Below are 69,714 nucleotides of genomic sequence, written 5' to 3'. Positions count from 1 at the left end.
TTGCCCAAAAAATGTTGCAACTCAGTCTTTCTCTGCCATAGGATTTTGGTGTTGTGCAGGGTGTGCTGTTTCTCTTAGACACGTTGACCCACAGGACTGAACTACCTGTGCGGGGGTTTGACTCTCTAGTACTACCTAGCTTTGCCTGGAGCCATGAAAATGGCAGCTGCCTAGCCCAGCAGCCTTATGCCTTGTCCTGTGGTCCAGTGCAAGATGTCTCTGCTACCTTCTTATGTACTTCTTATGACATTGCAGAAATGCATATGAGAGCAGAGAAATACATGATCCTTGGGATGATGTTTTGCCCGGTACAGTAGATCCAGGGTAAGATACACACAGGCATTGCTCCAGACCCACAGCACAATGCAGTAATTGGGCGAGAGTGTGGTCATGACCAAGGATTTTCAGCCTCTGGTCCATCCCCATGCTGCCCAGCTTTCTGGGCATCCTGCAGACAGTTTCTCTTCTCCTCTCGCTTATCTGATGGGGTCGGTCTGCATCAAAGAACTTACCCTCTTATATTAAGGGCCATCCTGGTGGATAGTACCTCTGTGGCTGAAGAAAAAGCCCACAGCCCACTGGAAGCAGCACAGCTTTGCCGCAGACAAATTTTGGGGCCGCAGCAGCAGTACCTCTAGGCTGTCTGGCATATGTCGATCTGCATGATCTCTGCCAGCAAGAGGTGCACACTCATTGCATGTACATAGTGACAGACTTGGGTGTCCCTCCTGCAGCTTGCCCAGGGGTTTCAGAGGTGGGGGCGTGTTTTGTATACACTGTAGCATGTGCTTGAGCACATTTGAGTGTCTTCTGCTCTTGAGGGGTCCAGGATGCCAAGCACTGTCCAGGGGTGAAAAGTGTACAACCATGCCACAGACCCTTTCCCTCCCTTGATTCTTGACTTCCCCAGATGTGGTTTTGAGGCCAAAGACCAGCGTCCCTCTCAGAGTGCTCAAACACAGATCAGGACCCCATTCATCACCAGCTGTCCTCCGAAACACCCATGCTCACAGACTCATCTGTGATTGCATGGCTTCCCTCAACCAGCACAACTGTGAATGTCTCACTGGGCAATAACATGAAATGGAGTATAGTGGCCACCAGAGAGATCAAAACATGCCAAAGGGCTTGGCAGCGCTGCTGCCAGATCCCTTCTGCTGAGCTGCAGTCCTGCCACAGGAAGCACTTTCTCCCTTGGCTTGTACAGTCCTGAAGTGAGGGCAGGGGCTGGGATTTAGGGGAGCAGGGGTGGAAGGAGTGGGTTGCTCTGCTGTGCCACCACTGCTGTGCAGCAAAGTGCTGAGCCACAGAGGGACCTAAGCGGTGGGACAGCATAAACCACATATTTAGCAGCTGCAGAACAGGGGCATTGCTTCCTCCAGCCACTCCGGTGGGTGTAATGTGAATAAACATGGGCGGCCTGTCACACAGTACCAGGGCAAGTGCAACCTCTCTCTCCATCTCGCTCCCTGCATCCTCCCAAATTTCCAGCCTGAAACTGTTCAGGAGAGGAATTTCCAAAACAAACGTTGCTATTCGAGGAACGCAGCAGTGGGGGAGGAAATAATCACAACAGAGATAAGAAGTCGGGTCGACTTGACAACTGCACCAAGCAAGTTCCTTTGGCTCTGGCTGGTTTAGGATGGGACTTTGCAGCCTGCCTCCCCCTGCCCCGGGCCGCCACTGCTGCATTAGCATCAGTTCTGCTGGTGGGAGCTGGGTAGGCAATGCTGGGCCAGATGCAGGGAAAGACAAAATACAGCAGCGGGGTCAGGGCGGCGGGGCGGTGGGGTGGCATCAATCGCTGCTCCCCTCTGTGTATGAGCTACCCCAGCTGCTCTCCTCGGCAGCCGTCTGCTGGCTTCCCTCTGGCTTTATGGCCACAAGGCTGTTTCACTAAGAGAACACGCGGGTTTCAGGCATCTCCTCAGAGCACTGTGCAGCTGTCCTGCCCCGTCCTCCCAGCAGGATTTTTAGGGGCTTATCTGCTTTCTTCCCTGTCCTGGGCTGTGTTGTGCTTGGCTGCCAAGATTCTCCAGTCCTCACCATCGCTCCCCTCGGGGACCAGGTCTGCTTGACATCTATCTGGCCACGTGGCACTCCTCTGGCAGACTGCTGAAGGCCTTGCATAAATATTCTGCTGGAAAACATTGAGATCTGGGGTCTAGTCCCCTCCTCCCAGGGACAGGGAAAAATCTGCATTGCTCTTGGCTTGAAGTTCAGGAAGAACTGGTTTGCTAAAGCCAGATGTCTGCATCCACTTTTGCTGACCCTACACTGGGGCTTTGGCACCTGACACGGAGAGGCTATTCTCCTGCTGACAGGCGGTAAGGGATTTGGCAGAGCCGAGGTCGCTCTCCCAGAACTGTGCACATCTGTGGCTTGGCAAATAAATGGTAAGAGAAAATAGACCCCCTGGCTGGACAACCTGCAGAAGGAAAGATGGATGGACAGTGCCTGGGTAGGTGGATGCAAGTCTTTCACCTGGCTGTCCCTGGCTCACTCAAGTTGCAGGGCTTATGCTGTGTACCTAGAAACAAAGGCGATGACCTGAGTGTTGAGATCTGGCAAGAACCTGTGCAGACAAGATTAGGAATTAAAAATTTCAGCCCTTCGGTGTGAAATTGTCCACCCAAAGGCACAGCTTCAAATGTGTTGGTCTATCCTGGCTCACAGGAGTGCCCAGCTTTGTTTGTCCACCCTGTGCCATTCGAGCATCCTGCAGGCTGGTCATTTTAACTCACTGCCATACCAAACTTGCTCAGTGATTTCATCTTTGATAAAACAGTTGTAAGGGTTTAAAACAGAAAGTGTAGTTGGCCAGGAAAGGGGATATTCTTCCTGACCCCTGCAGGTAACCAGCTCTGCAGCCTGAGGCCTGTTTTATAGTCTCTGTTGCAATGCAGAGCTGCAGAAGCTACCTGCAGAGCTATTGTTGCCTGTTCCCCAGAGATATACCCAGTGTCAGGGGAAAAAAAAGGAGCAAAGCAGAGAACTTATTGATGGAAAGACTGAAGGCCAGAGAGGACCATCTGAGCCTTCACTTTTGCTGTGCTGTACCTCTGAACAGGGCTCAGAGACGCTCTCGCCCTCTCAGATGTACAGCACAAGGTAATCTTCCTGCTGTAACACTCCTTGCTCATTTCTGCAGCCTCTTTGAATATGCATGCTTCCTTGTTCCTCTGGAAATACAGACAGCAACTGAGTGCTTTTCCTACCAGGGCTGTGCACAGAAGCAGGATCCCTCTGTTTCTAATGCTGTTAACCACTTGCTTACAGCTGGAGGTTGCGTTATCCCTATTAACTGCAGCACAAAGAGCTCACGGTGTTATCCACAGATACACTTCAATCTCTTTGGAACTCTGCTTTCCAAGACAGATCTCACATCTGGCACTACTGGCCTCCAGTTGCGTTTCTGTAATGTATTTATTAATTTCACCAGACTGTAATGATTTCTTTAGATGCAGAGTTTCCTGTAACAGAGAGCCATTATTTGCTATGCCACCGTGTTTCTGCCATCTGCAAACTTCATAAAGGTTTTGTAACAGCTACTTTTTGAAAGGTCACTGAATCACTTTTTAAACTGTTTCTTTTGCATAAGGCATGGGTCTTACCAAAGCATCAGCTTATACTAAGTCAGAAATGCTTTGAGGAAATCTGATTATGTAACAGAAACACCGTTCCCTTTATTGGATTGAAGCAATAATCCCCTGTTGGGGCTTTTTTGTTGTTTTTTGTTTGTTTGTTTGTTTGGTTTGGTTTTGTTTTGTTTTAAGGAAGAAAAACAGAAGAAAACAAGTTTGTTTGACAATGCTGTGCTTCATGGCTGACTTCAATAGCAGTTTTCAGCCTCTCTGTTGATCCTAAGTGCCAAACTGGCCTTTGCATAAGTGGCCAACTGTTCTCTTGCCCTTACTTCTTTTATCTTCATGGAAATACTGTGCTGGTTTTCTGCAAGAGACTGCAATGAAAACATTGACTGGTGTGGATGGAGAGTGCGTGGGTACAGGAGCACCTGCAGGAGCAAGTGGCAGGGGCAGCCACAAGGTGGGAAGCTGTGGACAGCACCTGCATTATCTGATTACAGCGATCCTACTGCTTTCCAGACCACCCCAAAACCAGGGATGGTCTCAAATGTGTGACAGCCTAGAGCAAGCTATACTGAAGCCATTGAAAATAGTGTTTGGAAGAGAGGGAACAGGGTAAGAGACTTGAAGCATCCTGATAAGGAGACCAAGAGCAGTGAGCACATCTTAATGGTTCCCAGAAAAGAAGCAGGATGGAGAGACAGGAGACCGTGATCACCATCAGGTACAAAAAGGCAAGACTCAAAAGCAGCACAGAGTTCCTCAGGTGACAACCCAGGAGCCATGGTAAAATCTCACTAGCGAGTGTCCCTTTTACTCTGCATTACCATTAAGCATCCCTGGACAGACTGCTTACATTTCAGTGCTTGCCTCCTGGACAGACCACTCAGATGCTCCCATCTTAGACAACCTTGTGAGGAAGGGGATGTGGAGAGTGGCAGTGAGGAAACTGGCTTAGAGTCAAAATAGATATTCCCCCTTCCCATAGGGTCCCACAGTGAGTTTTGCTGCATTGTTGCAAGATGAGTTTTTGCCGGCATTTTTGTGGTGCTCTGAGACTTTTCTGATTTGTTTCTCCACCATCTTCTGCTGTTGCTTGGGGCTCAACCAGGAAGGACATTGCTGCAGCTGGTAACAGCCCCAGTCCTTACACTAAAACAGTGGATGCTTGCTGCACCAGCACCCTGTGTCCTGGCCTGTCCTACTTGTTGCTAGTTTGTCATGCGTGCCTGGTGTGTGAACTGGCCCACGGTAGCCGGTGTCTCTTGTTATTAATGTGCCATGTAATTGCAATAGCAGTAGAGGCCTTGAAAGTTTTGGAACAAGTCAAAAGCAGAGGCTCCAGGACTACAAATAACTTGCTGGCGGTCGATTAGGTGTGCAGCCTCAAAAGCTGGGAAAAGTCTGTGTTAAGTGTACCGAAGAAAAGCAGCAGCAGCTGAGCAATGAGAACACATCTGAGCAACAGAGTCAGACACCTGCTGTGGCGTGGGACAGCAGCACCTGCTGGCACTGCACAGGGAAGGGGATGGAGGACAAATTCAAATTCAGAAGCCTTGAAGAAGTGCCAGGATGATGAATGTGGTGTGCTCCTGGGAGTTTCTGTCCCCAGAATCACTGCTGCAAGACAACTGTGGGGCTGTGAGTGCCCCTGCTCTGCTGGGGACCACACACAGCCGCAGAGCATCTGGGGTTGGAAGGGACCTTTGCAGATCATCTGGTTCAACGCCCCTGCTTGAGCAAGGCCACCTAGATCTAGTTGTCCAGGATCACGTCCAGATGGCACTTGACCATCTCCAAGGATGGGAGATTCTCACCATCTACCTGGCTGCAAACTGTGACAAAAGCCTTTTGAGCTGCCAGTGTCACCCAGGCTGGCGTGTGGTGCTATGAGTGTGTCTGAGCATGGGTTTTTGTGCACATTTCTCCTACCTAATGCTCCAGGCCTCAGTGAAGCTTTATTATGTATCAGCTCGATGCATCTAATCACAATTTTGGGCAGCATTATAATCTAGCACCTGTGTGACAGAGCACTCCTTAGCAAAATGCTTCAAAGGTGGGCCAGTGGCAGCTTTAGACACACTGATTTTCAAAGCAGCTGATTTTGCAGAGGGCAAGCCCCCAGGCAGAGTGCTGCATCAGCTGGGTACAGCACTGCAGTTTGCAGTTGTCACCATTGACTCTGATGTTCATCTGCCCTTTACATGTTAGGAGTTTGTACCCTCACTGATTTCACACCGCCTCTGCAATCACCTGGCTTCTTGTTCACCAGAAGTTCTCAGTTCAAAGAGATCACAGCTTCAAGGGCTGCTAGGTGGACCACCTTGTGCAATCCAAATTTTCACTCATGTTCCCCATGTTATTAGGGCAACCCCCGTTACCACTGAGGCATGCTGGGACCTTGTTTCTGTAGGATTCTTGGTGAGAAGTACCACAATGTTCACGCAAGTTAGAGGTAACCAAACCGCAGTCAGTTATGGCCTTAGCCACTGTGTTTTAGAAGGGAATGCTGGTGTTTTGGAATGATTTAGGCAGGGAAGGATCTCTGTAGGGCTCTCGTTCAATCCCTTTTCTCAAAGCTGATGTAAATCTGAATTTACATTAGGTCACTCAGGGGTGTGTCCAGGTGAGGTGGAAGCTGTAGTCTTCCCCTTCCTATTGTTCCAGAGACACCCAACCCCTCCCCTCAGCTTTGTGCTCCGTAGTCAGACTCCTGCTTAGAACAAACTTTGGAAAACCACCCAGACCTGGAAAATACGTGGTGTAAACTTTTAGCAGCTGGGTGAAAAAATGAGCTGTGCAGACACAGGTGGAAAGTTAGTAGTTTCTACCTGAAATGGGCAAAACTCAGACATTCTGAGAGTGCAACTTCATCTGTGGACTTGTTTCATCTCCACACCTCACCTGTGCCATTGATGTCCTCACACAGCCTTCACACTTCCTTGTCTCAAGCATGTCCCCAGGCATTGATGCTGGGTGCATGAACTGCACGCAGACCCCAGTGCCTGGGCTGAGCTTAGCACTGCCTCCTCTGTGAGAATACTTATGCCCTGGTGGTACTGCAGTTGGAAAAGCAAATAAATTGGACCACCAGCAGAAAAATAATCTCTTTTCCCTTCAAAGTTGATTTTCTCCAGTGCCCATCTCTTCTCTGGCACATCACGCTCTTCATTGGACCCATGTAACTCTGAGAGTATTTCTGGAAATGGGTAGGACAATAGTTATGCTGCAAGGATGTCTCCTCCCAGGCTGCCAGAGCACATCCTCCCCCTGGAGTGATGCTGTGATCCCAGATCCCCTTCATCAGCACTGCTCTTCCCTGTGAAGACTTGTCAGTGTGTTTTCCTTAGAGAGGCCACTGAATCCCATGGGAAAGAGATATGGTGATGATGACTTCTTCTTTTTTTTTTTTTAAATTTTGTTTCAAACGAGATTTTTTTTTCTGTTCCAGATCGTGGTTTGGTTAAACAAAACTGGGGCCTTTGGTAGGTGGGATGCTGCTGGAGGGATGGATGACACTTCAGCCTGTCTCTGTTTCACATGGGAGTCAGCCAATGTTTTGGATTTTTTGACCAAGCTGTTTCTCTCCATCTGAAGAGAAAGCTGAACAGTGTAAGAGAAAAAAAAATCAGTGAGGTCTTATTGTAATGTCGTATGTGCCAGCAGCCAGCATCTCCACAGACGCCTGGAAGAAATGCTTGCAGACACAGGCTCAGCATCCCTTTGCCAGCTCTGGATGAGTTGGACCCAAGTGTTGAAAGCCTCACAGCTCCTCCCTTTCTCTCTTGCAGCCCAGCAGACACTCACAGTGGTAAATACCGTGCTGAGTTTTGGCTTTTGAAACACAGTGTAAAGCAGGTTTGGAAAGCACACACAACCATTCGGCTCCGTGCTCTTTCCCTGGCAGTGTCCTGCAGCCTTCTCTAGGCTTGCTGGGATTCTCCATGGCCCTAGTTCCTGGCTAGCAAAGAAGCAGTGTCATTTTGCACAGGGACTGCACTCTCCTGCTGCTCCACTTGGTCCAGCTTGGTGTTCCCAAGAGGCTGATTTGTTGCTGTATCAGTCACACAGCTGACTAACCCTTGAAACCTCCCAAGGGTAGAGGCCCATAGCCACCCTGGTGTGCTATCCCAGGCCTGTACCGCCCTCCTGGGGAAGGGGTTTCTCACAGTGTCCCATCCTGAATCTCCCAAGCCTTCCCTTCTGCAGGAAGACAGAGGATTTCTGAGAAATCCTGCTTGAATAAAAAAGGAGCTTCTTGCACTAAAATGCAAAAAAAAAAGATGCATGTAAGAACAGGAAATATAACAGACAGCAAAAGAATGTAGTAAATGTTGTTTGCTTGGATACTTAGGGGTGGTATCAGACAGGTCCAAGACCACCTACAGCTCAGACTAGTGAGGATCATCAAGGGAAGCACAACTAGACTCTATAGGCATGCTAGAAGTTGGGGAAAATGCATATTCTCTGATAGGTAGGGGAGACAGCATGGTGCTAAACAATACAGAAAAGACTACAGTGATCAATGCATTTTTGTAGCATCTTCACAGGCAAAGCCTGCTCCCAGATCTCTGCATTCACCAGTATGGTTTGGGAAGGAGATGGGAGGGCCAAACGTGGGGTTTAAGGACTGCTTAGAGAAGCTGGACATACTCATATCCACTGGAATGGACAGCACTCACCCACAGGAGCTAACAGTGCTGGTTGATGTGAATGAAGCTGCTGTCAGTCGTGGTGGAATATCACGGCAACTGGGAAAGGGCTGATTGAAAAGGCTAATGTTATGCCCACCTTTAAGAAGGGCAAGAAGAAGGATATGGAAAACAGCTGTCTGTAAGCAATACCTCCATCCTTGGAAAAATCATGGAGCAAGACTTCTTGGAGATAATTTTCAAGCATGTGAAGGGCAGAAAGAGTTCACAGGGTTTGGACTCAACCCCAGCCCCTTGCTTTCCCCACTCAGCTCTTCACTGCAAGATCGAGTGCAGGCTTGAGAAGTCGGTCACCTCTGACTCTGCAGAAATCTTGTCTCGGTGCACTCATCTGCATTGCTGGTAGTAACATTGAGAGCAGTGGATGGAAAACAGGCTCCAGGAGTGGGGGTGCTGCCTTGAGTAGACAGAAAACAGAGATCTCGTACGGCTGCATTGTCCTGGAGTGCATAGACATCCTCCAAGTGGGGTGTAGGCAAATAAAAACGTATCCAGCGTCAGCACCACCGTGCTAAGACACAGAGCAAGAGCAAAGAGTAAGCACACCCACTTGACTCCTTCCAAGGGGGTGAATAGGTTCAACAAACTCCAGCTTAGTCCTTTCCTTCCTTCTAACAACAGCCTCTTTTTTGTTGGCTTTTTTCCCATGGGCTGGAGAACAGGAAGGTGTAGCAGGATAAATAATACATGGGATAAAAGCCAGAGACCTCTGCTCACCCATCCTGGCCATTGGCAGGCAGATGGAGCTGCAGGCAGGAGAGGAAGCTCTACTAGACAAGTATGGTCTCACAGCAAGAGAGTCAAGGGATCCTCTACAAGCCACATGCTGATCTGGTCCAGGGAAGCCTTGGTAACCAGTGGGGAGAAGGGTGAAATCCTACTGACACTTTTCACCTACTGCTTTCAGCAAGGGACAAAATTTCAACATGGGGCTTCTTCCAGCCACTGAGCTGTGTGACTGCTGCCCATTCCTCACCCAAGCAGAAGAGGGGAGAAACAGCTCAATTCTCGGGACAGAAGTAGGAGAAAGTGGAAGGTCCTTCTCAGGCCATTTTTCTGCCCATAGATAGCAAACCCCGAACTATGAGAAGAAAACACTCTCGATTCCTGTGCAATGCCTTTCAGGAGTCAAAAAGTGAACGAAAGATGCCACAGGGATCACCTACCCTCCCCTACCACATTCCTGTCCAAGCCCTCTGCTGCACCCCAGTCTGCTGGCAACTTCCATACGATGATGCTCCTGCACTGTCCCCTGTGCCCTGGTAGCCAGTCCTGGAGAGATGAAACAGGCAGAGGCCAGTGCCCTCTTCCAGACCCCTCTCTAAATATGGTCTTCAGAGCAGGCCTCCAAACAACTGCGGAGGCTTGGGGATGTCTTGCCCACTGTGCCAGCCTGGGCCTCAGAGGCTGGTAGCTGATCCCAGCTGGGAACAAGCCCACTTGTCCTTGGAGAGCACTGGGGACTTCATGCCGGCTGCCTAGCCTTAGCCAGAAAGATCTCTTCCACGGAAACTGTTTTCATGAATAAGTGCCAAGGAACACAGGCAAACATTTGCATTAGTTTCCCAGGAATGAATTCTCCATTTCCACATTCTAGCCAAACTTACAAGCACCCAGAGAGTAAGCAGTGGCCTGTTTCCCCCAAGCAGTTGACAGCTTGCATCCCCCAGCTGGTTTCAGGACGGGTTTGCATGCTGTCCCCCTACCCACAGGTAAACGAACCAGACTACAGTTTTCTGGTGTCATTTGGGGACTCTTGGATCTGTTTCTCTAACACTGGTAAAAATTTTGCAATGCAGAGAGAAATTCTCTCGGGGGGCTGGGAGAGGTGGGGGAGAAGCAGCCAGAGTGGGGAAAAGCTGGAGAAAGTTAATGCAAGGAGGTTAATGGCTCAGTTCACCTCATCAGCCAGAAACCCAGACAGATAGTAATTCAGAGTAATGCCAGACGTCGTAACTGAAAATACTTTATTTGACATCAATAGTAAAGTAGGAACATCGGATTATACATCCCTTGGTATATAAAGGATAAAAATGCAAAAGCAAAACCATCTACAGGAAACCCACAAGCAGTCCAGCACTGAAGTATCATCCCAGGGAAAAGCTGCATATCAGGACCCTCCTTCATCCTAACAAGCAAATGGTAATGCCAAAACGTTTCCTTTGCAGATATTTGTCCTGGGTTTCAACCATTACACACAGTATCACTTTGAGTGTTGCTACCAGTATGGGAGAGGAAAAAAACCCCACTCACCACAGGTCATGGCCAGAATTCACTTCTGCGCAACATGAGCATTTGTAGAAAAGGCCCCTGAAAATTCCAGGGAGAAAAATTTCATGGCCAGGTTGAGTCAAGAGCATTTTGTGAGTTTGACCAATACAGTTTACACAGGGACAATGAGATCTGGAAATCACGGGTCAGCACCAAGGGCGAAACAAGCAATGAAAGGCAGCTTCTGCTTTTACATGGCTTGCGGCTTTAGCAGTAGAAGAGAAACTAAGTGACAGTTTCTTGCACCGCCAGTGTGCCTCTGCTGAGAACATTTTTCAAGTGTCCTGCTTTTCCAGTTTCCATTTCTCCCCTCTTCCAAGGCACACATATAGAAACCTTTGATTGTAACATCCAGAAACAAGTGCTCAGACCACCTCTCATGATATTCAATGATTTAGGCATAGAGTGAAGCAACAAGTTGTTACACTAACTTTTTCCTATTTCCTAATCTTCAGAGAATCCTAAGGCAAGGACCACCCTCCAACCCCAAACCAATCACAGAATCACAGAACGTTAGGAGTTGGAAGGACCTCGAAAGATCATCTAGTCCAACCCCCCTGCCAAAGCAGGACCACCTAGAGTAGATCACACAGGAACGCGTCCAGGCAGGTTTTGCATGTCTCCAGAGAAGGAGACTCCACAACCTCTCTGGGCAGCCCGTTCCAGGGCTCTGTCACCCTCACAGGGAAAAAGTTTTTCCTTATGTTAACGTGGAACCTCCTGTGCTCCAGTTTGCACCCCTTGCCCCTTGTCCTGTCATTGGACATCACTGAGAAGAGCCCAGCTCCATCCTCCTGACACTCGCCCTTTACGTATTTATAAATGTTAATGAGGTCACCCCTCAGTCTCCTCTTCTCCAAGCTAAAGAGACCCAGCTCCCTCAGCCTTTCATCATAAGGGAGATGTTCCACCCCCTTCACCATCTTTGTGGCTCTGTGCTGGACTCTTTCAAGAAGTTCCCTCTCCTTGAACTGAGAGGCCCAGAACTGGACACAACAACAGGTAGCCCCTTTGCATAGCCTGTTAGCAGACAGACACCACTACAGCTGAAGGTCCCAACTCTTCAACTTACAAAAGACTCAGCACAAAATTGAGGTGCTCTTTTCAGAGACCTGGGATTTTCAGTGGAGCCTCAATGAATTTTGGTTCTGATCTGCGACCAATGGGAGCAGGGCCCCGCTTCTAAGGCACCTTTGAAAAAATAAAAAATAATTAAAATAATCCCTGCCTCTGCATCCATTACTGGTGCAGACTACAGCTACACCAGTTTTTTACAGGTATACATTTGACCCGACTTCTGCAACACATCCTCTTCTTGTACACTCTTGTACCTGCAAGAGCTGGAGCCTGACCTGCCAAAAAAGGAGTAATTTTTTAAATGCAATGATAAACACAAGAGAAGGGCTCTTGAACACAAGCTGGCTTCCTTGTGCTTTGCTCCTGCTCCATGCAAACCCTCCTTTGCTCAGCTCCCAGCATGACTGAAGCAGCAAGTCTGGCCAGCAACAGCTTTCAGGCAATGGAGATGAAAATCTTTTCAAAGCAAGACTGAAAAGGCAGATGGGTGTCTCCCTCATAATTAAAGTCTCTGTGCATGTGCTGCTGGCCTAAGAAGAAACGCACTGGCCCCTGGCCCCTGCAGGATCCCACCCCTGCAGTGCAAGGGTTCAGCAAAACCTTCAGGTCTGACCAAAAAAAAACCCAAACCAAACCAAACCTACCAAAAAAAAAAGGGGGGGGGGGGGGGGGGAAGGCAGTGCTGAAGATGATCCCCAATACAACAAGCGTCCCTGATTTTAATAGCCTTCAGCACAGGCCAAGGAAGTGCAAATTGCTATGGTCAGAGCTGGTGTCAAAGTACTCACCAGAAGGAATTCAGTTCTCAGTTCTGGCTGAGAGCTTTAAATCACTTAAACCAGCTCCAAGGGTGTCAGCGCTTGACGATCACGGGAAGGAAAAGCAGGGTGTCTGTACAGGTGGTGCCCTGGTGCACTAACAAAAAGTAGCACATCAAAACGTGTATGTACCTCAAAGCCTGAGAAAATCAGAAGGGAGTTTCCCCACAGAGGACACACATTGTAATAGGGTTTAGGCAAAGAAGAAAAGGATTGATTTGATGTCAGCCCTGCTGTGAATATCTCAGCACTGCAGGGGATTTCATGGACAAATATGCAGAGCAAATATAATACATGGCTTATATATAATGATGCACATAAAAAGCGTACTAGTCTGAAGATAAAGGAGGCCTTGAATCATATCCTATTGTGCTGCACCCTAGTTTAATCCGGTATTAAACATACTGCTTATGATACACAAATTACTTTAAAAAGTTACTAAAATGTTACAACAAAAGTAATAAATGAATTCAAGTTTTACACATGACCTTGCAAGAAAAATTTCGTTTTTAGGAAGCTTCAAACAATGCTTAAATAGTGTGGTAACTTTCTATCACTGTTAACAAATGTCAAAAAATTTTAAGGACATAAATTTCATCACACAATTAACACCCCCCATCCCTCCAAAAAAACCCCAGGTAGTGGTGTGCTGAGGCAGAAAGTCGCTATCACATCCAGAAGTAAGGTAGCAGATTTTGCAGATGCTGTCTGTGTAGCTCCCACCCTATGCAGAGAGCTCACTGGCAAATTCTGGCAAGCTCTGGCTCAACTCACTCAAAGCCTCCTTTGAGGCCAAAAGAAATGACATTAATCAAATCCAGACTTGGTTGTTCAACACTTGCTCTGCACACAGAGAAGATGTTTGTTTTGGTCACTATGAGAAAAAAATATATGATATTGTCTCCATTAAAACCCCCTCATAATGTAAAGCGTAAACTTGTATAATTTTAGCAGCATTTTACAGTCCTTCATAAAATAAAACCAGGAATGAATTAAAAGGAATGTTTTCATCCACCTCATTTAAAATACCAAATATCATGGGCAGTAATTGCTGATGCATCACAGTTGTAATCAGTAAAATCTGGGTCCAGCAATTAATTCAACATGGGCAGAACTGCAGCAAGTAGATCAGATTTAACATTTTCTGGCAAAGTAAATATTTACAACTCTTATATACAGCTTTTGGACTTAAAAACAATGGAGAGCTAGAAAGTTGTGTAAAGTCAAGTTTGGAATTTAAAAAAAAAATAAAAAAGCACTTGTCCAACTAATTTGGAGACACTTTGGCATGCCAAAAGAGGCCTTTTTTTTGTTGTTGTTCATTGCAACTGTTATAAAACCAGCAGATACAAAGCATCAGTGAGGCCAGATGTCCTGGGCAAGATAGGCAAGGTCTCTCTTGTGTCTGTGATGTTAGCTTTTTGGCGAGCCGATATCTACTGTGATCTTTGTATACAGAGGGTACTTGTCTGTTCTTAACACCTTGTAGGACAGTGTATTTAAGCCATCAGAGCTCATTGTCTCCCTTGTGTGAGCAATTCGGTCAAACCTGCAGAAGGGGAAAAAAAATAAAACAAAAAAGGAAGGCGGGGGGGGGGGGGGGGGGGGTGGGAGCGGGGAAACAAGAAGGAAAAGAGAAACGATGTTTAAACAACCCGAACTTCCCATGACATGTTTATAGCCTCTCAGGCGGCACCTCCGGTGTTTTAAGAACAACCTGAGTATCGGTACGTGTCCCACAAACTCCCAGGTTTGGCTAGCCTGAGCAACGGGCAAAAGCATCCCCATGGGGTCAAACTTCAGCCAGGAAAAGGCAGCCAAGCTTTTAAATCACACAGGTCCTTTTCCAGCTCTGCACTAAGAGCACAGGTCTTACTTGCCAAAATTGCCTGAAGCTTAATTTACTGCTTTTAAGGGGGTGGGGGTGTTAAGAAAGGTGAGAGGTGTTTGGCCATTGTGAAATCTTGGGGAAAAGGTCTGTAGTAAGGTAATAAACGGCAGAGGGGAAGGGGGCAGCTTATGGCACAGGGAACAGAGAGGTCAGCAAGGGAGGAGAAGGCCACAGGCTTTCCATGATCGGGCTTTTTGCAGAGCAAAGAGAAAGCCAAGCATCTGGAGCAGCAAGGGCAGGAGGCACCCCTTGAATCTACTGCGGTACGCACCTCTCGGGGTTGGGTTCATTCTTCCGGTCCCGGGAATGCCGAATCATTCTGCACTTCCCAATGATGGCATCCGGACGGGATATCCCCATGCCTTTAAACAGCAGCCTGCAAAAAACAAGTACATTAAACACCCACGACAGGTGACAGATGTGCTATGCTGTGCCATACCTTCCACAAACGACCATTGGTTTTTTGGGGTTTTGCCTTTTTTTTTTTCTTTTTTTTTTCTGTTTGAGGATGTCACCAGTGCAGGCTTGCCAACACTGAAAGAGAGGAAAGCCAATCCCCTTCCACGCAAGTGCATCTGTGTGAGGAAAAGAGACAACCCCCTGCCAACACTAAGGATCTGCTAATTCACTGCACCCTCAGCAGCTCCTCCAACACCCACATTAACTTTGCTCTAGGCTGTAGTCTGGAATTTGAATGGGAGGCACCTAGTTTTTAACCCATCTGGAAAGGAGCCAGAAGAGCATTCATTTTCTGGGATGTAAAAGCTGCAGTGCTGGTAGAAACTGAACTGAATGGTGGTGAAGCAGCACGGGGCAGGGCACACAGTCAGAGGCATAACGATCCCAGCTGGGATCTGCCGGGCAAGGGGCAGCCTCTCTTTGCGTGCTCTCTGCAAGGCACCTACAGTTCATGGACACCAATTCTGGAAAAGTACCTGGTTTCATCCTCTTTGCGGCTCCCTTTTCATTTCTAAATAGCATCTTCTGCTCCTCAAAATCTGAGTGCCCCAAAAAGAGAGGACAACCATTTTGCTCTGAATGCCCTGACCCACTGGAAGGTTGCCTCTCTCTGGGTTTATTAAACAGAAGTGCTGAACCTCAGGAAGGCACGAGCATTTTTAGGAATACCCTTCCTGAAGCCCAGAAGAGCTCAGAAGCCCAGAGAAAAGGCTGTGCAGAGTGGTTTTGCCATCGAGAAACGTGAAGAGGGCTTCCCAAATTTAAGCTCCCCACAACAACTTCTCACAGCAACTGAAGCCCTAGCACAACCCCATGTCCATGCCCTGCTCCGGTCTGGAGGCAGGGGTGGTCCCAGCCTGCCCTGTGCAACACCCTCCTCCTCTCCTGCAGATCAGAGCCTTGCTTGGCTTCCTTCCTGGCAGGAAGCAACGCTCACAGCCTTATTTAGAGCAGCTTACAGCCCTACAAATGGAGCTCTCTCGGGAACAAAGGGATCTGCTACTAGGCTGCAGACCCAGGCAAGCCTCAGGCTGCATTGGGGTAGGTGGGTCAAGGTCTTCTCCACCCTGTCACACACCCCAAATCCCCTTCCTTCAGCCAGTGCTGGGAGACCCAGAAGCTCCAACCTGCCCGCTGGCATGGATGCTTGCAAGGCTGCGTGGCGATTGAGCGATGCACATGTGGAGCAGTGGTGGGATTTTTTCAGCCAGACCCACTCCCCAGCACACCTTGGGAGCCATGAAATGGGGTACCAGCACCCAGCAGGAACATGCTTTTGCTGAGCCAGCAGGTCGCCCATGCACCACCTCCATCACACACCCAGAGGGGAGGCTCCCACAGTCGGCGTGAAAAAGACACCCTGTGCTACCCCGCACCCCCCCTGCCTGGGCGAAAGCAGCAGGTCTGTGCTCATCCCCACCCTGGAGGCACTCTGGGTGCCAAGGAAGGTATTTATTTACCTGTTATAAATGTCGTCATCTTCACCACCCCAGCCCCAGTAATTGTTTGGGAACCCGTTGATCTTTGTGAACTGCTCTTTGCTCAAGGCAGACACACCTCCGAAATACTGATTGTAAGGCAACCTGGAAGCAGGGAAAAAAGGACATTAGAGGAGGAGAGGTGCTAGCTAAGGTTTAGCCTGCCCACCTGAAAAGGGCTTGTGGCTGCCCTTTAAACCAGCCCACAGCAAGCCAGCACCCTGCAGCAAGGAGCAGTATGTGTTTGGGTGCCCTAGACTTGGCCAGGACAGAAGGAGCTGGTGGGCTCAGTTCCAAACACAGCTGGGAACTATTTTGCAACTGGTGACAGCTGCAGCCTTTCAATAAGTACATGGTCCTCAAAGGACAGGTCGGTGAAATGCACACCACCTTGCCAAAGGACAGATGGGTGACATGCATGCCTTGTGAGTGGCAAGAGGTCAGCGAGTCATTGGAGGTGCTGCAGACTCTTCCTGCAGCTCCACTGCTTGCCTCCATGCTCCCTAGTGCCCCAAAGGAAAGCTCACAGCCCAAAACTGAGCTGGCAGTGTGACCTTGCACACACAAAGCCAACCAGCTCCTGCTTGAAACGAGGGACAATTCACTGGGGGATCAGGGGCAGGCAAAATTCAGACCCACAGCACGAGGGCCCATGCAGGGATCACCATGACCTACCGCAGACCTTGCCTCTGCTTTAGCAAGCAGAAGAAAACCCTGGGGCCTGCATTTCTGCTCGAAGCTTCACCTAGCTACAAGAAAAAACTGCAGCTGCTGAGGTGACAGTGACAGTCCTGCCACCAATTCCACTGCTGTATCTTTATTGCTACTGGTCACCATGAGGTCACAACCAGTTTTCACTTTACAGATGAGCTTTTGAACTGCCCCTCTTGGGGATCTGGAGTAGGGGGGTGAAAAAAAAAAAAAAAAGGAAAAGCAAGACACATTTTTATTTGCAAAATTTGGGTTTTGCTGAACCCAAATGTATGCTGAAAGGCATTTTGGTTTATGTTGCTCTCCATCACCAGGGCAGGTCCCTCAGTGGCCTGAAATCAAACAGCCAAAAATATTTCATTTTGCTCTTAAAATAGTGTCTGATGCAGTCTTTTTAAAGCTGCACATAATTTTCACAGTGTGAGAGTGTCTCACTTTTCAGACTGGGTGGAAACATTAGCTGTCTTCCAGCTTCCAGCCTGAAACACAAGAAGGGATACGCAGGCATCTGCAAAGCGACAGGCTCTTAATTTTTCCTCACCCTGTGTTTCACTTTCAAGGAGCTGCGAATTTTAATAAACTGCTCAGCTGTGTTTCTCCCCCTTCTTCCCCTCCAGCTGATCCCACTTGCAGCCACCCGCTCCCTGCAGGGACACACACGCCAAGACAGGCTTTTGCCAGAGACATTTTCCCATGCTTTCAATGATGGGTGGGGATGTGTAACTCTGAGCCTGGCCTGCTAGGCTAATGGCGATATTAGGAACAAAACGCCTCTCCAAAAGCCGTCTCACCGAAATCCAAATTTATCCATGGATACAGAGAGGTGCCGTGGCTGGCTGTAACATTTGTAGGTGTTCCTGTCATCCATTGGGATGAGGTCTACGTCACTAAACACAAAGCAATCATAGTCATACTCTTTCAAGGCCTCTGCGAATCCTACATTCAGCAGTTTAGCACGGTTAAATTCTTCTTCTCCATCCTAGTTTGAAAACAAATTAAAAAAGTTAAGTGACTTAACTGTAACAGTTGACATCAGCAGCTTCTTACCTGTTGCCAGATGCCAGTGTCGCCGCAGTGGGTTGGCGCGCCTGTGATGGACTGAGCTCGAGCCTGAGCACTTCCCCGCAGCACCACCCCCCGCCCCCCAAAGAATGCTGCCCATGGGACGATGGCATCCAAGCCAGCTGCAAACCACGAGGGCAGCCAAAATGGCTGAGGAAAGGTCAGACCCAGCTCAGCTCCCCTCTCTTGGTGGGAGGCTCTAGGAGGACTGAGCCATCCCCCTGTCCCACCCCACGCAGAGACATTTTGGGATTGATTTTTGCGATAAAGTTCACAGACTGCTGGGGCGAGCAGCTGGGCCTTCCCAGAGCAATGGAGAAAGGCAGAGATGAGCTTTTCTGCCAGAAGGGACCCTTGTTACAGAGAGAAGCCTTGGCAGAGCTTCAGCTTACAGCCAGGACAAAGGCCACGGACCAAAACCCTTCTGTGGCCAGGATTTCAGCACCCTCTTCCTAAGCTCTGCCACACCGTGGCTGTGGGACCACGGCACAGCCTCTGCTGCGCAGCATGCAGGAGGACGTGCCAGATTCAATTTGAAAAGCGTGGGGTGCTAAGACCAGAAGCAAAGTTCTGACACTCTGACACTCACTCCTGTGCCCACACTAAAACCTGGGCAGTCACGCACACACAGGAGCAGGATGCTCCCCGGGCCCTGGGAAGGGCGCTGCTGGTTTAGCACATGGCCGTGACACACAGCCTTGTTTAGTGGATGGCGGGCCGAAGCGAGCTGCTTCCTGCAAGGGCTACTGGTCAGGCACGGGATGCCACTGTCTGCTGCGGTGCACAGCCCCTTCCTTGCTGCTCCTCTGCCAGCCGCAGCACGGGCATGACCCATCATCCGCCCCAGGGGCCTCGCCGGGAAAACGAAACCAGGAGGGCTGTTATCATGATGGGAAGGACCAAAGAGCTGACACCACAGCAGAGCATGTTTATCCCAGGGCAGGCACAGTTAACAAGGGGACCTGCAGAGAGCGGGGCAGGAAAATCTCTGCTCTCCTCCCCAAGCGATGAGGCCCCTGAGGAGAATCAGTTTGGCCTTTCTCAGGCAGCAATATTTCAAAAGCACACATGGCTTTGAGCACAAGTATGGGCTTGCAAATTGCTCGAGTACTTTTGAAAAACAGCAAGATCATACCCACAAACCCGAGAATACTGGTGGTTTGAGAGTAAGGATTTCGAATCTAGAACCCAACTTTACAGCAGCAGCTTCAAACCCAAACCCTGTGCAGTGGAACAGAGCAGGCAGAAGCGAACTAACTCATAGGTCATCGTCAAAGGAGGCTGAAGGTTTTTTCCCAGCCTGGAAACCAAGACTGCCAAATCCTTTCTCTTCTATCACATTCTGTCTTTCCCCCTCTACACCCTCTAAGCAGTGTCAAGGACTCCCCCACCATGCAAGCCACCCCCAGCCCCACAGTTCCCGCACCAGGTACGGGACACGAGTCAAGGACGGATAAAATATTGTGCCCAAGCAGCAGCTTAAAACATCACCTCCTCCCAAACTGCTTTCCCTGGTTAATAAACAATCAGTTTGGAAATTGTTTAATCCAGACATGGTTAATGGATCTGCGGCTGGAGAGCCACCACATGCTCTTGAAGCAGCCATAAGTATCTTTCAAATGAAGGTTTTAACATGCAAGTGTCAAACCAAGGTTTTCAAAAGCATTCATCACCTGCCTCGGGCATAAATGACTTCACAGGGAGGAGTGAGCTTTTGTGGGGGAGGATCTGAGCAAATTCTCAGCATCCTCACCCGAAACAAAAGGGCTCGCTCAATAACTAAGGTGATGGGAAGATGATCACCATCATGCATAAGCAAGAGCAGTGAAAACTTGAGTGCAGAAAATGAAGGCAAGTTGAACAAAGAGGCTAGGGAGAGGGAGTAGCAGAGGCTGTGGGATCAGAGGGTTTTCTTCCCCTGGCAAAGGGGTCTGCCCAGCCCCAGCTGCCAAGCGCTCCCGAGGTCCCACAGTACCAAACCCAGGCCTGGCTCCATAGTCTCAAAGGGGACTTTTCCTGGTGCTGGTGCAAAGTGCAATGTGCTCACACCTCAAAGCACCTGCTGAGTCCAGTTTAGGAGCTTATCCTCATTTCACACCCTTTGGCTGCTCTTTTCATAATGAAATTTCAAGGCAAAGGGCACTTCACACCAATTTTACAAGCGGAGGGAGGCTCAGCTGTAATTAACCCATGCCTTCAGGTAGCCTCTAACTGCTCTAGGTGACACGTAGGGATTAACAATGCTATAAAGAGCTGCATTTTTAAACCTCTCCCCGAAAAAACCCAAAGCATCATGCAGCAATCGGACCAAGAGTGTGTGGGACCCCTTGCCACTTCACCCACTGGACACCCCCAGAGCCCATGCCGGGGCCCCACGCATGAAGAGGGACCAGACACACGGCAAACACTTCACATGGGCACTGCTGCTCTCCTCCCAAATGGCCACACAGCTTCACACTGTGGGATCCAAAAGGCTTGGGGAAAAAAAAAAAAACTACAACCAAAAAAGAAAACAAAAAACCCTCTCCAAGCAGTTTTTTAGCACCTTTACATCGAGCAGGTAGCTCATGCAGGAAACCTTGCAATGCTGTTAACAGCTACTCCTTTGAGCACAGGAGGATGGTTTTCCATACCAGGAGGTATGCAGGGCTTTACAGTGTGTATCTGAGCGAAAAAAGACTGACAAGAAGTTTTGCTTTTTGCAGAAAGCTCTGTTTCTTTACCAAAGGCAATGTGGAAGCACTGGCATGCTTCATTATCTGAGATTCAAATCTCTCAAAACTCAGAAATGTGCTGCAGGCTTCCATCTTTGACTGATCCCCAACTTTCTGAAAGGAAAAAACCCAAACAACAAACAACCCAGAGTTGGTAAACCTCCTTTCTGTGCTGCTGTCCCTTGCAGGTCAGCAGAGGGGACAGTACCACAGGCAACCCCTGAGAGCACAGATAAAGCAGAATTGAAGACACCTCCAACCCTCAGCTCTGCAAGGCTCCCTGTTACTTGCTACAAGGAAATGGATCAGTTTGAACTTGCTTGGTCTGAGTCGCATCATCCCGAAGAGCTGGGCAGTGCACAGGGGACTGCTGCTTTGACAATGCAGCCAAGCTCTAGATGCAGCCTCCACACTTATTTCCTAGGCTTTCAACCAGAAAAGGTGTAGTCCGAGCACAGTTTTGCTACTTTTCTTTTCCCCTGACAATTTTTTCCCTATGCTGTCTTGTCCTGAAACTTAACCCATGTCTAAGTTCCGTGCTGGCACCCAGCACCTGTTTCAGGCTCCTGATTTTACTCTCTCTGTCTCTCCCAGCACGTCCAGGTCCATCCCCATTCCCTAGTCCACAAGAGACTTGCTGAAGGGGGACAATGTGCTGCCTGAGATCTGCAGGGTTTGACGCTGACTTCTGACACCTGGAGATGATCAGCCTGAGCAAAAGAACATCCAGGCTTTTTAACTTCCCATCTCTTACCTTTGCTGAATCTGGTTTGCTCAGACAGACCTACCAAAGGATGCTACCTTTTTTAGTGCCAGACAGATAAAATTGAGGTTTTTGAATCTGCCACTCAAGCTAAAGGGCTTGTGAACCCGCAAGAAGCCATCTGTCTCAATTTTGTCCTGCCTTGCACTTCCATGTAGGAGGCAGCTCTGTGATTCCTCCTGCAGACAGCACAGCAGAGGACTCATGGTTGCATCTCTCTCACCTGGATCCTAAACTCACTGTGTCTCAGGGAGGTAACGGTAATGATACGTGCTCCTGGCTGGCTAGGAGAGAGCCATCACCTCCAACAGGAGGTTGCTAGCTCAGTCAGGGACCCACCAAGACAGCCTGAACCACACACACAATGTCCATGTGAAAGTCCATGGTGCAGTGGACTTGAGCGGGTAGAAGCAGATTTCCAGGGCCACACAGAGACACCAGGAGGCACTCTGCTGTTTCCCGGTCACAGGTGTTTTGAGGCATCAGCATCGTTACATTGGGCAGCAAGAGAGAACAACTACAGGGGGAAACTCGCCTCCCCCATCACTGTGAGTCTAAGCAGGAACCAAGTACAATTCCCTCCCTTGCCCACATACCTGGGGGGTGCTAATACCCCCTGCAAAATAGCATGAATAAGTGTGATGCCCCAACCACTCCACACTCACACGCACACACACACACGCTCTGGAAAATTGCTATAGAGGACATTGCAGGCAACACAAGGGGCCAGTGGAAAATGGTTGAACAACTGCATGGTTTTCAGAGAATTTGCCAAGTCTCCCCTTTCCCAAACCTCAGCCTGGCTGCATGGGCATTTGCAGAGGCTGAACTGCAGCGAGAAAACTTATTTCTAGACCTGAGCACCCAGGTGGCAATGGCTGAAGGAGTCAGGACAGGACATGGGTGATGGTGGGAGTGAATGGGACTGAGGGAGACGCCACAAATTTGCCACTGCCTTCCCATTTGCTGAAGTCAAGCTTGCACGGCATCAAATTCGTGCTACAAAAAGCGTGCCCAGCCACGTGTCCTCATCTCGGATTTATCTGGAAGATCCTACAACTGCTACTCCACATGTTGGGCTTAGCTTTTGCTGGGGGTGGAGTGTGGAGGATGAAGCATAATATGTGTTTTCCACTGGCTCCTGTTACACACCGGACATTTTACAAACATCATCCCCCTGACTTCAGCCAAGTCCTACTCTGAGGCATTCAGGCACACAAGAACACCATGGTGGAGGCACAATGGACTCGTGATGGAAACACATTGCGCTGAAAGGAAGAAGTTTGACATTACCAGTGCAGCAGTAGCAGGGCTCAGCGCTCCTCTTTCTTTCTATGAGATGCAGAGCACAGAAGAGCACGTAGGCAGCGTGTAAGAACCAGATCACACAGTAATTCTCCTTGCTTCAGTGATTGCTTTGATATAGACAGGATTAACAAGTAAAGGTAATATTTCCCCACTAGAAGGAAAAATAAAATAAAAAAAAAAGGAGGGCAGATGCAAAGGGAAGGACAGACAAGAAAAAGAGAAAAGCAATTGTCAAGACAGCAGAGAAATAAGACTGTTTTCCTACTGTACTTCTGGCAGAATTAATACATTTTCTGCAGCTCTCTCTATTCAGCGTTCCCACTCACCCTCGAGAGACGCATCCAGTGGGTTTACTACCACTGACCGCTCTGCCTCTTCCTGACACAGCTTGTTAGAGGCATGTTTATTCCACAAGTCAGGTAGTCTTACATGCTAACCTACATCTGACTGCTAGATGTGTCCAGGACATATATACCTTGTATACTGCATGTCACTCCCACTCCAACTTTGCTCAAGAGATGGGTCAGAAAAAAGCCATTTCCTTCAATAATTTTTGTGAGAGTTAATTAACTTCAGAGAACACAGACAGTCCCACAGCCCTAGTGCTGGAGGACAGGACCAGAGAAGAGGAGGAGCCAGCAGCGCAGGACAATGCAAGCCAGCATGCACCCTCACAGCAGCAGCAGCAGCAGGAACTCCAACATGGCTTCGGACACTGCCTGCCTTTATGGGTGTCAGCACAGCTCCGCATGATCGGGCCCCTTGCTTTCCTTACCCTTGAACACCACCGATGGGGAAATACCAACCCTAGCTGCACTGCCGGCTCTTTGCAATGGAGATGGCTGCTTGCCTACCAGCAGTGCCCCTGGACTGTGGGCATGCAGCTCTCCCTGGTCCTCTGCAGAGCTGGCTGATGAGCTATGCCTGGCCAGGAAAGCAGCAGCCCCAGCCGCAGGACCGCTGCTGGAAGCCACATCGCACCCTTGCTTCTGAGCCACGCTCAGAAAAAAGGGAGGCATGCTGCCCTGCCACATTCACCCCACTGACCGGCAGGGACCGTGGCTCAAGCAGCCTTGTGGCACCAGTAGCTTGCACAGGCAAACGCTGCACGTGCAAGGAAATGTGGCCTGAGTGACAAAGGGCTGGGGCTGGCCCCACATTGCTGGACCACAGTGGCACCAGCTGTTCTTTGCATTACATAGGAAGGGTCTCCTTACAGGCCTTAACGTTAGGGCACAGCGTGCCAGTCCGCAGGCTGCAGAAACGCCTTGTCTCCTCAGCAACGCAGCCACCAGGCCACAAGCACAGTTGGCCACAGACACCAGAGCTGCTGTGCTTGGAAGCTACTGCTAATTCCCCACAAATCACTTTTGCCCAGATCTCTGGCACCCTGGAAATGAGCAAAGTAAGAGAAATAGTAGTAGAGGAGTATTTGTTTTCTCTCTAGAAAAGGGTCTTCCCTTACTTTCAATTCTGTGAGGAAATCTATCACTTGGGCAACCATTTTAAATATTCAGGGTGCTTGATATGCCAAATCATATCAGCTGATCTGCAAATTTAAGGAGTTACATTTAAAGAAGTACGTTATTTCATATCAGTTTTTACAGAGCTGAGAAAACAAGATATAAATACATATCCAAGAGAGAAACTGTGCTGTTAGATTGCCCAGCCGGCAGTCTCCACTGGGGCTCTCAGAACTGCATCTGCCCTTTCACACTGCAGCCCATACAAATGCCTACACGTTTTAAGTTTTTACAAGTGTGAACAACACCCACTTAAGACAGCTTGTTTGGAGTGGAAGATGCCTTTTTTTTTTTTTAAATGACAGGTATAAGGACATCAGATATCAAGGAAAAAAACCCAACAAAATACCCCCCTGTCACTACTTGGTTCTTTTCTGTTCTGTTCACCTGAAGATAATCACTCACCCGCTCCACTGCCACAGCTTTGTTTTCTCCATCGTAACATTTCATGCGCTATTACTAATATGAACAGAAATTGCTCAAGGAAGTGAAATCCTATGCTTTATGGCACACCCAGCCAGATTAGGCATTAATGTTACCTTGTCACCTTAAAGATCTTTGTATGCACTTCCTGCAGCAGTTGGGAAAAAGGATTACTTGGAAAGAGATATTAGATTGGGTTGTGCTATTAAGGATCTTTTCCCTCCTCACCAAGTGGTTTCTTTAAGCAGAAGCTCTTTAGAGTGAATCGTGCCTGATGAGAAGAGGGGACCTCAGGTTTTCCATCAAAATCATCAAAGCAAACCTGCTCATGTTCATTTCCAGTTTTTTGTGTGTGTGTGCTACGGTCTTGTTTTGTTTTGTTTTGCTTTTTAAAAGCAAACTTATCCCTGCCTGCTAGCCCACTGCTGTTCAGGATAAAGCAACTGTTTTAGGGAGCATGGGCACTGTTATGAGAGCAGTATAAAGCCCTGTGTCTTTAGCATCTTACCTGGTTGATAACGTACACTCCATAATCTAGCTGCTGCCTTTGGAGAATTGGGTGCAGGTAATACAGCCAGTACTTCAGGTGCTCCTCTCGGTTCCTGAATGGTATGATTATTGCTACTTTCTGAAGTGCTACACAGTCCTTCGGAGCAAAACGACCTCCTGTTTTGACCTCTGGGTTTATTCTCGCCACTTCTTCCAGGTTCACAGGCTGGGAAAACTCCACACGTAGAGCACCAACTGAAAGAGAGGCATAGCACAAAGTGAGTTAGCACACACAATCTATTTCTCTGAGCGCACATCCCTAACACATGCTTGGCTTTTATTTTGTTTTTTAAAAATAGAGGTTTGGGTCCAAACAAAATCCCAGCAGAGCATGGAGGTGTTGAAGCTTGGACCAGCTGCACTCAAAGCAACCGCACAACACCATTCACAGCAAACCTGCAAATGCTGTAGCTTCTTAGTGTCAGGCCTCAACTATGTTGCTGATGCCAACCAAGCCTTGAAAATCCTCCTATCTGCACGTCAAACCAACAGCTGTGCTCCCACTGGCACACGTGCCACGAAACCAGCCTAGAGAAGAGTGTTGCCCTCTGCGCTCTCACCCACCTCACACAGTGTGAGAGTCAAGCCCTTCAAAAACAGTCCAGGTCTCCTACCACCATAATTACTTCTGCCAAGGCTAGCCACATGCAAAGTGAACAAAACCCCCTTTCTTGTTTTTTTCCTTATAGATACTTTCAGTGTTCTGCAGGCATGCCCATTATTTATTAGAACTGCTAAAAAAAAAAAAAAAAAATTCAGATTTGCATGAAGGTTGGCAATTCCTGCACACAGCTTCAACAGCAGCAGGTTTTGAAACTGCCAAAATAACCTGTGCCAAAACTGGTGTGTAAAACTGAGAAGCCCTCCTGGCACCATAGAGAGGATAGCAGCCTCTGAGCTGCTCAGGGCCAAGTTCAGGGAGAGAGAGCAGTGACAGCCCCGGGCACTCACATGGCCGATGAGATCTGCTTCGCAAGACTTTGGCACATCCGTCTGCACAAGTGCTCTTTGCTTGCCAGGGCTTCTCTGCTCTGCCATGCCAGCTTCAAAGCGGTCTCTCCTGTACATCTGTATGTGGGTCTGTGGCTAAACACGTCATTGCTGACCACAGCCCTTTTGTGGATGCCCCCTCTTAACATCCTGGCAGTTTTTTTTCCTTCCAGCTGCTCCAGCCCTGATGAACAGAGTTGCTGCGATAAACCTAATGAGCGTGTCACCTGCCTGCAGAAGGACCTCTCTCACCGCCACATCCTGCTCCCAGCAACGGCAAACTAATAAACTGGGCATGCACACTTGGCTCCCACTAAAACCTCTGCAGCCGGTGGGGATGCCAAGGCCCCCAGGCATAAAGGAGAAGGTCTTCACCATGAACACTGATCTGGGGATCAGTCCTTAAATATTTGGCTGCTGTACCCTCCCCCTCTCCTCCATCTGGGTGTGAACACACATGTGCATGTGCATGCATGCACTCACACACATGCCTTAGAGCTACCGTCTCCTCTCTGCATTTCCTGAAGAGACCCGCAGGCCCCTCCGACAATACACACAGCGTGCACATGCCAGCGGTGGGTACACTGCACTTATGGAGCTCCTTGAGAAGATTTTTAGAGCTCTAAAAGACAGTGTCCGTCACAATCAACCTTTTGCATACCCCAACATGTGACTACTAAAAAAGCAGAAATAACGGTCCAGGCTCACAGCTCATTGCCCGGTTATTTATCTAGGAGAAGCTACTTTAGTTTGGTCGAGTTGCTCCACAAACAAACCTGTGCTCACTCAGGCTGGAGATGGCAAGGAGACCGCTGGACAGGCAGAGGTGGCTGGTGTACCCCTGGAGGCGTCGAGGAAGCTTTGCTGCCCGATTCACCGCCTGCACAGCGGAGGCGAGACCTTGCAGCAACCGGCATCACAGGCAGGATGCAAAGGGATCTCCCGATCTCCGCATTCTGCACAGGTTAAATAAGCGCATTTGCACAATTTCCCCTCAGACAAGAAGGCAGCGATTTCTCAGGCTCCAGGCACTGGGATCAGTCTGCCCATGCTCTCAGCACTCCCACGGTTCCCAGCTGAACCCCCAATGTGCCTGCCTGGCTCCCCACTCTCTCTGCCCCATGTGCAAGCCGGGTCTTGCGGATGCCTGCCCTGTGGCTGCATAGCCAGGGCCAAAGCCTCTTGGGTCAAAAGGGAGAGCTCAGAGGGCGCTCCACAGTGGCAGGAAGAGGCAAGAATAGGAGGAACTGAGGCAGGAAGGAACATGTAGTGGCACGACCGGGACTCAGTGGTGACAGGATTGGGGGCCATACACAGCCACCCCCCCGTGCCAGGGCAGCAAGGCCACTGGGGGCGAGAGCACATCGTTTCCTCCGAATTTGGGTACCGCTGGGGAGCCATGGCAGCAAGCACTCTCCCAGAACAGCCTCTGGCCTTGACCCACCTCCACGCCTGCTTCCCTCTGCCCATCGCCCCCTCTGCCCCCAGCATCACCTCTATTCAGAGACCGGCGCTCGCCGTTAGGACGATGCTACGCTTCTGTGCGCTGAAAACAACAAGGGGCATTGCACTGGGCACAGTTCACCGAACCGGTCATGGCCAGCGAACGGGCTGACGTTATCCAGCTGTGCCCGGGGACGTTCTTTTCCCGCCTTGCTCCCGCCCCGCCGCCAGCAGCAGGGCCGGCCCGGCGGGGCGCTGCAGAAAGCGGCGGGGCGGAAGCAACACAGCCCGCCGAGGGGCCCTGCCAGCCCGGTCTGCTCCCGCCGGGCGAGCCCCTTCCTGCCGGGGCGGGCGGCGCCCTCTGCTCCCGGCTGCGGCTCCGGAGAGCCCCGGCAGCCCGGGGGATGCTTTCTGCTTTAAGAACAAAGGCTCTTTTAATGTTTCGCACTTACTCGTGCAGCGTAAGGGGGGTGGGGGGGTGGGGGGGTGGGGAAGAACAACAAAAAGTTTGCCATTTAGGTGAATTTACAGGGGAAATCTCCCGCTGGAGGCTCGTGAGCTCCAGCTGGGCAAGGACAGCCACGCGCGCTGGGACGCTCCAAGCAAGGCTTTTTGCAGGCTGGCACCCACCAGCCCCCCAGGGCCAAACGCAGACCGCTCATCCTGCCAGTGCTTGCTCTTGTTTACCTTCAGGAGGCTGGAACGTCAGCAAGAAAAAGAAGGAAGAGGAAAACACATCCGTGATAAAAAACAGCTGCAGAAGACAAGAGATTTCAGTTTCAGTCTCGAAGGACACTGCTCCGACCTCCAGTTAATCCAACTGGTTTTAAAGGCAGTGCGCCTTCTTGTAAATGCTGCCCCGAGGGATGCAGCCAACACGCAGGTCAGTGAGAAGACCCCAGTCACTGGTGCTGTACATGTACAGCAAGACAGCTGCTTCTGAGACAGGCTTCACACAAATCAGCCAGTTAGTACATTCACTGGCATCAGTCAGAATACGAAAATGTAAAAAACCTGAATAGGCTGTTTTCAAACATAGCACAGCTAAAACAAACTGGACTTCTAAAGCCATGTGGCTGACAAAAAGCAACAGCAACATACCACCCGCTGCAAATCGATGCTTTCAGTTCACTTCCCAAGCAGGCCAAAGCTAAAGCCACATCTGCAAACACAGGCTTTCCAACCGGTGACCAGAGTCACAGTTCCACTTGCTAATTTTAAATAATTTTGGCAGAAATTGGACTACCTGGACAGCACACAGCCCCAAGGCTGTTGTCTCCCAAGGATGCTGCCTCAGGACATGATCTGCCAATGCCAAGGAAGTGTGTGAAGTTTGCTGTGATGCTGTCCCACCGGCCAAAATTGTATCCCTATCCATGTTTACTAGTTACAACTTTCCAGCCCCATTCACTCCATCTCAGTCTTCTCTGCTCCTGTTCAAGCTGACCGTCTGACATATAGGAGCCACTGTATATTGAGCCCCTGCTAAAAACAGAGAGACATGATAGAGCTATGTGGACTTGCAACTCCACTCACCCACATGGCTCTGGATTTGTAGGCTCAGAGGGTAACCCTTTTGGGTTCAGAGTTACAAAGCTCCAACACAGCACCTTCACAAGCCTCCATCATACACTTTTAGCAAAGGAAAGCCTCGAAAACATGCATAAGCATGAAAGAAGCATGAAAGAAGCTTGCAAAAGAGACAAAAGCACAAACACTTTGGAGATTGTAAAAGGAGGTTCTAGTTGGCCGTGGTAGGCTAAGAAAGAGACGCACAAAAAAAAAAAAAAAAAAAACCCAGCCCCCTCCCGACTCCCATCGCTGACACTTAGAAGCATTTCTGCTCAAAGGGAAGGTTCACAGGAAAAACGCTGTGCAGGCACAGATGCCGGGAGGCCATCGTGGTGCACACAAACAGGAAGCAGCTTCTCACATGAAGCAAAAGGTGAGGCTTGTAAAAACCCAGAGGCAGCACAGCAGTGCTCAAGCCTCAGGAATCCAGCCCGCAACCCCAGTGAGCTTCTCGTCCCCCACTTCCTAACGGCCACGTTTGCCACGACAGCTAAACCTCCTGCTGTGTGAGGCTGCCAGGACATGTCCTCCTCAGTGCTCATCCTGCTGACCAAAACGAGAGGACCCTTGCACAAAAAGCCCCGAATCCACTCAGCCTGATGCTGTAATAAATCTAGAGGCTGTTCCAGGCTTCCTGGACTGCAGACACTAGAGGTGCTGGGAAAACTCAAGCGGCAATGCCCCACAGGGCCAGAATTGTACTCTTGCATCCCCCGGGGGACTGCAACTGGGATGGCACCACGCTCCATCCAAGAAGGTGGCAGGGTGTGACACAACATGGGGCAGCAGCCACAAAGGACAGCCCCGGGGGGTTCAGATGGGAGGAGGTGGGAGGGAATCCCTTCCCCAGGAGGGTGGAGCAGCCCCAGCAGATGGAGATGGGAAGGTGGGCAGCTGGGCTCATGGGCAGGTTTGGAGAGGCAATCCAGCAGACTGAATGGTCTTCCCAAGCACTCCACTGGGAAAATGAGCAAAATTCACCTGCACACTTTAAGCTAGGCACAAGTATCAAATATTTAATTTAATAAGAATGAAAGCAAAAGCATGTAGCACATGGGTTGGAAAAAATCTCTTCTGAACAGAGCAGAAAAGAACATTTCCATCACCCTGGCTGAGAGCCGGGCGCTGCTCTCTAGCTGCTGAGCCACGTGCACACACGCACTGCCATGGTCAGACCAACCTCATGAGAAAGAAAAGCTGGAAACCAGAAGCAGAACTCGCAGAAAGAAAAAAACCCACCACCTCTCTTTGCAGGGGCCCAGCAAAAAAGGGAAGGGCCCATCGGCCTCACTAAGTCCCAGGCTGGGAAAAACAAAACCAGTTCCATCCCAGATAACGTGGGGGCAAGTCCCCCCACCTTGGGCTGTTGCTCCGGCCCCTAGACCCAGGTGGCAGCTCCAGGGCAGGCAGGTATCTGTATCCCACAGCTCAGCGAAGCAAGCGTTTCCTTTTAAAATCAGCTAAACTTCAGAGCTGTGCCAGTGCCTACACAGGCAGCACCAGCCAGGCTCGAATTGGGGTTCAGCCCTGTGGTGGGGGGATGGGACCAGTGGAAGGGTCAGTTCCAGCACCCCTTGCCCAGCTGGCTCCCCAAGGCAGCCTCCTGTCCTGCCATGCGACCCACCAGCCAAAAGAGCCACAGGGGACATCTCTGCCTCCTTGCAAACTGACTGGCAGCTGCTGCTCCTTGCTGCCTGCAGCTCTCACTCCCCCACAAGCATTTTAAAAAAAATAAAAAATTCTTAGGTCTGGCTAGAAATACCCCAGTGAGGAAAAAAAAAGCCTTCCCAAGGACCAGGATACGTTTTCTTTGGCTGGTCTACACTTGCAGAGTTGCACCCCCTTACAGACGTCAGCTATGTTGATGCAAGGCTTGAGCCTGCTACACCAGTGCATGCCCTGTCTTGGGCAGGCTCACACAGTATCTGGCATCTGCAACTGTAGACCCCAAAGGGAAACAAGCTGAAAAACATGAGGATGCATCACACCCGCTGGCAACACTGGGTCTGCATGAGGGCAGGTTTGCACGATTAACTGAGCAAGTACAGACAGAGAAAAAAATTTCATAATCCAACCCCAAATGCTGCCCATTCCAACATAAGATCTCACACTAGCACATGGTGTCTTTAAAAAACAAAAAAGACTGTCATTTCCACAAGAAGGTACTTTTGGGAGAGAAGCAAAGTCCTCATCGGTGGCTCAAATCCAGCACACACTCACTGAAGCGGCTTTGAACTGTCTCCCTTTGAGCCGGGCAATCTGCATGTGATTAGCCCTTCTCACTGCCGCCGCGATATTAAATTCCAGGCCCTCAAACAGCATACTCAAAACAAACAAACAGAGAGGCCTGGATCAGAAGGCTGAGCTGCTTCCCCCGCCTTCCGCCCGCCAGGAACCCCCCATGCTTCTGCGCGATGGGATGAGCAGACAGGAGCTCTCCCGGTCTGAGTGGCATCCCAGGGAGATGCCTCTGCCAGGGGCAGCCCCAAATTGCAAGGCAGCCCCCGGCCACCCTGCCCTGCCCCACCCCATCTCACCCCACCCCACCGGCGGTGGCTGCACCTGGATCCCAGCGCTGCCCCGGGGCTGGGGCGCACTCCCCAGACAGCGCGGGCGAGCGCCGGATGCCAGGTGGGGCACAGGTGCGTCTGTCCGGCCGAAACTCAGCTGGGGCTTGCGCACCCCTGAAAGCACGGGGTGCCACTTCTGGAGGGAGGCATGGGAGGTGAGGACAGGAGCAGGGCATTGCATGCCTGGGGAAGTGGCTGCTGAAACCCCGCTGCCCTCGAGTACACAGGTTTGCAGAAACCCGTCCTGTCAAGTTTTACAGGGCTGTTTCTGTCTTCAGCCAGACCCATTTGCAGGTAAGTGCCCTCAAAGTGAGTCCAGTGACACCCCGGCTTGGGGACCGGCGTTAGGGGAGGCGACAAGAGCAGCCATCTTTCAGACAAACATCTGCAGGAGCTTGGGGACTGCCCCAAGCTCCTGCAGCTCAGCTGCAGCCGGGAGACAGCTGGAAAGGCTGTTTGCCATCCCCCAGCATCACTGGCAGCCACAGCCACCACTTGCCCATCTGGAGATGCTAATCCATGCCTGGGTGACCAAGCACCTCTCCTTGCAGGCAGAGGCTCTAACCAGTGATTTGTACAAAGGAAAATACTGTCCTGGTGGGGATGCGCAGAGCAGTGAGACCTCCAGCCCACAGAGACAACGGTGAGCTGGACAGTGACACTGCTCCATCCATGTCCAGAAAACCCAAGATCTTCGGCCCCACTACTGCAGCACTGCTGTGGACTGGCCACCTCTGTCCACAAAACCTCTGCAACCAAAACTCCTCCTGCCCTCGGACAAGGTGCACAGGAGGGAGGGAGGGAAGCGGCAGCTGCAGGATGCTGGCTGGAGGGGAGAGTCCACCTGCACGGAGCTGAGGTGAGTGGTGGAGTCCAGCAGACCAGTGCCTTGGACACGCTCATGAGGCCATCAGACCCAGAGCACCTCCCTGCTAAGGATCATGCACTCCCAGCACATTACCCTTTGGGGTGGTAGGGGCCCTCAACACAGCGACAATACCCTCCATCTGCTAAGTGAAGTCAGACTAAGGAGCTCCACACAAGAGAAGGAAAGTTGAGAGCTTAACCAAATTCTGCATCCAAGTGCAGTTTGGGAAGCTGCAAGCATCTGTCTTTCCAAACACAAACGTGGCCAAACTAGCTGTTGCTTCAGATCAATGCTGGCAGAGAAACAAGCATGTTATAAAACACTAGATGCACAAGACGAAAAACTTTCCTCTTCTCCCCAGCACATCTTGTCTGTTGTGCCATGTCTCCGAACCAGCTGCTCTCCAGGAAGGCATGGTACCTTTCCAAGATAGTTTGCAAGCCCAATTAATAGTCCTTCACCTTCACTTTGACCAGAGAAGAGGATGCTAGGGATGCTCTCACCGCAGAGCCTGCTCCCTGCCTGCCGAGAACTTCAGCGGTGCAATGCGCTCCCAACCATGTGGGTAGCCGTGGAGATGTTGGTGGTGTTGCCAGGATCGAGCATTTGCTCCCTGCTAAACTTAAGATGTTTAAGATACATATTATTTGGAGAAGTTTAACACAGTTTCTCAACCTCTCTTTTGAGGCCAAGAAAGCCTAACTTTGAGCAAACTGGTCCACGTGTTAGCTCCCCCTCCCCCAGCCCTCTCCATGCTCTTCTCTTTGAGTTTCTGTTTTACTTTATCGAAACAAGCCAGTGGAGGGACACGGGACAACCCCAGCTTGCGGTCATGAGCCAAGCAACTCCTGTAGTACCAGGTTTGGAGGGAGGCAGGAGGGAGCAGAGATAGCAGCTGTATTGGAAAGGTTAAAAAAAAAAAAAAACAACAAAAAAAAAGCAAAGCAGACAATAAGAATTTCAGGCGAGAGGAGGGGGAGATGCTGAGCATAAAGCAAGTGCTTTCTCCACCACTTGGTATCATAAGCAACCTCACAGATTCAGAGGTCCCCTGTTTCTGGGGCAGAAACTCCCCACAGGGAGACAAGACCCCATGACTGCAGGTGGGCAATGTGACAGGAACCAGATCCCAAGCATGCCAAACCTACCAAACCCCTCCAGCACGGTCACCACCAGAAGTCTTCTTAAAAAAAACAGTGTTCTCAGCACCTCAGGTTTTCACTCTCTCGCCCCAAATTATGCCCCGTTAGGATTCTGCCAGTGCTAAAACATCCTCTACCCCAGCCTATGCAATGGGGGTCTCAGGGGCCTCAAACTAGACTATTTGTGAATTCACTGACCACTCAGGCAGCACATTACCTCTAAAACTCTCTGTAATACAGGCACTAAGCATCACCACCGATTTGACAGGCTACCTCTGTCTCCTCCAAACAAGCCTCTAAGCATCAGAGTACCCTCATCACTTATCTTCAGCATCTACAGTTCGGCATGACTGCTCGCGCTGACTATACAGGCATCAGAAGTGGTGCATCGAAGAGAAAGCCCATGCCATAGGTCCTCCCCCCTCCAATTTAGCAATGGCTGCTCACCCACAAGCTGTCCAAAGGAGCTCTTTTCTGTTGATCCTCAGTTTTTCAAATATGCCTTGCTAACAGTGGGAAGCAACAGTTTCTATCCAGGACTCTAGCATCTCAAAAAAACAGCTGTTTTTCTTGCATGTCCAAGATCTCCCAGCAAATAGCCATTTGGAAACTCCGTTCCTTTGTAAACATTAGTGAAATGAGTGCTTCTCTAGGGGTTTGTGCTTTGGGCAGTTCACTGATTCATACATTAACCTAGATTTTTTTGGGTTTTCAGTATTTCTTAATTATTAGGGTTTGGGGTTGTCAGCTTTCTAAACTTAAACCTGGGGCTGAAAAGCTGAGGCAGACACCTGACTGCAACATGTTTAGCACACTTGGGTCATCTTTGTCATGAGATGCTCATGAGGCTGAGGGTAAGTACACATCTCTTCGGTCTTTTATCCCTTACCAGCCACACGTGGTACCTAATTGAGGGTCAAAAATGGCTAAGGAGACAGCTGTATTCTAAAATAACCTCCATAAACAACACATGCTCTCGGTCAGGCAGGACTTGAAAATGACATCCTTGAAATACAGATAAGCCTGTCCATAAGATTATGCTTTGCAGACTTCTGGCACCGAAAGATAAGTGCTGCTTTAAGATGAGCTCTTATGGAGAGGGAGCTTACTGCCAAAGAACCTGCTGCCTTCCACACTCCCTCCTAAGAACAGCATGCAGATAACTACCGCATCACCAAAACACAAATACCTTATGGAAAAGGTAGAAGAAAAGCATTTGACTGTTTTTGAAAGCACTTAGGCCAATATATATACTACTTCTATAGAGCAAAAAAGCAATACCATTGCTTTTTACCACTATACCTCCGAGAGAACATAACAGTTTGAGGAATGGACACCAGCAGGCTCTGTCTGGATTTACTTGCTTTTGGGCTTCTCAGAGGCTGAAATTTCACTGCAGCAAGCAGGGCTTGCTTCTCAATACCCCATTTAAGATACTAATTGGCATGCAGTTCTAAACTGGAGCATAAATCCAAAATGCATGTATTACCTTATATTAGAGAATGTCATAGCTGTTAAGAACCTTTAATTCAAAGTTGAATTATAGTATTATTTCCCCAGCCCTGATTTACGCTTCTGAATTATAAATAAAGGCAAGTGAGCCATAAAAGCATTTTAAATTTGGCAGCTTCTTGTAGAGATTAAACCTCATTCAGCTAATGCATTTGCTGCAGAGCTAGACAGCAGGGATTGTAAACTACTCTCTCTAAACATCGCTAGAAAGAAAACTCTGGGCCTCTGAAACGAGTATCCAACCTATCTGACTGTTCAAAAAGCTCGAGCAGCTCAGTCGCACACATCCTGCATGATTCATCACATGCTTCCCAACATCGGGGGCGGGGGGGGGGGGGGGAAGGGGAAGGGGAGGGGGGCAGAAAATAATAAAAAAAAATAAGATGAGATGCATTTCAATAAATTTAGGTTTACACTGAGGGAATGGGGCAGCTGGAGATACTTGTTCCCATTAGAGTACTTTCCCATGGCTTTGAGAAGGTGGGGATCACAGAAAGGTTGTTGCTGGTTTCTGCTTGTTACATTTATACCAATATGGAGCTTTGTGCACAAAAAGACTTTTTTTTTTAAATTCTGTGTGGGTGAATTAAATGTGAGAAATGCCTGCAAAGCGTACATCTCTCCATCCCCCACACTGGCCTTCAAGATACATGAGATGATCAGGGTAGACTCAGTTCTGACCAACATCTGAGGCATAACAGGATTGTTTTACAAATGCTGTTTGCTACCAAAACATGAAAAGAGCAGGGGAAAAAAATTACCCATCAGGTTTCTCACCTACATGCCAGCTACAAACCTTGAAGCAGTGACGTGCCAGCCTGCGTCTGACTGCACCACCCCACAAGTACTGAAGGTAACACAGCTAGAGACCATTTGCCTATTGCATTGTGAAAAGCTACTTTCTACACAGCTCTGTAGCCCTCTGAACATCTGTAACCACTTCCAATAGCCTCATTTGGCCTTTGGCAGATTCAGCAGATTGCACTGAAGATGTTACAAAGATGGTATAAAATTTTTTAATGGATTCTTCAGTGACTAACCCTGATAAGGCTTTGAATCTTGGGGACACTAAGAGCGTTTCTCTAAACTCCAGGCATTTCAAAAGCACATGACTCACTCCTGAGAGGATCAGGGTAAGCAGAGACCATTTAAAGCAAAGCCATATTCACAAAGGGCTCCCACATCCACTCCGTGAGGACGGGCTTGCACAGCCACTTTCAACTTAAAGTGATATAGAGGAAAAAAAGTGAAAGATACGAATCAAAAACAACAAAACATAGCACAGTTCCTTTTAGTGACCTCAAAACCACCTTCCTAAAATAACAAACCAGTCATTTGTTATTCAGATGCGTTGATCCATAAACAGCTAACCAGCAAGCACGGAGAGAAACTACGAATCTGTGTGTCGTTTTCGTAAAATGAAAACCACAGGTAGCTTCTCGAAAGTCTCTTCCCTCACTGTGATCTCCGATAATTAAGGTACCTGTGCTGAGGTGGCACACTGATGAAGACGGAGAGGATGCCCAGGCTCCCGGGCCCAAATAGCTCGTGGCCAGGTCACTATCAACTGGGATGCCAGCAGGTCACGGTAAGGAACCCCACCCACACCATAGCAGGGTCTATTCAAGGAGCAGCAGCTACAAACAGCAACTTGGGCGACAGCCTTGCAAGGAGAGGAAACAAGCTGACATTCACCTTGTCCCTAGCTCTGCCTTGTGACAAAGCCAGTGGATCACAACGGATACAGGCGATCAATGTAAAAATTAGCCCACCGGCAGGCTGCAAAGTCGCCAACAGCCTGCCAGCCTCCGAGCACACCAGCGGTCCTGGGAAGGGCCTGTGGGGAGCACGGCTCCAGTGCAGATAAAACACGCCAGGCTGCCACGTATCAGGATACAGCATCACAGGATTAAATACATGGGAAGCGCCGCGGGGATGCATAACAACTGTGTTCATGGCCCTGCCTCAGAGCGCTTCTCAAACCCACACCGCTCATCGAGCAGGTCCGTGAGCCCGACAGACCGCGAAGGCCTGCGCAGCACACATAACCCGCCTGATCCTTCCCGTGCGGTTGCGCAAGAGGAGTATTTTGGGTAGAGTTCCCAGAGGAAATTACCCAACCTCTCCGGCAAACAGAAAGAAACCCAGCCGGACTGGGAGGGAGCGCTCCCCGACAGCGCCGGGGCTCCGCTCGCCGCTGCCTTCCCTGCGAGAGCATCCGCGCCTCGGTCCCCGCGAACACCGGCTCCCCGGGGATTCTCCCACAATGCCCCTCCGCCGCGAGGCGGCGCCGGCCGGCCGGCGGCAAGCCTGGACAGCCCCGCCGCTGTCACACCCGCACCCTCCCCGCGGCGGCAGGCACCTACGAGGGACATCAGGACCCAAGGCGCGGCAGCGGGACCCGGCGGCGGTCCGCGATGCCCGCGCCCCCCCGTGGCCCCGACAGGAGGAGAGGAAGCGGAGCCCGCCTGCCCGCCTACCCCCCCCCACCGGCCCCAAACCCCGACGGGGCGGCACTCACCGAGCAGCGGGGAGGGCTCGGGGCAGGGGCCCGGCAGCGGCGAGGCGGGGGGGGCCCGGGCGGCGGGCGGCGGCGACGGGCGGGAGAGCGGCAGCGAGAGGTTGGCGGGCGGCGGGCGGCGCGGCGGCGGCTCGGGGCTGCCCGGCGGCCGCAGGGCGCTGCCCGCCAGGTAGTAGAGCAGCGTGGCCGAGAGATGGAGGGCGCAGAAGGCGACGAGGAGGCGGCAGGCCCGCTGAAGCGAGGTGCCGGGCAGCGACGGCTCCTTCATGCCGCTGCGCTGGCGGGGAGCGCCGCCCGCCCCGCGCCGCGCCGCCGACGGGGGACGCGGACGGGGCGGGGGCGGCGGCGGCTCCGCCTGCCGGGGGGCGGCCCCGCGCCCCGCGCCCCGCCCGCAGCCGCCCGCCGCCGCGGGGAGCACCGGTGGGACCTCCTCTCCTCCTCTCGACAACCCCCCCCGCCTCCCCCGGCAGCCCGCGCCCCTCCGCCAGCGGCGACTAAGCGACGTCTCCCCCCGCACGGGAGCGGGCAGCCCCGCCGCGGGGCTGGCGCCTGGCAACGCACCCCTCTGCCCTGGCTCGCTCTCCGGCACGGTACCGGGTAACACCGTGTAGTAACTGTAGCTGCACGTTGGTGCAGGTCGCCGTAGCAGCATGCAGGAACGCTCGGCTTTGGCAGAGGGCGTAAGGGGCAGCTGCGAACTGCTGCGGCGTGGCACCGGCTATGTTCGGTTGGGTTCGTGCCCCTTGGAGGGTTGCAGGTCGTCTTCACTTGGCACAAATAAGCATAAACTGTAGTTTTCTGTCAGCTCGATGGAGCTTGTTTCAATACGTTTTCTGCAAAGCAAAAAAGCTCAGGACCACCTTTTTGTTGAGTAAATCACAGGACCCCAGCAGGGCCTTCTGGAGGTCTCCAGCCAAACCTCCTGCTTGCAACAAGACTATCGCCAGCAGTAGGTGAAGTCAACTGTGGTTTTGTCCCCCTGAGCCTTGAAAGCTGCCCAGCATGGGGATCTCCACCTCTCTGGTGCTCTGAATCAGAGCTGTCCCACATTCCTGAGGAAGGAGTTTCCTCATGTCCATCATCAAGCCAGCGGAAGTGCCTGGGCAAGCTGGTCTGGGCACCATCCAAGGTCTCGCAAAGTCACATGTGCTTCTTATGAGTGGCGAGTCCACAAGCCTGGAAAGAAACTTTTTTGGAGCTGTCCTGTAACCCTGCCTTGGCCAGCAGCGGTGATGGTGGGAGGATTTAGCATTGCCCTTCAATAAGAGCAGTGACAGTCAGGAAGCAAGCAGTAACCTTTCTGTTCCCCTGGGCCCTGCAAGGCACCTTGCTCACTGTTGACAGGAGAGGAGTCAGTGGGCATCAGTGACTCACGGGGTAAGCGAGACTGACAGCTGACCAGGCAAAATCCTGCTGGCGGTCTGACAAGACTTGCATGTATCTGGTTAGCCCCATGAGCCTCAGAGTGCTTCAGGAACACTGGGTGACACTCAAGTGGTTTTCAAGTGCAATAAATAACTCCTGCCAGTAGTCCTCAATGCTAGTATTTAATGTTCTGTTTACTTTGTCTCATGAAAGCAAAGTCACTGTAAGGAGAAGTGAACCTACATCTTTCTCATTGGTTAAAACTACTTCCCAAAACACACATGCACCGCTTCCACTTCCCACAGCCCTCGTGATCTGTTGATTTCAGCAGCCTTCAGTGCTGCTTGGTGGGCCGCCAAAGTGCTGGTCTGTGGAGCTGGGCTCTCGTCCAACATATTTGGATGCTCCTTCGATGTTCATTCAATGACTGCTCACAGATACTCTTACAGATTAATGCTGTCTGTGGTTTTTGAAGAAGTGTACCGTGTCCCATCCTTTGACCTCCGACCACACTGCAGTTTCTTAGTATCAAGACTGTCACTCTTCTGTGAGATCAGATGCTGTATGTGGCTGTTTCTCTTGGTTTGTGTTGAGGTTTGAACCAGCTGGACCTCACCAGACCAATGTTTTGTCATCTGATCCCACGGACTGTAGCTGTTCGATGCTACACACAAGCAAGCGCACATGCTTTTTTATTGCTGACCATGACAAAAACCAGCAGGGCATGGTCTCGGTTTGTGGTGCTGTGCTGACCGAGCAGAAACAGGAAGAGAATGCCCAGGAAGTACAGCTGTTGCCATCAGTGGGAGAGTCTGCACTCATCTTGAAAAACTGAAATGGTCATCAATCTCCAGGACCAATCCTGAATCTGGACAAATCTACCTTGGTCTGGGACAAAGGAGTTTCCTTTTTCTGGCAGGACATGGAGCTGACTTCAGATCTGTGTTTCTTTGCCCTTCCCAAGTGGCTTCCACTAACCACCTGAAAGCTCCTTTGGAAGATGTGCATTGCTTTTGCCATGCAGAAGCTCAAGGAGAAGGAGTTATCCTGCAGTCAATGTGCATGATTAGAGACATCTGCTTCCTCTTTTCTGTTCACTTATACATTTCTTAGTTCTTTCTGACACTTTCTGCAAGTCAGTCCAATAATCACCTTGCGCTTTGGTTAAACCTGATGTGGTGAGCATCACGATGACAATGCTGGTGTCCATGACACTAATGCCATCACTGCTGATATCAGTTAACATTCAACTAAGGACCAACTTGTAAATTGCCTTCTTCCATGAGCAAACCCAGCTTTCAAAGCCTCCGGGCTGTGCAGACATCTGTTATGGATCAGTTAGCAAAAGGCAACCCAGCAATGTGAGTCTCAGCAGACAATCCATTCTTCAGAATTTGCAGGTCAGTCCAGAGTTTCCATGTTTCACTGCTGTCAGCAAAGACCTGGACTTGTGCTAGTAAAATTTGTCTTTCCTTTCTTTCAGCTTCGAACTAGGCACTTGTAGGGAAAGTTCCCTGTGGTACATTGAGAGGTAGACTTGATTGTGTCTCAATTTGATTTCCTGTGACACTATTATGTATGTCACATCTTAAATTCAGCTAGTAATAGCAAAAGAAGCACAGTGTTCAGTACAAACATCAGAGGGTTAGGAAGGGTCTCACACATTTTTCCACAAGTCCTTTGTAGCACCCTACCATGAATGCCTGCTATGTTTTGTGTGAGTGGTAATTTGACATTTTTTCCATGGGACCACTGGCTTGCTCACTCAACAGGTGTCTGGAAGTGGAGCGGTGCTTTGTGGTGAAAGAAGCCTCTGTTGCATCCAGGGATCATTTACACTCTGCGCACATGCAAGAGTGCAATCATGTGTGTGGGTAAATATCGGTACATAAATCTAAGCATGTAATGGCATGCCTATTTTGGCACACAGGTGAGATGTCCTACTGAACCTGTGAATGAGGAAATAGAAATACAGCCTGTAAAGGAAATGGACACATGCCTGTCTTTAGGCAAGGTCTGGCTACGCAGGTTGCGTGTCAGCCCTCTCCAGCTTTTCACCACTGCAATTTCCAGCCCAGCCCATGAAGTGTCCTTGGAGAGCTCACTTTACTGGTCATATCTGAATCAGCTTCTAGCTCCCTGGCTTCATTGTGGTGGTGATGTTCTTTTTTGGTGAAGCTAATTTTTAGCCTTTTTCTCCCTAAAAAACCTGCTGTGTGACTATACTGGTTTGCTGCACATCAATACATCTGTCCATCCACCATGCCTAATGACTTGTTAGTCTGATTTTAATCAAACTTGGCAGTTTGAAGAGATCATAAACATCCAAAATACTTGCTGAAACAAGCCATCAGGGTGCAGCAGAGCGAAAGTTCATTGGTAATGTGGTGAGACGTTTGTAGCTAGGAATTGAAGTATGAGGGGGAAGAGGGAGATTATAAGACCCATACTCTTGGAAGAAAAGCAAAGTTTTAAAGGAGCATGGCAGAATCCAGGAAAGGATGGCTGAATGGGCTGAATGAAGAGTTTGTAATCTTGTAGCTCATGAAAGGATTGTTTCAGTGTGCTCTAGCTTTCCAGGTCCATGCTGAGGTCAGTGTTTTAGCCCACATAGAGAGTTTGTAGCACCAACTGCTGCCACAAGGCAATCACACCTCTCCTGAAAAGCAGTGTGTGGCCCACAGCAAAACATGACCCCTGTGAGTGTGTGACCTTGTGGAGCTGAAGACAAATGTGTGTGGCTGGGACAAATAGAAGTGCAGGAGCTGGTCTAGCCCTTCTGAGTATCTCTGTCAAATCTCACAAGCCCTATTCTGGCCAGGGAGGGCACAGGGAAGCACAGCCCCCGTGTCAGCTTGCATACCAGCTTACCCCAAGCTTGGCACGCATCATGTTGGCTTCTCCAGGGAGAGTGGGAGCTTGGGCTTGTGACACTGCTCTTTGGAGTGGTCTCAGCAGCCCTGAGCATCCCTGGGGACAGCAGAAGGCCCTGCACTTCTGTTCAGCCTCAGATTGCATTGGGGTGAAGCCCATAGCCCCAGGTTGCTCAGAAGAGCAAAAAACGTGCAGCACACCTCCCCAGGGCGTGAAAGTGGTGCCTGGGATGAGCACAGCTCAGGCAAGAAGCAGGCAAAATGAGAGGTAGGAAAGTAAGATTGAGATTTGGGGAAGGGCTGGATGAAGAGTGCTAGCGGATAGCAGGGGTGGCAGTGGGGCCTTGCACCCTGCACTGTGCAGGGGGCCCAATGCATGGGGTGCCCCAGGTCACAAGTGCCCACTGCTGGCACCATGCACCCTGAAGTGCTGGTGATGGACCCTGCGTGTGCATGCATGCTCTGGACTCCAGCCTGTGCACTGTGCAGCTATGCTCTCGGGTAAATTTAGTGCAGCTGCCTTAATAGAGACACTGCTTCCAGGAGCACCAGAAGGACAGACATATACTCCCTCTCCAGTGGCGTGGGATTGGGGCGGACCCTCTTTGAGGTCAATGTTCCCTTCAAGGCATGCAGAAGCCCAGGGATATCCCCAGTGTCTGTCTCTCTCTCTCCCTTCCTCTCTCTCCCCTCTTCTCTTAGGTGAATGTAACTGCAGGTAGAATATGGCTTCTTGCCTGGTGCTGAGTTTCTCTGCAGATGAAGTTATTTTTTTCTCTTGTGCTCCACAACCCAACAACACAACTGAAGCTTTGCACAGGCCTGACTCTATGCCTCTTACAGAGGATTATCCTCACTTCTCTGCCAAGGTGAGCACACAAAATGGGACCTGAGACATGAGACACAGCTTAGCACCATCCAGTTAAAAAGATGCACACATGCATTTGTCACAGGATTAGCTACAACTGAAAAGAAAGGGGGAATCAGCCATGAGATACAGACTCATGCACCTTTCCTTTCACAAGTATGGGACACCCTCAGCTTGCAGCAGGACCTACCGCACTGTTCAGGAGGCAAAGAAGTTAGCAGGAGCTAGTCTGTGTCAACACCCGCTATTTCAGGGCTGCTTGGCACCTTTCACAAAATTCTGCACTGTGCAAAACACTCCACAAAATTGATTCACCATTGGCAGCAGAAATTAAAAAGGAACTGTGCAAAAAATACTTCCAGGTTTGTAAGTTGATGTCAAATCTGAGTCTCACACTCTGCCAAGCTGGACCAATTTCAAGCCTTTATTTCAATTAATAAGCATGGAAAATTGTAGACAAAACTTGTTGTCTGGTGTGGTGGGTTGGCCTTGACTGAACACCAGGTGTCCACCAAAGTTGCTCTGTCACTCCCCTCCTCAGCTGCACAAGGGAGAGAAAATACAACAAGCTTGTGGGATGAAATAAGGACAGGGAGAGAGATCACTCACCAGTTACCGTCATGGACGAAACAGACTCAGCTTGGAGAAAACCATAATTTATTACCAATCAAATCAGAGAAGACTAATGAGAAACAAAACCAAATCTTCAAAACCACCCCCCCCACCCCCCCCTTTGTCCCACACTTAACTTTATTCCCGATTTCTCTACCTCCTCTCCTGCAAGCAAGGCAGGGGGATTGGGAATAGGGGTTGCTCTGGCACCTGGAGCACCTCCTCCTGCTCCTTCTTCACTGACCTTGGTATCTGCAAAGTTGTTTCTCTCTCTGTCTGCAATTGCTCCTCTGCAGTAACTTTTTTCTCTCTCTTTAGGCATGTTATCACAGAGGCGCCACCACCTCTCATGGGTCGCCCATGGGCTCGGTCTTGGCCAGTGGCCAGTCTGTCTTGGAGCCGGCTGGCATTGGCTCTGTCAGACACAGGGGAAGCCTCTGGCAGCTTCTCACAGAAACCACCCCTGTAGCCCCCCTGCTACCAAAACCGTGCAATGCAAACCCATTACATTTATGCAATGCATTGCCTCCTGGGACAGACAGCAGCAAGAATCGCATCTGTCCAGAGATGCCAGGACCTGGCTGGGCCCTTGAACAGTGTATTTTCCAGAGCAGAATCTGGGATGAAGGTTAAGCACAAAGGTGCGGTTTGGTGCCACCGTTGAGCTCATTTTGCCTGACAAGTTCACGAAGGAGAAACTTTGCATTAGTACCTGGCTACCCAAAAGTAAGCTGCTTGCAATGCTTCTAATTCTGCTCTGATCTGCCAGTACAGATCTAGATGGCCATAGCATGAGAGTAAAAATTAAAGCAAAGATTTGAGTTACCTGAGGATATTGCTATCTCAACATAAATGACATGTCTCAGAGAGAACTTCGGTCTGCAAATCACAAAGTTCACTCTGCAACTTTCAAGAGGAATACAAACCAAAATCTGAAGGAATGTGCTGGAAGAAACAGGATGGGTTTCACTGGGGGTGACGGTGCCCTTCTGTTCAATGATATTTGTTGTGGCTGCCTCCTGGTGTTAATTTGTACATGCCCAAGTAGTTAACAGGTCGTTTGGATAAAATGATACCTGCACAGCAGGTGGGCTCTGAAGTCACAAGTAGCAGGCAACCTCAAGGACACTCAGTTTTGCTTTTAGTACTAAGTGTAAGACCTGCTTCTTCCTTCTCTGGCAATTTAGCTAAAGGGAAAGTGCTGAGCAGCGTGTGTGACTGCATGTTCACTGTATAAACAGTGCGCTGGAGAGTGTTTCATTCCTGGAATTTTCTTCAGATAGATGCTGCACCTCTGGATGTATAGAAGAAAGTGGAGGCAAGTGTGAATGCTACCAGTGGCAACGTGGAAGGTTGGCCAGGCATGACTGGGTAACCCTGCTGCCAAAGATCCATGCAAATGCAGCATCATTGACATCTCCTCAATGCACAGAGAAACAAAAAGACTTTCCTGATTCTCTTACATTGCATCCCTCTTTACATTAATTCATCCTGGGATAGCTTCAAGGGCTTTAGCAACTGGAAGAGTGGGAAGACCAGGCCTTTCCCGCAGAAGCCAAGGGACCTCCTCCATAAATACTTGCCAAGAGCAGCCATCACTCTGAAGGAAGGGGAGAGCTGACATACGTGCTGCCCATTTTCCTCCAGCATGGTGTTAAATGCAGGGTGATGACAGCATTCCATCCTACGCAAGATAGAATTAGCAATACTGTTCTCATAAGGTATAAAAGACTGAGGCCCAGTACAGGTTTGTTCATCCAGAAACCAACTCCAGGGAGAAAGAGGATCTGCAATCTGGGTTTTTTTGTAAATTATAGTGGGTACAAGTTCCCAGAAAAACTACAGTGAACATTGGTATGCTTGGGACAGCTGATATACCTAACCCTGCTGCCAGCATCCAGCTTAACTGTGTCAGCTGAGAGTAGGAGGGTGCAGTCCTGCAGCAGTCCCAGCTAGCTCAGAGCTCTGCCCATCCAGGCCAGGCACTCAACCTCATCCCCTCCCTTACACCAGCACAGTGGCATGGTTTACCCCATGTATTTACCAGGGAAAAAGTAAATCCATGGTTTTCTGCTGATTTATCTGCTGCACTGAGGATTTGGACACCCATTCCTCGTGTGGGAGCATGTGGAAAAAGGTCAACACAATCCTTAAGCCACCAGGGAGCTGCAGGGCATTTGCAGACCGCAGATGCATTCAGAGTGTGTCTTGCAGTCCAGAGGTCCGAACCAGCAGTGGCAAACCCAAGGGAGAGGAGAGGAACGTGTCCTTAGATTGGGGTGAGCCACAGCAACTCCTGCCCAGCTACAGTGACTCCATCTGGCAGCTGAAGCAGGGGAAAAGGTAGTGCAATGGATGCTCCCTCTAGCCTGCTGACGTCCAGTGCACAGCCTGATTTGGTGGGAAGTTCTGATCATGTCCAAATCAATGCTACCTTGGCCCTGTCCCCTCTGCTGCTATGGGTGTCAGCAGGCAGAAGGACTCATCCCTGTACTCACAGGGCTCTTGCAGCCGATGGTGTCACTGGAAAATTTTTGAGTCATCAAAGAAATAATGAGCATTACTCACTGCCTGCCACGTGGGAGTATTTACCCGCAGTAATAAAGAGACGAGGGAGGCAGCCGAAGGTGTGGTCTGGATCCAGAAAGTCTGGCAAAACTGCCAGGAAGTGGTGATGGCTGGTCCCTGCCCTTATTACGCAGGGAAACCTCCTCAGATGAGCAGTTTTGGCTCCCCTGTATAACTAAAGCAAAACCTCTGGTCACCTGCATCTCTGATTTTTTTATTGCGTGCAAAGCAGAAGAACAAATTGGTCCTTCCACCTCTTCCTCATGGGGAGACCTCAGTGTGAACAGGGAGGCAGAAGAGAGACTATCTTCATCTCTGTAAGAACCATCTGGAGGCAAGGAGGGAGCTAAGGTTGAAAACGAGTGTGACACTTGTCCTCTTCTTTTTGACTTGCCTCCTTGTGCAATGGCAGGATAGACTGTGGGCTCTGGGCTTGAGCCAAATAAGCAAGGCAGCATTCTGTGCTTGGGGTACTGTGGTGTTTGTGGGTTCTCAGCATTTGCTGGGAAGCAAAAGCCCTGGAAGGAGCAGCAGAACAGGAGTTAAAATGTCCGTGTGAGTGCAGCAAGCCGGGAGGCCGTGAATAGCCGTGAAATCCAGGAAAGGCAACAGATAACAGCAGGGAACTGGCAGGTGCTGGGTGGAGTGGTGACGACACCAAGGCCACACTGCAGATAAGGCCACCAGGTAGAGTGGAGCAAGAGCGATGTGATGCAATCCGGCTCGGCCTTCTGCCTTCTGTGCCCAGCCAGATGGAAAGCCTGCAAATAGAGCTGTGGTGACCCAGGAGGAAAAGGCCTGATAAGGGCTCACGATGCAATGAGCGATCCAGGGCTGGTGGTGTGGACACGGGTGGGTGGGTGCCAGTGAGTGTGTGGGAACAAGTGCAAAGGCAGGGGCAACACCACGAGGGAACAAGCATGAGATGGGGTCTGGACGTAGAAGTGTCCTTCCCCATTCCCGCCAACTCCAGCAGAGTTTCTCTGCCTTGCTGGTGGCAAGATAAGTCTCCAGCTCCGCAGGTGAGCCTGGGACTGTGTGTCTTGTGGGACTGTGGATGGTGAGAGTGTGGGGAGGAGGTGTCAGAGCCAGAACACTTGACCCTGTCCCAGGAGAAGCCAGAGGGGAGTTCAAGAGCATCCCCAGATGCAGAGGACAGGGAGCAACTCCCCCATGTGCTTCTGTACTGCTGGGAGCCCAGGACTCACTGGGGACAGCAGAAGGATGCCCCTCTTCATGATACCTGCAACAGAGGAGGAAAGCCCAGACTCAAATGTGTGACTGTCTCAGATGTAGCTGGAGTTGCGTGGCCAATGTGAGGGCAAGCAGCCACTAGAAAATGTCCTGTCCCACTCAAGGAAGAATTTCCCCACCTCTTCTTTGAGGGGGACAGTAGGTGGGACTTTTGTCAGGGGCTGCAAGCCTGTGCTTGAGAGAAAAGCAGAAAAAGATAAAACCAGTTTGCAAGAAGTGATTTCCCCTTTGTCTTCTCTTAGCGTGTGATTTTAATTTGCTCTGTGAAGGCAGCGGCATTTAAGTACCACCGAGGAACCAGGTTGAGGAAGATCAAGTGTTGTATCAGCCAACAGCTGTTCCACAGCACTGCATAACCTACTGCCTCTGGCACAGGGGGTAGGCAGACGCTTCCTGCAGCCCTCCATCCAATGAGAGCAATCTGGAGCACACATGTCCCAGCTGCTCAGCCCCAGCTCATTGCTCCTGCACTGCCACTGGCATGACCCAAAGAGCCAGGCCATGCTCAGGACCAGTGGCACAGCATGGTTCTCTGCAGTGGTGTCGCCAGAGACATTACAATCAGCATTTGGGTGTGTTTTGATAGTAAAAACGTCGAAGACCATAAAGGCCCATGATAACCCTCATACAGGGCTGTGCTGAGTGTTGGTGTGGGAGCAGCTTGCAGGAGGTGGCCCCATGTTGTCCATGTAGTTGAGTGTTGACTTGGACCAGATTGGCAAGGTGGGCGCCTAAGGAAATATATCTACATGTGCCAGAGAGTGAGAGCTGCTGTGTCCCCAGGACCCAGCGTGCTGGTGGCAGGGCCCTTTAGGGCTCACCCACCAAATCTTGTGCACAGCAGGGCTTGGTCATGGCATCCATGATTTGTTCATGGCCCACCAAGGATGGAGATGTCCCACCTCCCTGCTGGCCTGGGTTGCTTGTCCTCTGGGGTAAGGTTTCTTTTCCTAACTCCTGACCTGAACATCTCAGGGCTGCAGTTTGTGTCTGTTCCTTTTTATTCTGTCATCTGGCACCACCAAGAAGAGGTAGTGCCCTTCCAGCAACTGTAGGCTGCTATTAGATCCCCACCTTGGCCTCCCCTGTACTAGATTAAACAAGACCACAGACCCCTATGTGCCTCAGGAGCAACGGCTAATGAAGTTAAATATTTACTTTAGTTGAGGGATTTCCAAAGCGGAATAATAATAAAAGCCAAAGGTTATTGAATTGTGTAAGCTCTGTGGAGAGAGAATATAAAACATGTGCACAGCTGCCTCGGCAGAGCAGAGGAATGGTTCTGCAAGGGGAACCCTGAATCAGTCACCTTCCCTCTTCCTAAAACCTGGTCACAGCCCTCCTGCATTGAGTGGAAGGACTTCTCAAGGACAAGGATGGAAGCAGCCTTGTGCAGGGCCCGTACACCTCTGGCCACACGGGTTGCTCACCAAGCCGTTCCCTCTTGTCTCAGCTGGCTGGGGCCAGCATGTACCTTCCTAAGCCTCAGGTAAGACTGTGGGGAAGAAATGTCCTAAGCACAGTCATGGTCAGCTCCTCAGAAAGTGCAAATGTGCATGCTCTGGGTGTCTGGAGCTCTCTCAGCCTGCTGGTGGTTTCTGTAGGACACCTACCCCTACCTGCCCCTTGTGCACACAGCATGTCCCACCTGCTCCCAGGGGGAAGGAGACCCTCTGTCACTTCTGGCCCAGATCTCATCTTGGCAAGTCTATCCCAAAGAATTTTTTAGTCAACGCTGGTCTTCAGCTACGACACTGACTTTCCACCCTGTTGTCCCCTTTTCCATCCTTCATCCTTCACCAATTGATTTTGATTCACCAGAGGAAGGTGGGGATGGATGTGGAAAATTCAACTTCTCAGAAATAGGTGATAAGGATGCTCACATGGAAAGACTCATGTTGAGCACCCAGTCTTGTAAGCAAACCATCTGGGATCTTCTGGGGTGGTGATGCTTGCTGAGAAATCCTTCACTGAAGAGTTGGCAACTTTTACCATTGAGGATCCTCTCCAGCCTCTCTGTCCCCTCCCTGCTCTGTGTGCCACCGCTGTGTATTTAAACTGTGTATCCATGCACACAGCCCCCTTCCATCACACTGAATCTTATGATAAAGATCATTTCGTTTTGTCAATCTCAGCTGGAACTGTTCATGTGACCAAGCCAGTGAGCGGAGCAAGGTATTAAACTGCCCATGATGATGGGTAGAGGAGCATAGGCAGTGGCTGCACCTGTGGCTCCCTGGTCCCAGTCAGCTGAATTTCATTCCCTCCAGCCCCTCTGCACCCTCAGCCTGTCCCATCCTACCCAGCAATGGGATGTGCTTGCTGCAGCATGACGGCAGGCATCCTGTGTGTTTGAGGTCCCCCTTCTGGGGTCCTGCCCAGTGCATCAGGCAGCTGAGTATCCACCCAGCTGGGTCTCATGGGATAATGCTCAGGCCACAGAACAGCCACCGAAATCAGCTGCTGGTTTTTCCATGTGAAGTCTCCCAACCCAAGTGGAGATATCTACCAGGTATGAAGAATGGCAGCTGCAAAGCTCAAAGTCTTGTTCCAGCGAGATACACCCAGAGGTAAGCTGGCTGTGTGGAGCAGAGAAGAGCAGCATGGCACAACCCAGACTACAGTGCAAAGGGATCGTTAAGCAGCTTCCTGTGCCAGCACCTGGAGCTGGCAAGCGGCACTGAGCTGACTTATCAGTTGCATGGGAACACCCAAGTGATCCCTCTGGGTGTGTAGTCCAGCTGTTCCCAGTGCCCATCAAACAATCCTCAAAATGCTGCTTTTCCCAGTGCTGCTGAGATAAGCCAGTGCCCTCCCCTATAAAGGCAGCCATGAGCAGAGCAAGGTTCACAAGCGCATACATCTGAACCAACCATGGCCATGAGGGAGCTGGTGGTGGTGGCACTGGTGACTCTCGTTGCTGCGAGTGGTAAGCCTGATCTTCTGCTGGCAGCCAGCTCTTTGGTGGTGGGTTGGTAACCTCGGAGGGACGAAAAATGGGTGGGAGGGCAGAAAGACCCAGAAACTCTGGTTTGGAAAGAAGGGCAAGCAAACACAGTGGCAGCGTGGTGGGGAAGAAGGACTGGGGCAAACACACCGTGCCTTGTTAGCAGTTTGAGGCAAGGGTTACAGGCTGGTTCATCAACTGTGCTGCACTTGGGAGAGGGTTGGGTTAAGGGACAGACCACAGTGCGAACGGGAACCAAGATCTGGGAGGACAGCACATACACTGGGCTGGCAGCTACTGTCGTTCCTGCCTCCATGAAGAGCTGCAATTCTTTGTGCTCAGCATATTCATGTGGGAAGCAGCTGTTTGTAGGCTCTGGGAAACTGATGCTGCCTAGGTGCACATAGTGCTGGTCCTGCAGCAGCCTGTGTGTGAGCTGTCATGCTCCCAGGACATATGTGCACTGTGCAGGTGGGCTGTGAACTGTTGCTACTTCTCTGCCTGACTGCAAAAAAGGAACACACCGAGTGCAGCTCTCCCTGGGGGTGGCTGTGTCCAGCTGTGCAGCATCACCCAGCCTCAGCCATCTGAAGATACCCTGTGTCCCACGCAGCACTGTATGGGTTCACATTTCCTGGGATGTGTTGGATGCTCTGTGAAGCTCCTGGTCGAGACACTGGAAGAGAGGGCTGTCAGGAGAGGGATTAGGGGGTGGGAACAGGCATTCCCAGCTGGTTCAGCTGTGGATGGAGGCTGTGCACTGTGCTGCTGGGAGGGTGGGGCGTTGGCATGCAGCAAACTTATCCCCTCACGAAACCCACACAGCTTATCCGGGTCCTGACTGGGCCCTGCACAACCCTGCCTTCCCTTTGATTTGAATGTGACCCGCTGTCGATGCCATTGTCACAGGTCTCTGCTCTGTTTCAGGGGCAGAGCTGAACAAAGGGAATGGCCTGAGAAGGGTAAGAGGTCTTTGGTTTTCTTTGTTCACGGCTTGAAATGGGATTTAGTGCATGGCATGCCTGGGAAAAAGACTGCTCCCAGCAATCACCCCAGCCTTATGGGTACTGGTGCTCCACCATCAAACCCACATCAAAGCCCAGGTTGTGAGTCCCATCGAGGGATTCAGTGAGCTCTGCTCCCTGCTTTCCTGCTCTGTGTGCATGCCTTGCCCTGTGCGGGGCAGAGAGAACCAAGTTGCCAGCAGCACTTGCTCCTGCCCAGATGCTGTGGGAGAAAGAGATAGGTTCTGCTGGCACTGAAATGTGTGCTGTGGTTTCTTTGTTCCAGCCGGTGTGTGGAGACATGGTCAAGTTGCAGGCCTGCCCCCTCCTGTACTTGCCTGTCTGTGGGACCGATGGGAACACCTACGCCAATGAATGCCAGCTCTGTGTGCAGCAAATGTAAGCTCACGCCCTTGGCAGAGACCTCCAGGGGTCTAATTTTGGCCATCTGAAACTGGGCACTTGTGAAATACTGTCACTCAGGCTTCCCTGTGCCAAGAGAAAGCCATGGCAGGTGGGAAGCACACATGTTCCTGCTAGCAAAGTGGAAGAGGACTTTTTCATATCAGCTGAGCCAGGTGCTGGGCTGTGAAGCCTGAGTTTTACCCTCCCGCACCAGCAGTGCCCGTAGATAGGGACAGGTGTGTCTCTAGCCCTTGCCTGCAGGTTCCTTGCCCCATCCTTGGTACTGCGTTTTAATGACTACTGTGCAGCAGCAGGCTGAGCATTTTAGCTCATTGTGTTGGCAGGGGACTAATCCCACAGAAAACCTGAATATTCATTGATTGTATCAGCTTGCTAAATGAGAACACCCTGTGGCTGCATAATCAGCAGAACCAAAAGGTGAGGTCAGGAGTCCATGACCAGGAGACCCTCCAAAACGAGTGCCTGCAAGCTGGCAACAAACTAGACACTCCAGTACTCTACACCAGTAGAGGATAGGAGAAGGTGCCACCGTCTGTGCTGCCTGCAGCTAGAGAAAGAAGAGTTGAACTTAGATGGGCAAAAAGGTTGACTAGCCATCTAGTCTGGACAGTCAAACAGCATCACACAGTCCTTCAGAAGGACTTCTGTGAATGCAGATGCCCGGTTATGTGCCTCATGGCTCTTTTGGAAGAACTTCAAACCAAAGTTACCACCATAAACTTGAGGACTAGGGCAACAGGGACCTCACGAGAAGTGTGAGTTTCTTTGGGGCAGTGATTTTATCCAGGTGGGGAAGTGACTATTTGAGCAGGTGTTCCTGCTGGAAAGGGACCGAGGGTGAAGATCAGGCTGAACACAGGTCAGCAGTGCACTTGCATGGCAAATAACATGAACCGTGTGGTGGGTTACAGTGGGAGATGGATGACCAGCTTGTCAAAGGAAGCTGGAAGTGCAGAGGAGCTGCGTTCCACTAGCCTGGGGAAGGGGAGGCTTGAGGGGATCTAGCAGTAGCCTATGGTTGCAAATGGGATAGAGCCACACTCTTCCTAGTGGTAGCAGGTGATGCAACATGGGTCAACAGCCACAAACAACAGCTCCAGAGGGTACAGTTTGGACACCAGGGAAACACCTTCGCGAGGAGGGTGGTGCACCATGGAGGTAGGGGAGTTCTCTATCCTTAGAGGTGGTGGTTAGGGCTCAGACAGAGCCATGGCTACCATAACCTCACACTGGGAACACTCTTGCTGTGAGCAGGTTGGGCTGGGGGCCTACCACCAGTGCTGCACACCTGAGGAGGGGTTATTTGTGGGCCGGGATGGCTTGCAGTCACCTCAGCTTTTTAGATAGGAAAATGAGCAAGCCAATTTTATAATAGTCAGCTCCGTTCCACTGGCTGGATAGGAGCCAAAATATGACTCCAGAGTATTTTTTTGACCCTTTTTTCCTATGTTATTCTAGGAAAACCAGGCAAGACATCCATATTTTGACAGATGGGGAGTGTCAAGATATCTGAGCTTTCCAGTAGCTTTCCTGAGCCTAGAAACAGGTGATTATTTGATCCTGTGTTCTCTGTGCTGATTGCACATTTAGATCAGTGATGGTGAATAATAAAATGACATGCACAATCTTACTTCTAGAGCACTTTTTTATGCAAAGCTGAGGGAAAACAACTCAAGCCAGTTCCCATAAAGGGCTACTAAAAGCATACAGACAAAACATTAATTTCAAATCCACATAACAAACCAGGTCTCTGTACTGTATTATTTCACCCATGTTCCTGTGAGAAAAGCCATGTGGGAGTAGCAGGAAATGCAAAGATCCTGGTGAAGAAGTTGCTACTATGGTCACACAAGTAATTTGCAGGCATCTGGATGGGGATATGGGGTGTGTCATATGGTCAAGCGAGCTCCCTGAAGTCAGTGACCACCCTGTGAATCTGGGAGCTGTGCCAGTGTCATGGTTACTGTGCTTGGCCAGCTGGTTGTGTAATCCATCCCCACACACCTCTTCCAGTCCTGCACCTTCCTGGAACCACCAGGTGGGACACTGCAGCACCGTAATGCATGACAAAACTGTTGCTGATAGGTTTAATGCTGCAGCTGGAAATAGTATTGAGAAGCATAAACCAGCCATAGAATCATAGAATCATTTTGGTTGGAAAAGACCTTTAAGATCATCAGCTCCAACCATTAACCGAGCACTACCAAGCCCACCACTAAACCATGTCCCTAAGCACCACATCTATACATCTTTTGAACACCTCCAGGAATGGTGACTCCATCACCTCCCTGGGCAGCCCGTTCTAAAATCTAACAACTCTTTCAGTAAGGAAATTTTTCCTAATATCCAATCTAAATCTCCCCTGGTGCAGCTTGAGGCCATTATTTCTTGTCCTGTCATTAGTTGCTTGGGAGAAGGGACCTGCACCGGCCTCACTACAACTTGCTTTTAGGTAGTTGTAGATAGCAATAAGGTCTCCCCTCAGCCTCCTCTTCACTAGGCTAAACAACCCCAGTTCCCTCAGCTGCTCCTGATAACACTTGTTCTCCAGACCCCTCACCAGCTTTATTGCCCTTCTCTGGACACACTCCAGCACCTCAATGTCTTTCCTGTACTGTGGCGCCCAAAACTGAACACAGTACTCAAGGTGTGGTCTCAACAGTGCTGAGTACAGGGGCACAATCACTTGCCTACTCCTGCTTGCCACACTATTTCTGATACAGGCCAGGATGCTGTTGGCCTTGGCCATCTGGGCCATGCTTTGTCAGATGGGAGATCCACCATTTTCTGTCCCAGAAGAGGCTGCTGACATTAAAAGCTTTTCTCTCATTAAAAGTTCTATCCCAGGCTGAAAAGTCCTAGCCTGGCTAGTTGCTCAGAGTTGTCCAGAGCTTTGATCACCCCCATTTTTCTTTCCTGGACCCTTTCCACTGCTGCAGAGGAGCGGACACAGCTTGACTACCTGTCCATGGCTGCTGCTTTTACATCATCTGTTCATTTTTCCCAGTGCTCTGCAAGCCTATTGGCCCCCTTCCAGTCCTCAGGTAGTGAGGGAGAGGTGGTCTGGCTGCATGTCACTCTCTGCATTGCCAGTCCTTCTGTGCAGACCTTCAGAGGGTGTCCCCCCTGCACCGTAGGGAGAAGGTTTGTTGGCATTATCACCCGCAAAACACTTCCATGGTGAGCCACACAAATGCATTGCTCATCTCCTCCGTGGGTTTTTCTGCTCCTGCTGCTGCCAACCCAGCTGCAGGCAGGATGTATTTGGGTAGCTCTGGTCTCTGACAGGGCTGAGGGGAAGGTTATGCCCAGCATAACACGGTGCATAACTGGGACCCTCTGTACCCCCCACAGGGGTGCACCAGCATCTCAGCCCCATACAGTGGCTCGAGCCATGCAGGCAGAGTGGCTGCAGCCCGTGTCTGTGTATCCCCTGAAAGCCATGTCTATTTATTTGCAGAGGTGAGGAAAACCCAACACAGACAATTCGGCAGCTCTTCTGAAGCAGAAAGTCACACGCCTCAAGTACAACATTGAGTGTTTACTGAGAAACTGCAGAGCACACACTTGTGGGCCAGACTTGCAAGGTCAAAGCGTGGGCAGCCTCAGGCCAGGGTCAGCCTTGACTCTACACGCAGTGAATTCAGAGATAACCACCCTCCCAGGGAACTGGTAGATTTGCCTGTTTATTTCACATGGCTCAAGAGCAAGTAGCAAACCAAGGGGAGGTGAAGGGAATGATATAACACCACCATGGATCTCAGAGGCTGGTGCAGGATGGCTGGATCCAGCCTGGTGTGGAGAGATTGACTCTGAAACCTGGCAGATCTGTGTCTAGCAAGCTCAGGAGAGACTCAGGAGGCAGCTGGTGAACAGCAAGATGACTGCAATGCACTGGCAGGGGGTATGCACATGGATTTGCACATTTGCATACAGATTTGCCTGTTGACTTTATCCATCTGTTTCCCATCTTTTCATGCTTCAGTCAAGGCAGGGGGAGGAAGGGATTATCTGCTTTCACAGGCACCATAGCTCATTACACAGACCTACTAGTAGTCCTGCTCCCAGACAAGCGTGTTGCAACCAGGCAAGTTGCCCCCAAACCTGCCTCAAGCCAGGGAGTGAAGGGCAAGCCTGAAAATTGCTTCTCTGTCCTTAACATGTAAGACAAAACCTGAAGAAGTGCCCTAACACCCTGCTAGAATGATACTGCCATAGCTTCCCCAGCTGCCCATGTTGATCCCCTAGACAACCTTGGGTTCAGGGCTGCATCCGTGATGGCAGAGAGGGAAAGGCAGTTCTCTGGATATTGCCTTGAAGTAGCAATGCTAGATGGGGATAAACAGAGATACCACTGAGGCTCATAAAGAGCTTTGACTTATACATAGATCCAAAGGCTGCTGTGGTTGCGTCTGCAGTGACAGCAATCCCAATAGTGCCAGGAGACAGGCCTGGTGGCAGGATCTAGCCCTAGATTCAGCTGTCCCTTGGACAAAGCATTCCCAGGGCTTTTGGGCAGTGAAAGCCATGTGGGGGATTGGTGTGGCAAGATGTACCCAAAGTTGAGGGTGTTCCCTACCGAGCAGCTTCAGTAGCACTTGAGGAGTCTGTGACAACTGGAGCTGCTCAGGTTGCTGGACACCTGGTTGAGCTCCTCCACGTCCTCACCTAGGAAACTGGGTGCATCAGTGAGGGTGACTCAGAGGTAGCTGAACTGAAATGTGGAGAGAAAGGGGAGGGAAGCAGGGTCTGGCACATTGTAAAGTGTGCAGCTGCAACAATTCATGCAATCGAGACTAGCCAGAAAATTTAACCTACTTGCATAAATTCATCCATAGCAAAGGGTATGCAGATCTGCCACATCTGCTAGAGAGCTCTGCTGGAAAAGAAGAGTCTCTGCTGTGTTGCTGGTGGGGGACAGGGAAGCACCATTGCTCTCTAGAATGAGCCCAGTGACCCTGGCATTGTGGGCGAGTCTCTGCCTCTCAGTCCCTCCACTTCAGGCAGACACAACTCCAAATTAGGTGGTGGAGTCTGAAATTTCCACACTGTTATCCACCACCAAAGCCTTCCCATGGGATAATAAAATCAATTTCTTGGGAATCTCTACGGATTCCCTTCTACAGAGGTGCTTCCATTAAGCACCTCAAAAGACTACAAGGGCACAACAAGTCTTTCATTTACAAAAATTCTTTAGAAATCATAACAATAAAAAGGTTTGGGTTGGAAGGGACATTAAAGATCATATAGTTCCAGCCCACTGCCATGGGCAGGGACACCTTCTGCTAGACCACGTTGCTCAAAGCCCCATCCAGCCCGGCCTTGAACACTGCCAGGCAGGGGACAGCCACAGCTTCTCTAGGCAACAAGTTCCAGTGTCTCACCACCCTTACAGTAAAGAACTTCTTCCTAATATCTAATCTAAATCTACCCTCTTTCAGTTTGCAGCCATTACCCCTCACCCTATCACTGCACTGCCTGACAAAGAGTCCCTCCCCACCTTTCCCATAGGCCCCCTTTAAGTACTGGAAGGCTGCTATAGGGTCTATCTGGAGCCTTCTCTTCTCCAGGCTGAAGAACCCCAACTCTCTCAGCCTGTCCTCATAGGGGGTGTGCTCCAGCCCCCTGATCATCTTTGTGGCCTTCCTCTGTACCTGCTTGAGTGGGTCCATGTCTTTCGTATGCTGTGGGCCCCAGAGGTGGACGCAGCACTGCAGGTGGGGTCTCAACAGAGAGGAGTAGAGGGGGAGAATCACCTCCCTCGACCTGCTGGCCATGCTGCTTTCGATGCAGCCCAGCACGTGCTATTGGTTTCTTCACAGCTAGAAGATGAAACATTCACAGCACCATCTCTGCGGTGTCATATGGCATTGTTTTGCTGAGTCAAGAGTCATTTATCAGACTTTACCAGGCTTTGGAGTGACTGAGTAGATGGGGGGTGTGAGAAGCTGAGTTAGCCACAGCCTGAGCGTGCACCCAGTTCCCATGGAGCACTGAAACACACAGGGATTTCTACCCTTAGTCCCATGTATCTTATCACCTACAAGCAGCCAGAATATGTCAAGCGTTTTGTACAAGTGCTTCCAGATGTGATGTCCCACTATGTCCAGGCATATAGAATCATAAAATAGAATCATTTAGGTTGGCAAAGATGCTTAAGATCATCAAGTCCAACCGTTAACCTAACATTGACAAGTCCACCACTAAACCATGTCCCTAAGCACCATGTCTACATGTCTTCTAAATACCGCCAGGGATGGTGACTCAACCACTTCCCTGTGCAGTCTGCTCCAGTGCTTGATAACCCTTTCAGTGAAGAAATTTTTCCTAATGTCCAATCTAAACCTCCCCTGGCGCAACTTGAGGCCATTTCCTCTTGTCCTATCGCTTGTTACTTGGGAGAAGAAACCAACATCCACCTCTCTACAACATCCTTTTAGGTAGTTGCAGAGAGCAATAAGGTCTCCCCTCAGCCTCCTTTTCTCCAGGCTAAACAACCCCAGTTCCCTCAGATGCTCCTCATAAGACCTGTCTCCAGGCCCTTCACAAGCTTCACTGCTCTTCTTTGGACACACTCCAGCACCTCGATGTCTTTCATGTAGTGAGGGGCCCAAAACTGAACACAGTATTTGAAGTGTGATGTTTTCCTCCTCCCCAACACTGTCTTTGCATGGTAGAGCATCCTGCAAGATACAGTTTTCAGGAAGTCTGCATGAGGCGAGGTGACTCCAGGGCTGTGCAGCACCACACAGCATTGGAACATGGACACCCCCACTAATATGGGACACCTTGCCTTCACTCGTAACTAAGCTACAAGAAACTCCCCTATGAATGACTTGGAAGCCTCACATCTCTTTATGCCACCCAAGCTCCTGGCCCACCCTCCCGTATCAGAGCCTTACCATATCTGCTCTGCTGCCACCACCCTGTTGCTTCTTTTGGGGCTGTTAAACCTGCCCCATCTCTCTGAGGGTACCATGTAATCTGCAGTGGACACAGGGGAGGAGCTCTGGAGCAAAGTGGTAACTCAAGGGATAAGCAGAAAGGCAGAAGAGATGACCACAGACCCCCATGTTATGTCTTGAGAAACCTGCATTCATGAAATTTCAAACTGGAGCTTCTGGGGACCTAGAGGGAGAACCTGCAGAAAGCAAAGGCTGTACATAAAAAAAAAAAAAAAAGCCTAGAGGCAGGCCAGATCTGTTCACGCCTGAGGAGCTGCTCTGCTCCAGGGCAAGTTTTGGGATTGCACAAGGAGGTGGCATCATCCCTGCCTTCAAAGGCAGGCAATTCCCAGAGGACCTGGGGATAGCCATGGTAGCCACACTCTTGTGTTCTTCTACCAACCTTGGAGCCACTTTGAATTCATTGCGAGGGCAGGGTTAGGGGCACTAGCACCTCACCAGGCCGTAACCAGATAATTATCTCAAAGAGAAAAGTGCTACTAAAAGCTGAATTCCAAATATTTTGGCACTGCATGTGTTAGAAACTGGCCAAAGGGGTAACGTGACCCTGGTCCAGCAGAATTGTTATACAGAGTTATAATCTTAAGCTCTTCTGTGCTATCCCAGCATGAGAAACTCTGAAGGCAGTTTGCAGAGGAGGCCAGGATTGCCATGTCATCTCACATGCAGGAGGCTGAGGCAGACTGACCTGGGGGTCCAGCCATGCAGGCCGTAGAGCAGGGAGCAGGATGTCAGGATTGAAGACATTGTATCAACCAGAAGCTTCCCCTTTGCAGCTGTCCTGGCCCCAAAGACGGTCCTACAGAAGCTGTGTGAGCCCGTATGCTCTACAGCTTTGGCGCTGTGATGGGCAACAGGGAGCTTGCAGCAGCTACTAAAGGATATCCTCCTGTGAGAGCAAGGCACCAGCTGGGTCTTCCCACTGGTTTTACTGGGGCTGCCCATTGCCATCCTGCTTCTCGAGGGAAGTGCTTTGCTCATAGCCTTGATCCAGCGGGTACTGGACCAATGAGTCATTGGGAAGTCTTCAACTTGCACAGGCCCTTGGCTGGAGTCCCAGTATGGATTCATTATTCTGTCTGGATTTCCCAGGAAGGTGGTGCAGCCCTTGGGCAGGTCACATGAATTTGGCAGTCTCCATTCTTAGGGGTTTCCAAAGCATATGATGCCACAGCATATGACCTCGTGCAGCAGACCGTTCTGCTGGGGCAGGGGGCCTGGAGTGGAGATGGAGGTCCCTTCCCACCAGCACTGCTTGAGTCCTATGTAAATACCTTTCAAAACACATACATCCATTTCAGACCTCACAAGGGGTCCTCAAGGACTAACACCAGCTCCCTGCATCTCACTCTGGAAACCAGCAGCAAGGCAGTGCCAAATCCTACCCTCCCATGCAGCTTCTCTCTGCAATAAAGGAGAGCATTTGAGTCACAGTTTAGCAGCAGTGAGTGTAAATTTCCTGTCTAAAGTGGAATTATTTAATGTATAAAAGCACTAACATGTTTTGCAATCCACACAGTAGATCCTGGGCAGACACTCACACACCTTTGCACTCTGATAAGGAGAATATTATTACTCTGCTAGTGGCCTGGCCAGATAAGATGTTTTGGGCGGGCAGTCTGCATTTTTTTCAAGCGCTCATTACGCTGCACGAGTATCTCCAGACGCCGTTCCCAGAGAACTAAGCTGCATTCTATTCGAAACTGTGAAGAGCGATGGAGAATTCAAAGAAGGACTTAGAAGCTCATTCAGATTCTTCCCTGCCATCCTCTGCAGCCAGTGAAGAGTATGCTGTGCCAGGTAATTATGAGACTGCTCCTAACTTGAGTTTTCAGAGAGAGAAGTGAATTAGCTTTGTCACCAATGGTTTCTAAAAAAGTAGTTAATAATTACCAGTTTATGCTTGGGAGGTGGAGGATGCACATTTAACTGCAAATATATGTGTTTTTTTCCATGTTGTATTTTGGATTACAAAGGCAGAAGCACCTATAAAGGCTTTCCAACTCAGCCAAAGTCTCTCAGGCAGCATCAATATATTATCTGTTTGCAGACTGGCAATACTGCCTCATTGTTCTCTTAGCCTGATGGATTTACCTTCTTTTCATTTCCTCTCTGTATCTTTGTGTCCTCTGCTAAATAATTTTTCTTCAGGATGCAGAAGTTTTACTGTGATCTTTCCTGCCTAGTACTAGCAGGTGACAGACAGCTTTGGAGCAGCTGTGGGAGTGCTCTCTTGGACTGGTTAGAAATAAATGCGGGGTGTTTGCTACCTGTGCAAAATAATTTGCTTAGGATGGGTTGGCAAGGAGACTGATTGTAAGCAACTAAAAATGCTTTTACAGCTCACAAAACATTTTTAAAGGGAAAGAAAGCCACATTGGCTGCAAAAGGATGTCCAAGGGATGATGTATTTCAGCAGTTAAACTGAAGTCCTGTGCAGATCCTGCTACTGCAACTTGTAACCTCATCTTCCCAGGCAGCTTCCTGCCTTTTGCTATGTGGATGGCAGTCATCTCCTGCTGGCTGTGCCCTGCTGCCTCTGATACTGCTTCATGTCCGGGAACTGCCTCCCATTTGAGGAATGTCTACTCGGCTGCACGTTATGCAGTGCAAGTGCAGTGGTTTTGGTCTCAGAGGCTGACACAGTTTCTGGTTGTGCTGAGATGCCCCTGCCACGACTGAGCTACTCTGGCTCTGTCATTGCATGTGGCTTTCACAACCGTATCACATCCTGCTGTGCCCTTTTTCTTTGGTCTGGTTAGGCTGGAATTTTTTTAAAAGAGGACTTGTCTTCTCCTGTATGGCTTTACTGTGCTCAGAGCAAAGGGGGCTCCCAGAACCACCATAGAAAAAATGGCAATAAAAGAACAGAAAAACTCAAAGACAGCAAGAGAAAGTAGGATTATTTTTTATTTTGTTGTTGTGATGGTGGCTGTTGTTACTGCACTTTGAATACCATGTCCAGGTTTAGGCAACTCAGCACAGGAAAGACAAAGGCATACAGGGATAAGTCCAGTGCAGAGCCAACAAGGCTGCTAAAGGCTGGAGCAGATCACACATGAGGACAGGCAGAACAAACCAGGCTTGTTCAGCCAGAAGAGGAAGGCTGAGAGGGAGATCTCATTGTAGTTATCCCCTGCCTAACAGGGGTTCTAGAGAAGGGATGGACAGACACATTGCAGGGGTGCACAGGGAAAGGACAGGAGGCACCAGGTCCATGTTGCAAAAACAGCTGGACAGAAAGGAAAAAAATTAACAGAGTGCTGCAGAGACCAGAGAGGTGGGCTTTGAGGTATTCCATACTTCCCTGGACAATGTCCTGTACCGTCCGATGGAATTTTAACAGTTGGCCCTGCTTTGCTGAGGACATTGGAACAGAGATCAACAAATCTTTTCCAAGCTAAATTTCTGCAAGATTATGGTTAATTACGAGAAGTGTCTTGTGTAAAGATCTGCTTTATGTAGAGGTTGGCTCCTGCTGTCAGTTTTGCTTTTTTCTGTTCTGGACTATATTTTTTCTTGCATTTATCAGACATCTGGGATACAAGAGCTGTAGTCCCAGCTCAGCATTGAAATTCCTTCTCACCTTGCCAGTTCTCCCAGCTGGACAAGGGAATGACAAAATGACCATTCCTCACTGATTTGACCTAATACTTTGGTGTGAGATGAGGCTCTTTGTGGAAGGAGCTGGATCTGGCTACATCTGGAAGGAGCAGGTCATAGTTTTGCTTTTTCACTGTGTGGGTTTTGTTGAAATTGTGAAAATAAGCGCTTCTGTGACCTCTTCAGTGCAGGTGTGAGAAGAGTCTCCTCTCTCCCCAGGTCCCAGGGAGGTGGTGTTGCTCCTGAGCAATGCCCTTTGTCTCAAGGGAACAGCCTTGTGCTACTTGGTCCAAGCCAGGTCTTTATTTTCACAGCTTGGAGTCCAAGCTAGAAAATTCAGGGCTGACTGGATCAGAAACCACAAGACCTATTAGCTCTAGGTGGCCTTGCTCTGAGAGGGGGGGTTGGACTAGATGATCTTTCAAGGTCCCTTCCAATCCCTAACATTCTGTGATTCTGTGTGATTCTGTGATCATCAGGAATGTTGTCTGCTAGGACAAAGACATGGGGGAGGAAGTTCAGTGCTGGCTTCAGAGAAGTTCAGGAATTCATTCACCCAGGTGTAGATGGCTCAGATGTCTTTGCCTCAGGAAGCCATGGGGAGTCCTTTGCAGCCAGTGAAATAGGCACAATGTACCTTGGCCTAAGAAGTCATTGCACAGGGTGACTGCCATCTGGGGGGGTACCCCTTTCTCCTGGTGGCTGTAGGTAACCTGCACATCTTGCTCAAAGGGTAAAGTCAGCATTGGAGCTTTCTCACATAAGTCAATCTGTCTTCAGCCCTGCCATGGTCCTCTTCACAGCTGCAGACCAGCTTGGGGCTACTTGTGTGGTCTTTGGGACCACTCTCCTCACCCCCAGCAGTGTATCCTAGCCCTGTCCTGGTCTCTGGTTGGGTCACCATCCCCTACAGGGTCTCAGTCTAATACACACAAGCACCCATGTACAGGAAAGCCTGTGCACTCTGGCTCACCCCCCTTGTCCCCACAAACCTGTTCCTATGCTGTAGGGCTGGCTGTTCTGCAAGGCAAGGCTTTCTCCTTTGTTAGTTAGACGAGCCTCTTAATCTCAGCAGTGACCACTTAATCTGGGGAAAAGGGTAACAATGGAGCAAACACAAAGAATTATCTTGCAGCCTGTAGTGATGTCTGTCCAAGGGATTTCATGGTGTCCACACAAACCTGCCCCATGATGCCATCAGGCCCTGGGTCCCTACAGTGGTGAGCAGGTTGGACGTCACACTGAGGCTGCAGCAGCAGGAAGAAAACTTCAACTAGAAATTTAGAGTAACTTTCAGCACAGGAGCCTGGGAGCTATTGGTGGTGTGTCATCAGATCCTACCCACTGATGCTGAGCTGGAAGCACAGTGCCCAAGTGGTTTCATACAGAGACCTGCTTCAGGACAAAAAGAGCATGGCCTTTTGCATAAGTGCTTTGTCATCAGGCAGGGAGGGATTGTTGTCCATATGCCAACATGTCACATTAGTACTCAATTTGTTCTTAGAAGTCATTATCACCCACCGCCGCTTGAGAGACCGGAAGATGCTCCAGAAAAGAAAAGCAGAAGCCCAGGAGAAAGAAGCATTTGAGTGGTTTCCGAGGTAAATCCTGCTTATGCTGTGGAGTCATTTTCTTGGTGCACTTAACCTGAGCCCAGGCATGGCAGCCCAGCCCCTCCATCTTCCCACAAGGACAGAGCCAAGCTGGGCCCTGTCAGTCTTCAGTGGGGAAAGGTGATCTGCAGCTGGTAGCTGCTGAAGGTCTAGGCAGGCGTTGGAAGGCAGAGACGGACAGGGGGTGGGTTACATAGGTGGTGGGTTGGATGGCAAACAATCCTCAAACACAGCGTGGGGCTGGGGAAAAATTTGGTGCTCAAGCTCCCACCCCCTGTGCAGCCACAGGATTGCTGTGTGGGGCTGGGGAGGAGAACTGCAGAAGTGCAGGTTCTGCTGTGCCGGACTAGGTTGCAGTCACAGCAGGGGGGGCAGCAAAGTGGCCTCAGGGCAGGAGGGAAAGTCGTCTTCCCCACAACTAACTCTTTCACCCCTGTGAAATCCCCTGGAAGGGAGCAGAAAAAACAACAAAAGAAGGGCAGAGAAGCCAGGAGAAAACAGTACCGCCAATCAGCGATGAAGCCCAGCCAGAAGCCAGAACCAGAGCTGGGCCATCAGCCTGACACAGAGGAGGAGGCTGAGCCAGAGTCCTCTGAGCTGGCATCACCTAAGCCTGTGTACCAAGAAGAGCTGCCCATGCAGTCCATCGAAGGCGAGGTCAGTGTGAGGCAACCAGGAGCTGAGGAGGGAGACCCAGCAGCCGGGAGCCAGGATCCTGCTGGTAAGCTGCCGGAGAGCCGTTGGCCCCATACGGGCTTGAGGGGCAGTGTAGTGCCACTTCTTGATGTCTGTCAGCCAAGGTTGCCCACCTTACCAACAACCAGCCCACAGCACCACTGGGGCACGGGTCCCTACCCTACCAAATGTGACTTGGGTAGCTGGGAAAGGGGGGCTGGGGGGGGGGGGGGGGGGCACTGCGTGATGTCGGTGCTGTGAGGACAGATACCACTTTTCAAGTCATGGGGAGTGACAAAAAGCCCACTACTGTCAGTAGCATCATTGGCATGGGGTCTGTGGTCCCTGGTCCTAAACAGCCACTTATCCTAAGGACACCTCTGTGGCTCTGCCGAGGGGGCAGAGATGCTGTGGAGAGAAGATGTGGTTTCTTGAGGCCAGAGATGGTCAGGGAGAGCCAAAGCCTGGACATGCTCTGTCCACAACTCACCCGGTTTTGGGGCCGACACCTGGTGGGGGAGGAAGGAAAGGTGGGCACTGGGGCAAGGGGTGGGTGTCTGCAGGGGACTGTCCCTTTGAAACCTGCCAGGGCTGTGGCATGCAGGGCACTAAGGTGGTCTGAATGGCAGATTGCCATCTGGGCTCAAGAAATCCATTTAAAGCTAATGCAGCTTGGGCCAGCAGGAGTTGCTCCTAGGTCTGGTTTGGGAAGAGGACTGCACATTTACTTTAGTGGTCAGTGGGCCAAGCATGCATGTTGCTTCAAAACCAGGAAAACCTAGGATCTGCTTCAGAGGTGGTAAGCATCCTCTGACACCACCACCCCCCCCCACCCCCCCCCCCACCCCCCCCCCCCACCACCATTACTGCATTTCTAGCAATGTCTGTGCCAGGAGAGAAGAGGAGGCCTCTTGCTGTAAGGCGTGCAATGCCCTTGTGCCATGGAAAACAACTATTCTGCATCTTGAAATGGGCAAGCATCAGGGCTGCGTTTATTTGCCTCCTGCCTTTAAACCCGCTGGGGATTTACTCTATCCAGCTCCCCTCCACAACCCCTGGGACTGCTGTGTCCTTTGAAAAGCAGGCAGGCCACCAGGAGCTACCTAACATCACAGGCAACCGCAGGAGCCTGACCCTGGGTTGGGGGCTCTAGCACAGCATGGAGAGGTGACACATGAGAGCCCACCAATATGAAATGAGCTGTCTCTTACATGCCTTACAGGTGAAGAAGTGGTGCTGAAACCAGCAGAAGCAGAAATACCAGAAGTTTTGAATATTCCTTTCGAAAATTAAAGGCAGGATAATGACTATCGTACAGATACTCTCTTTTGTTTGGGTTTTTTCCCTTTTGATGTTTTGCCTCCTGCCTGACAAACTCTGATAAGTACTGCACAGTGGGTTTCACTAGTTTCTTCCCTGTGCTATATAAATGTGTGAAATATAAACCTTTCTTGTGGTAATAAAAAGCACTTTCACAGTCACTCTGCTTTCTGTGTTTCTTTTAGGTTACAATGAGGAAGAACCTGGTCACTTGCACAAAGGCAGTCCTTTGGGAGTTGCCGACTGTCTGTGTCTCATGAGCCCCCCTGCCCCCTCTGCCAGCAGTCTGTTTCACCTGGCTGGTGGTCCCACAGAGGGCTGCACGGTGCCCCACGACACTGCAGTTTAAGCGTACAGACCAGCATCCACATGTATTTCTGAAAGGCATTTCTGATTTGCAGAAATGTGAGTGGCATTGGAAAGCTGAAACCCATCAGAGTTGGAGCTGCCCAGCTTGGGCTTTTTCCTGCACCTGATAAACCCTACAGCCCTTTGTGTTATTATGTTTAGTCTGAAGGTTTTTCTCATGGCCTGTTTTCCTCCCTGGTAAATAGCTTGCTTTCCTAAAGCCTGGAAAGCATTTTATTTTCAGTTCCTGGGCAATCCTACTCTGACCTTGGTGAGCTGCTGCATTAGGAAAACAAAAGATGGTTGAAAACAGCTGAGTGCAACAGGCCGAAACTTTGCTGAACCATACACCTTTGTCAGTGAAATGCCATTTGGGGCCACTCTGCAGAGCTGCTGTGTCCCTGGCTTCTCAGCCACACACACAGGATTTCTCCTGAAGCCAGGAGGGAATGGGGGCAACCTCTCTCTCTTCCCACATTTCAGGTCTTGTGGTCTTCCGTCCCATGCACAGCAGGGGGCTAGCTCCCTTATGTACCTGTAATATACTGACACAGAGGGTCTTCCTCCTCCTTGGGTGGAGGTCTCTATTGCCATGATCTGACTTACCAAGGGGCTGTCTCCCAGGGCACAGGGCTGGCCAGGCCCTGAGATCACCCTCGATTCAGGTGTTTTATGTTTTTTTCTCTGGCTCTGGAGCTGTTGTTGCTGCTGTCCCAGAGCCCTGCAGACTGCATCTTAGCAGATATCACCTCACTGGTGACACCAGTAACACTGCCTCTGCAATGACAGAATGGATATCACTGACTCACACCCCTGCTTCGGTCTCAGAGATGTCACATGAGGTGCTAACCCTAACCCATAACTCTAACCCTAACCCTACCCCTAACCCTAAACCTAACCCTTAACCATAAACCTTAACCTTAAGCCTAAACCTAAACACTTAGCCTTAACTATAACCCTAACCCTAACCCCTAACCATAAATCCTAACCCTAACCCTAGCCCTATACCTAAACTGAACCCTAACCCTAACCCTAACCCTAACCCTAACCCCTAACCCTAACCCTAACCCTAACCCTAGCCCTATACCTAAACCGAACCCGAACCCTAAACCCTAACCCAAGTCCGAAACCTAACCCTGCCCCTAAAACGTAACCCTAACCCTAAACCCAACCCCAAAATAAGGGGTTGCTGGTGTATTGTTCATTCAGCTACTTGTATGGCAACACTCACAACAAACAAACCCTTTTCCCATATAGAATATAATTTTTCTGCATCTTTGAAACTGTGAGAGTAAACCCCTATTGGTCTTGTTGGACCCTCAGGTCCCTTTTGCCACATATGGACCGACAGTCCTGAATCGGCAAATCTCCACTCAATTTGAATGGGATCTGTGGCATGAATGGGTCCTAGTGCCTGATGTGTGTTAACCTCAAAAATTAAAAGTTGCAGGGCCTTGTCATGGGTCACGGACCAATTCCACTTTCCAAGTAGAAAGCCTTTCCCTTTCCAAGTAGATCATACAAGGGTCAGACTATTATAGAAAAACCAAGGATTTGTTTTCTCCAAAAGACAAATAGTCCCAAGGTATGTTGCAATTCCTTTTTATTTTCTGGGATCTTTATTTCGTCGAGTGTGGAAAGGATACCTTGTGGAATGCAACCTGACCCTCCTTTCCACCAAATACCTAAAAATTTTACCTCACTGGCAGGAGATGTATTTTCTCTAGGTATTTGAAGACCTAACCCTTCTAAATGACCAATAATTCTATCTTGCATAGTCTGTACTGAGGCTATCGTATGTCCCTATAACCCTAAACCTAACCCATAACCCTAAGACCTAACCCTAAATCTAACTCTAAACCCTAACCCTAAATCTAAACCTAACCCTAAACCTAAACACAAAACACTAACCCTAACCCCTAACCCTAACCCTAAGCCCTAACCCTAAACCCTAATCCTAACCCTAACTTTAAACTGTAAAACCTAACACTAACCCCAACCCTAACCCTAACCCTAAATCCTATCCCTAACCCTAACCCTAATCCTAACCCTAATCCTAACCATAACCCTAACCCTAACCTCAAACACTAACCCTTAACCCTAACCCCCAACCCTATCCCCAACCCTATCCTCAATCCTAACCCTAACCCTATCCCGTAACCATAACATCAAACCGTAACCCTAACCCTAAATCCTAACTAGCACAGCCTCCCCACCCTAAAATCCTGGGATAACCTCTGCGGTTATACTGCCAGAAGCTCTAAAGTACCTGGGATCCAGCAGCCCCATAACCAAGCGAATGCAGACCATTACCCACAGGCAGCTCCTGGAGGGAAAAGGCTCCTTATGCAGATGTCCTGGCACTCTTTTGGCCTGCATAGACATCTCAGCTAACAGAAGGCTGCACTTGAGTGACTGATACCGCTGGAAGAAGAACAAGATCTCTCAAATTCTGCCATGAACTACCAAAACCTCATACCTTAAATACTTAAGACATAACTGGAGGGCCTCGCAGAAGCCCTTCAGTATGGCGGGATGCTGAACCCAGACCAAGGCACTGGGTGAAGGCAGCTGAGGGTGCACCAGCCTGAAGGGGAGCCAGAGGCTATGTTATGGTTGACTACCATCACAAAAGATGTGCTGGGGTCCTCCTGCAAGTGTGGTGTCCACACCATGTTGCAAGGCTAGGTTGTATGGTTTGCTGCTGCCAGGCAGGCCAGGAGACCCTTCTGCCTGGCAGAGCCCTACATGTGCCATTGTGGAGGCCAACAAGAGCTGGTGGCTCTTTCCAGCTCCCCAACCTTCTGTAGTGCTCACAGGGAGGGGGAGTCAGCCGTGCTGCCCGCCTCCATATCTGCAGACATTTAGGCTCACCTTATTTCCAGAGTCCTTTAGATTTTGGGGAAAAGAAACTTCTGGGAGGCTTTAGACTCATCTCATAGCTCCCATCAGTCAAGGTGGGCTCAATACAACCACTCCCCTCCTTCTCCAGTGTTGAAGTGGAGCTACAGGAGGTGGCAAAGGCCTGGCAGGGTGAGGTCTCCATCAACACTGGGCAAGGCTCATTGCTGAAATACATGTGCTGATCCTGCACCACAAGGGCTGGGGAGCTCCCTGTCGGCAGAGGCTCACGGGAACCAGAGAAAGCACCTCTGTCCATCTCTGCGGAGATGCCTTTGGTGGCCCTGAGGTCCTGGAGTCACCCTGGGTACCGCACACTCTGTCTTAGAGCTGCTCTTTTGCAGACAGCAAGAGAGGTGTGCCTGCAAGCAACAAATCTTATCACCAAATAACCGAGGAAAAGATAAA

The 69,714-nt window shown here is 50.1% G+C and overlaps 3 protein-coding genes across 4 annotated transcripts; 2 read left to right on the top strand and 1 right to left on the bottom strand.

The window, feature by feature from the left end:
* Positions 1 to 12,323: 12,323 nt before the first annotated feature.
* On the bottom strand, positions 12,324 to 38,232 carry B4GALT1 (beta-1,4-galactosyltransferase 1). Its single transcript, XM_086479201.1, has 6 exons — positions 37,965 to 38,232; positions 25,306 to 25,541; positions 17,796 to 17,983; positions 16,276 to 16,398; positions 14,628 to 14,732; positions 12,324 to 14,014 (listed from the first exon to the last, which is right to left on the bottom strand). Exons 1-6 carry the CDS (start codon positions 38,230 to 38,232, stop codon positions 13,879 to 13,881), a joined length of 1,056 nt encoding a protein of 351 aa, XP_086335327.1. The 3' UTR covers positions 12,324 to 13,878.
* Positions 38,233 to 50,378: 12,146 nt separating this feature from the next.
* SPINK4 (serine peptidase inhibitor Kazal type 4) lies at positions 50,379 to 53,394 on the top strand. Its single transcript, XM_009953951.1, has 4 exons — positions 50,379 to 50,433; positions 51,379 to 51,413; positions 51,742 to 51,854; positions 53,340 to 53,394. The coding sequence occupies exons 1-4, from the start codon at positions 50,379 to 50,381 to the stop codon at positions 53,392 to 53,394; spliced, it is 258 nt and encodes an 85-aa protein (XP_009952253.1).
* Positions 53,395 to 60,475: 7,081 nt separating this feature from the next.
* HEMGN (hemogen) lies at positions 60,476 to 66,557 on the top strand. 2 transcript variants are annotated; one of them, XM_086479775.1, is made up of 4 exons: positions 60,476 to 60,646; positions 63,954 to 64,050; positions 64,515 to 64,783; positions 66,243 to 66,557. In XM_086479775.1, exons 1-4 carry the CDS (start codon positions 60,562 to 60,564, stop codon positions 66,404 to 66,406), a joined length of 615 nt encoding a protein of 204 aa, XP_086335901.1. In that variant the 5' UTR covers positions 60,476 to 60,561; the 3' UTR covers positions 66,407 to 66,557. The 2 variants fall into 2 exon arrangements, with proteins under 2 accessions (XP_086335901.1, XP_086335902.1); XM_086479776.1 differs by lacking the exon at positions 66,243 to 66,557 and adding an exon at positions 65,960 to 66,218 and having other exon boundaries at positions 60,479 to 60,646.
* The last annotated feature ends 3,157 nt before the right edge of the window (positions 66,558 to 69,714 follow it).

The sequence above is a fragment of the Leptosomus discolor genome, chromosome Z, assembly GCF_034619465.1.
Source record: "Leptosomus discolor isolate bLepDis1 chromosome Z, bLepDis1.hap2, whole genome shotgun sequence".
In the NCBI taxonomy this organism is placed as follows: domain Eukaryota; kingdom Metazoa; phylum Chordata; class Aves; order Leptosomiformes; family Leptosomidae; genus Leptosomus; species Leptosomus discolor.
The sequence above is the reverse complement of the archived record's forward strand: the minus strand, read 5'-3'. Positions and strand labels throughout refer to the sequence as shown.

What these genes read in the sequence shown, in the direction of transcription:
- B4GALT1 (XM_086479201.1), bottom strand. Translation starts at nt 38,232, where the DNA reads ATGAAGGAGCCGTCGCTGCCCGGCACCTCGCTTCAGCGGGCCTGCCGC. An exon ending in CGAGCCCTCCCCGCTGCTCG is followed by an intron (nt 25,542 to 37,964) that starts GTGAGTGCCGCC and finishes CCTCTCTTTCAG; the next exon opens with TTGGTGCTCTACGTGTGGAG. An exon ending in GATGACGACATTTATAACAG is followed by an intron (nt 14,733 to 16,275) that starts GTAAATAAATAC and finishes TGTTTTTTGCAG; the next exon opens with GCTGCTGTTTAAAGGCATGG.
- SPINK4 (XM_009953951.1), top strand. Translation starts at nt 50,379, where the DNA reads ATGGCCATGAGGGAGCTGGTGGTGGTGGCACTGGTGACTCTCGTTGCT. An exon ending in GACTCTCGTTGCTGCGAGTG is followed by an intron (nt 50,434 to 51,378) that starts GTAAGCCTGATC and finishes GCTCTGTTTCAG; the next exon opens with GGGCAGAGCTGAACAAAGGG. An exon ending in CAGCTCTGTGTGCAGCAAAT is followed by an intron (nt 51,855 to 53,339) that starts GTAAGCTCACGC and finishes ATGTTATTCTAG; the next exon opens with GAAAACCAGGCAAGACATCC.
- HEMGN (XM_086479775.1), top strand. Translation starts at nt 60,562, where the DNA reads ATGGAGAATTCAAAGAAGGACTTAGAAGCTCATTCAGATTCTTCCCTG. An exon ending in TGAAGAGTATGCTGTGCCAG is followed by an intron (nt 60,647 to 63,953) that starts GTAATTATGAGA and finishes ATTTGTTCTTAG; the next exon opens with AAGTCATTATCACCCACCGC. An exon ending in CGGGAGCCAGGATCCTGCTG is followed by an intron (nt 64,784 to 66,242) that starts GTAAGCTGCCGG and finishes TGTTTCTTTTAG; the next exon opens with GTTACAATGAGGAAGAACCT.